This window comes from Pistacia vera, unplaced genomic scaffold (genome assembly GCF_008641045.1).
Source record: "Pistacia vera cultivar Batoury unplaced genomic scaffold, PisVer_v2 Contig603, whole genome shotgun sequence".
Lineage (NCBI taxonomy): Eukaryota > Viridiplantae > Streptophyta > Magnoliopsida > Sapindales > Anacardiaceae > Pistacia > Pistacia vera.
The window spans coordinates 619,426-689,565 of record NW_022196450.1 but is presented as its reverse complement, the minus strand read 5'-3'; the positions used below and the strand labels follow the sequence as shown (position 1 = coordinate 689,565).

The 70,140-nt window shown below is 34.5% G+C and overlaps 10 protein-coding genes and 1 pseudogene across 10 annotated transcripts in view; 6 read left to right on the top strand and 5 right to left on the bottom strand.

Moving 5' to 3' along the window:
• LOC116110496 overlaps positions 1-1,381 on the top strand; it is a 3,372-nt gene extending 1,991 nt beyond the window's left edge. The window contains exons 5-7 of the mRNA XM_031396709.1: positions 204-293; positions 403-592; positions 724-1,381. Coding sequence (XP_031252569.1) covers positions 204-293; positions 403-592; positions 724-1,142 — 699 coding nt within the window. The 3' untranslated portion in view covers positions 1,143-1,381. The remainder of the gene's footprint in view (positions 1-203; positions 294-402; positions 593-723) is intronic.
• Positions 1,382-1,741: 360 nt separating this feature from the next.
• On the top strand, positions 1,742-4,474 carry LOC116110502 (chloroplastic lipocalin). Its single transcript, XM_031396713.1, has 5 exons — positions 1,742-1,904; positions 2,378-2,498; positions 2,920-3,159; positions 3,507-3,797; positions 4,184-4,474. Exons 1-5 carry the CDS (start codon positions 1,822-1,824, stop codon positions 4,463-4,465), a joined length of 1,017 nt encoding a protein of 338 aa, XP_031252573.1. The 5' UTR covers positions 1,742-1,821; the 3' UTR covers positions 4,466-4,474.
• A 2,056-nt stretch (positions 4,475-6,530) lies between these two features.
• On the bottom strand, positions 6,531-7,941 carry LOC116110504 (protein LHCP TRANSLOCATION DEFECT). The gene is made up of 2 exons (XM_031396714.1): positions 7,636-7,941; positions 6,531-6,898 (listed from the first exon to the last, which is right to left on the bottom strand). The coding sequence occupies exons 1-2, from the start codon at positions 7,897-7,899 to the stop codon at positions 6,641-6,643; spliced, it is 522 nt and encodes a 173-aa protein (XP_031252574.1). The 5' UTR covers positions 7,900-7,941; the 3' UTR covers positions 6,531-6,640.
• Positions 7,942-10,275: 2,334 nt separating this feature from the next.
• On the bottom strand, positions 10,276-13,014 carry LOC116110473. Its single transcript, XM_031396689.1, has 2 exons — positions 12,816-13,014; positions 10,276-11,845 (listed from the first exon to the last, which is right to left on the bottom strand). Exon 2 carries the CDS (start codon positions 11,735-11,737, stop codon positions 11,258-11,260), a length of 480 nt encoding a protein of 159 aa, XP_031252549.1. The 5' UTR covers positions 11,738-11,845; positions 12,816-13,014; the 3' UTR covers positions 10,276-11,257.
• Positions 13,015-19,759: 6,745 nt separating this feature from the next.
• Positions 19,760-22,544, bottom strand: LOC116110471. The gene is made up of 2 exons (XM_031396686.1): positions 22,299-22,544; positions 19,760-21,328 (listed from the first exon to the last, which is right to left on the bottom strand). The coding sequence occupies exon 2, from the start codon at positions 21,218-21,220 to the stop codon at positions 20,741-20,743; it is 480 nt and encodes a 159-aa protein (XP_031252546.1). The 5' UTR covers positions 21,221-21,328; positions 22,299-22,544; the 3' UTR covers positions 19,760-20,740.
• Positions 22,545-25,674: 3,130 nt separating this feature from the next.
• Positions 25,675-30,509, top strand: LOC116110505 (microtubule-associated protein TORTIFOLIA1). Its single transcript, XM_031396715.1, has 6 exons — positions 25,675-26,646; positions 27,191-27,382; positions 27,833-27,932; positions 28,029-28,648; positions 28,737-29,615; positions 30,307-30,509. The coding sequence occupies exons 1-6, from the start codon at positions 25,948-25,950 to the stop codon at positions 30,502-30,504; spliced, it is 2,688 nt and encodes an 895-aa protein (XP_031252575.1). The 5' UTR covers positions 25,675-25,947; the 3' UTR covers positions 30,505-30,509.
• Positions 30,510-31,035: 526 nt separating this feature from the next.
• LOC116110491 (DNA polymerase I B, chloroplastic/mitochondrial) lies at positions 31,036-39,976 on the bottom strand. Its single transcript, XM_031396704.1, has 12 exons — positions 39,622-39,976; positions 37,365-38,217; positions 37,056-37,244; positions 35,658-36,337; positions 34,932-35,370; positions 34,053-34,148; positions 33,438-33,530; positions 33,174-33,368; positions 32,288-32,380; positions 31,980-32,192; positions 31,791-31,880; positions 31,036-31,574 (listed from the first exon to the last, which is right to left on the bottom strand). Exons 1-12 carry the CDS (start codon positions 39,723-39,725, stop codon positions 31,413-31,415), a joined length of 3,207 nt encoding a protein of 1,068 aa, XP_031252564.1. The 5' UTR covers positions 39,726-39,976; the 3' UTR covers positions 31,036-31,412.
• Positions 39,977-42,254: 2,278 nt separating this feature from the next.
• On the bottom strand, positions 42,255-44,768 carry LOC116110489 (probable serine/threonine-protein kinase PBL23). The gene is made up of 5 exons (XM_031396702.1): positions 44,642-44,768; positions 43,385-43,560; positions 43,104-43,293; positions 42,630-43,021; positions 42,255-42,542 (listed from the first exon to the last, which is right to left on the bottom strand). Exons 1-5 carry the CDS (start codon positions 44,766-44,768, stop codon positions 42,255-42,257), a joined length of 1,173 nt encoding a protein of 390 aa, XP_031252562.1.
• An 8,107-nt stretch (positions 44,769-52,875) lies between these two features.
• LOC116110488 (receptor-like protein EIX2) lies at positions 52,876-53,740 on the top strand. Its single transcript, XM_031396701.1, has 2 exons — positions 52,876-53,209; positions 53,409-53,740. The coding sequence occupies exons 1-2, from the start codon at positions 52,876-52,878 to the stop codon at positions 53,738-53,740; spliced, it is 666 nt and encodes a 221-aa protein (XP_031252561.1).
• A 5,638-nt stretch (positions 53,741-59,378) lies between these two features.
• On the top strand, positions 59,379-62,318 carry LOC116110487 (receptor-like protein EIX2). The gene has a single exon (XM_031396700.1). The coding sequence runs from the start codon at positions 59,379-59,381 to the stop codon at positions 62,316-62,318; it is 2,940 nt and encodes a 979-aa protein (XP_031252560.1).
• Positions 62,319-66,477: 4,159 nt separating this feature from the next.
• On the top strand, positions 66,478-68,344 carry LOC116110497 (annotated as a pseudogene).
• The last annotated feature ends 1,796 nt before the right edge of the window (positions 68,345-70,140 follow it).

Sequence of the window (70,140 nt, the reverse complement as noted above, 5' to 3'; positions counted from 1 at the left end):
TTTGAGAGAAAATGCTAGACTATCTTCAATCTCGTTGGGTAACTTAATAGTATAATCCTGCTCTTCCCTAAAATATTGGTACTTTTTTTACCATATTCATAGTATCGGATGCTGTTGGTTTTAGTGTTGGGTATAGCTTCCAAGTTAATGCTTTTGCAGTCTATGTTTTGCAAAAATTATCCAGTGGTTGTTTTGTCTTCCAGATTCTACTGGATGTTGTTTTAGTATTCAACATGGTATCATCTCTATCCCAAAAGAAGCACTCAGTAAAAATAACCCAGGAAGGGATTGAGGTCTGTCTGCTCTCTTAAAATTTTGCAAGTCGTTTTAGTCAAAACCTTTCCTCTTATGCCTATCGCTTATTTGTAGATCCTTACTTCTTTTCCCTTTACATTGTCACAGGCATATAGGGAGTTTTATCCAGCTGATAAGGAATATATTACTCTAGAATGTGTCTGGAGTACAGACAAATTCATATTACTTGAGAAGTCACATATGGGTGATGTTAACAGTCAGGAAGAGGATTCTGGAAGCAAAATCCCTGCAGGAGATCCTGCTGTACGGTACCAAAGTCTTGAGGCTTTTCTTGGGGGTAAGAATGTATTTTGCTCTCAACTTTTTGCATTTTAGAAGCACGTCCAATTTTTGGGTTTTTTATTTTATTTATTTTATTTTTTTACACTGAATTGTCCTGTGTGGTTCAATATTGTTTACTGTCTGTAGATGATGAACCTGATTCTCAGAAGGCAGATAAAGACCATGCTGCTGCAGAACGTCCAACAACTAATATTGATGAGAACAAAATCAATTTGCTAGCAAGCCTGAGTGACGATGGGAAGCAGGTTGATGGTACTTCGAAAATAGGAGATGATTCAGGCACATCTGAAACCCCTGGCCATGAATTCACCCAGGAAGGTGATTTGCTTGCCGCCTCAAGCTCTTCTCCAAGCTCAAATCCATCGAAAGTCAAGTCTAGCACGAAGAAAGTGGCATTTGTGTCTGTGTCAGTCAAAAAACCTGCACCTTCAACATCAAATTCATTGGATCTTAATATCAAGGAAATGGAGAAGAAAAGTGATGAACCAGAAGATAAATTTTACAATCTACTCACAGGTGGAAACCTCAAAGATAGCCTCTTCTGATAATGGACTAGAGCAAACCAGCAATTCTTTCAACTGAAAAAATGTCTTGTATCATTATCTTTTAACCCTTTTTATTTTCTGGAGGTGCAGAAAAAAGAGAACTTCTTCATCCCATCTTATCTGCATCTCCTAAAGTTTTGTCTGGTTATCACTTTCACAATTTAGAAGTCATAGACGAGGGAGGAAATTACGTTTGATTGTACATATGAGATTAAAGGAGTTGAAAGAGAAATTTTATTTAGCCAAAAGTTTGCCTTTTAGATTTCTAGTTTTCAGTCACTCTATAGCATCAATACAGATTACAGGCCATAAAATATAAACTGTGTTTCAGAATATTTTTGAAAAAAATAATAATTGTTAAATTTGTTGTTTAAAGAAACAGGAATTTCTAAGACTTAATTTTATGATTTTTTATTTTATTATTTTTCTTATATAAAAGTGATGTCGGTTATTCTACCCATTTAACGGTTTTAACTGTATATGCAACACGACGTCGCTGGATGATATTTCTAGCATATTTGTGAAGGAGCATAACGGTAATAAACTGAATTCAACTGTTTCACTCGCTGTTACTACTAATAAAGCTTCAATCAAGAACGATTGAACCAACTTTAAAGTCAAAAAAGAGAGGGTTAAAGTACGAACACATTGAAGAGAAAGATCAAGAACTGTACACAAAATGGTAAATGTTTTACATCAAATATCACCTGCTACTCTCCTTCAATGCAGTGCTTCTTCTTCTCCTCCAGTCCCCATCTCCAGGTACCAACACCCCACCTCACTTCTCATTTCCTTATTTACATGTTTTTTTTTCATTCAATTCTTGTTTATACTCTTGGTTTCTCTTACGTTTGTTTGGTCTGTGAGAACTTTATAATGGGAGAAAGAATTTTTGATAATGGGTAACCATTGGTTTGTCTTCTGGTTATGGGTTTTGATGATCACTGAATGTGGGATACAGACAAGGTTGTCTTTGGTTGTTGTGTGGGCTAAATCTCAAAATTCATGCTTGTTTAGATGCTTCTTAATTATTGTGGAAAGGAATGGCTATTAGTTATTAATCATGAGTATTTTTTTATGTATAATTGGTAAATTATGGTCTATATATGTTCAAAGGTTGTGTTTTTCCATAATATTTTAGTTCTAGGAAAGAGTCCGACCACCATTGCTTCTTGTTTGCCTATTTGGAATGTCAAAATAGAAGAGTTAATTATTTTTTTGACCTGCTTCTGTAGGGGAATTTCTGGGAAAACAATGGTAAAATGCTCTTTTGACAACCACATGCTGACAAGCCAAGTAAAGCAAGTATTATCTGGAATTGCTGCCTCCATAATTGTTCTTTCTCAAACGAATCAGGTTAGTTTGTTTTATTAACTCTATTGCGATAGGCTTTTAGCGGTGAGTTTATCACTTCTTAATACAAGCTTTTACTGAGATGGAACTTGGTTGCTTTTTGCAAAGAAGATGAACAATGGGGTCGTTCTCTGATTATTCACTGGGGATACTTTCATTGAGCTTATATTGTTAAGAGTCTAAAAACCATCCATCATTACCCAAACTACTAAAGAAATTTTTCTTGTCAATGAGTTATCCTTGCACTAAAGCTGAGAAGTTTGTTGAACAGATGTTTGGGTTTTCGGTTCTTCATTTTTTTGGTTCATGATCCTGCCGAGATTAAAATTCATTTCTTTTCTTTCTAATAGCCTGAAAATTGGTTTGTACAACAAAGTCACAGGCATGAGACGTTACTAACAATTGATCTCATTTTCCTTGGAAGGTTGGTGCAGCAGCTATATCTCATTCCCACAATATATGCCAGCTTGCAAGTGCAGCAGATAACGCGCCAACTCTTCCAATTGATCAAGGGTCAGATGGAAGGAATGGGAAGCTTATGATGATGAGAGGTATGACAGCAAAGAATTTTGACCCCGTCAGATACTCCGGAAGGTGGTTTGAAGTTGCTTCGCTCAAACGTGGATTTGCTGGGCAAGGTCAAGAAGACTGCCACTGCACTCAGGTAAAAACTAGGTGGGGGAAACTCCTGTGTTGACAAAAATGGAACCTAATTTCTTCCTCCTCCATATGACATTGTACTTCTAGCCTGAACTTTTCCACTATCCGGTTCAGCAAGTGCATTTCAGATAAATTATAACGTTATAGCCATCCTAAGCTTCTGGTCGTTATAAGATATGTAATCTGGGGTCTACTCCATTTGGCAAGCATTTGAACTGTTTTGTAAATACAAATTGGTCTAATGTGTTGTAAAAGGTGATTGATCCTGTTGCGGAACTAAACTTATGTTGGCATTTCTTATTTTTGTTTATACCCTCAATAACTGAATTCTAATCATATATCAATGTGCAGGGTGTATACACATTTGATATGGAGGCACCCTCTATCCAGGTTGATACGTTTTGTGTTCATGGGGGCCCTGATGGATACATTACTGGAATAAGAGGAAAGGTTCAATGCGTTCCGGAGGATGAGCGGGAGAATAATGAGACTGACCTAGAGAAACAAGAGATGATTAGAGAAAAATGTTATCTTCGTTTTCCTACGTTGCCTTTTATTCCTAAGGAGCCTTACGATGTGATTGCTACTGACTATGACAATTTTTCTCTTGTTTCCGGAGCAAAAGACAGAAGTTTTATTCAGGTAATTAGCAATTTGAATAGACAATGTCAAAATTTTTGTCACTTCTTTCAAACTAATACACACCTAATTTGCTAGTTATCAGGGGCCGTATATATTAGAAATAATATTACTCTCAGTTACAGCTAAGTGACTTTGACCTCTAGACATTGGCATCTGATAATCATAGATTAACCAACACCGGTTTGTAAATTAAACATTATGCAGACTTCTTAACTTGAAGTCTATGATTCAACAGTATATTTTTTAATTGTCGATAGCAATGAGGATTCATTTTCAAGCAAAAGTCGATACTTTTGCACCTGTAATCAATTAGATAAAGTGTGTTCTTCAGCATTATCATTTCAGGTCTCTAATTTAAAGTATGTTCTTTGGCATTGACATTTCAGATATATTCAAGAACACCGGTCCCTGGACGTGCATTCATCGAAAAGTACAAATCTTACCTGGCGAATTTTGGATATGATCCGAGCAAAATAAAGGATACTCCACAGGATTGTGAAGTGATGTCTAATAGTAAGCTAGCTGCAATGATGTCCATGTCTGGAATGCAACAGGCTTTGACAAACCAATTTCCTGATCTAGAACTCAAATCCCCTATTGCATTTGACCCATTTACCAGTGTATTTGACACTTTGAAGAAGCTTGTTCAGCTCTATTTTAAGCAGTAATCGAACTAATCATCTTATTTCACTTTGTGTAATTCATGAAAACATAACTGAATGGAAAATTCTGATACGATAATGGAGATTAGTCATTTTCAGATTACAGTAACAATATAGTCCGATCCAACCATATTTTCAATGGGACTCTCTATTTCTACCTTGAATCCTCACAGAAGAGTTCTGGGTTTTTTTTTTTTTTTTTTTCTGTCACATTTGATGGTTGATAATAAGAGCCTGCATCTTGCATGATTTAACTAGTACTTAATATAACATTTTGTTCACATGACAGTATATACGTAAATTTAGCTTGCAGAAGAGTAGAGTACTTGAGTTTCAATGAAATATTATTTCAACTTATGAAATCGACTTATTAGAGGATACTAAAATATTTGTAAAGATTAAGGCAATAAAATAAAAATAGAGCTGAATGCTGCCTCAAATAAAACTATAGTTAATATATTAGAGAATTTCTTATAATAACGTGCACAAATCTTTTGTTTTTATATTTTTGTAATATAGATACAAAAGAATTGTAGACTGAGTCGTAATGAAACTGAATCTTGATGATCAAATTGTTACTGCTTATGTATAGAAACATGATCAAGTTTGTGATCTATCCCAACCCCAGTTCAGTTTTTGATCTTGATCTGATCAGGATGAAGTTTGGGTGGATTTTCTATAGTTTTTCTAGTAGGAATTTTTTTTATAGTTTTTTCTATTATTTAAATATGTTAATAGTTTAGGTATAATGGTTTGATAGAATCTTCCTAGTTACATCACAATCATCCCACCTATATATAATTATATATTTGCTATTCAACTGTTCAGAGTGGGTAAGACATTGGTACATGCAATAACCAGTAGAAGGCATGAATAAAAACTGTATATACATTTTCCATTTTCTCACATCCCATATTATTATTCTTATTACATATTTCTTATTATCCACATACTTGACTTTGGCTATTCATTAATAATAAATATTAAAGAGATGTTAAAAAAAAAAAAAAAAGTTTTAAGTAATTGGAAAGACATTCACAAGAGGTTTTCAATAAGAATTCTAAATATTACATTATCATACGTACAGAATTTTAACTCAACACATGATGAATGAATGCCTTTTTTTTTTTTTCAAGGGTTGCTGAAAGCCTGAAATCATTTTGTATTGTGTTTTGTCACAGAATTTGACTGTCCAACAGTAATTGTACACACTACTACATAACATGAGATTTACCTCTGTCATCCAAGACATCAAATTCTTTTACAGATATACAGATGCATATTTTGTGATATTGTTGGTGTGATATGAAATATCTTTGGCATGATTTAGCTATAGACATACTAGCATTACCCTTTTGAGTTTTGATGCTATTAATTTGGAAACAAATAAATTAATTTTTATAGAATTATCATATGCAATTCAAGATATGCAGGATATGGGTCAGGATATTTTTGTAGAATTATTATATTCAATGTAAGATATTGGAGGATACCTAAATCTTTTGTACAAGTTTTTGTTTTCAGATGGGGATTAGGAAAATTTAATACACATGAATCCATCTTTCTTATATATTATTTATGGGAAACTAGATTCTTCATAAATGTCTGAAATTAATTTTACTTTCAATTGTCAGCTTCCTCTGCTTCCTCCTGGTTCACTTCTATACTTGGTTGACTTCTATAATTCTTGAATACCATGGAAATCCAGATAGAATTCCTTCAAGCTTCCCTTCTGAAGTTGTTGAATGGCATATAAATCCAGAATTTGAGTTATCAAGAAAGAAGTTGGGTTTCATGATGATTGACATATTAACTTCTGTCAAGAAATAAGACTCATCCATCCTTAAACTATTCTTCCTGTAACACTCTTACTGTTTTTCCATTTTCCATTTTCTTTTTTAATTCAATATTTCTCTCATTTTTTATTTCATATCATGCACAGGGATAGCTAGATCAAGCATACTTCACTCTTGGTATAATAAGACTCATGAAAATAGCCATGACTATAATTTAATCATATAAAAGAATTAATAATATAATTAAGTAACTTAAAAAAAAAAAAAAACTAATTTAATTGAATTACCAATAATGTTACAAAGTCAAACTCGCATACTACTACATTATGAATCACAAGATATCTAAAAATCAAAATTGAAACAACAGTGATAAGAATAAATAAGATCATGCCTTCTGAGTTGAAAAACCCAGGATGAAGTCTTTGATTTCATCGCCGGCGGCTCTATCAAGTGCAGTCCGTCCATCTGCATCCTTGACAGTGTAGTTAGCTCCAGCTCTCATTAGCTCTTCAATTTTCGGCTTGTCGCCCTCTGAGGCAGCCAGCATCAATAAGATGTCAACCGGGTGGATGTTTTGGCTTAAGAGAGCCTCCATCTTATCATATGTACCCTCAACTGCAAGCATCCCCATGTAGTTGAAGTACTGCAGGGCAACAATAGTTTCCTCAGTAATCGACAAGACGCTGTTTTCACTCTCAAAGAAAGTAGTTCATATTTCTCAATTCACACCAAGGTCTTTTTGAAGAATTAGATTTTCCAGAAGTACTAAAATTGAAGCAAGTTCCGCAAAGCAAATAAATGATCTTGAGTTAAAAGAATTCTAACTAAGCTCATTCAGGCAAGTTACTCGGATTTGCTCACACCTGTTCTGCTACATTTCTCTGGCTTCTACACATTTTATGTATGTTTCCAATAAGCTGTTATTGTGCTAAACTTTTAACTTAATGTACACACCACAAAGTATGTCCCAAATTTTTCATCCAAGTGACAGTAGGAATGTCACTTGGATGAAAAATTTGGGATACTAATAGGGATTAGCTTTACTTATAACTTAAACCAATCCCTTAATTCCAAACCAAATCCAACTTCTATCGCCATTAGAACATAAACTCCGTAGTTCAAATACCAGATTTCTAGTAAAAAACAATAAAAGCAAGCCATAAATACGATTACCAGAAATTTAGATCAACACAAGTAAAACCATTCCAAAACCCCCTATTCTTTTTCTCAAATCAAATTAAATAATTACTACCTACAACAACTATCTTGATTTCAACACACCCTTATCCAAAAATACACATAAGAACATAAACCAAGCCAAAAGAGTAAGTACATTTACAGATAAAGATATACATGCATGTTTAATAAAAGAGACTGAACCTGCTCAACATCATCTCTATCAAAGTCATCACGTGACTGGCTTCCATAAACGCCAGCACCTTCAGCATCAACACCATTCTTGCCAAACTTAAACCAGCACTGAGCTCTGGACCCATTGGAGGGTCCCATTTTGTGGGGTCTAAACCATTTGAGATTGTTTTTGGTACCCAGAAACCGGGAACTGAATTTTGGGAAAGAAGATTGAGAATTCAAAGGTTTTGAAGTAAAGGGCAGGTGAGTTACAGTGCATGAGATTGAAGCCATAACTCTAGATTTTTATCTGTTAAACCACGATTCTTTTGAAGCTGGCTTTATCACTTCGGTTTCTATCTACACGTGTGTTTAGTTGAATGTAAGAGAAAGAAATAATCTGGTGTGTCTGATATTTCCTAAGGCTTCTGAGAAGAATGATCTGGACCGTTGATTCATTTCTGATTCAGGCCGAAGTTTAGTTACACTCGTTGCTTTACTAGTATCTCCAAAAGACTCTTTATATAACCCAAACTCTTTATTATAAAAAGTTTATTAATAGAAATAAGAGTCTAACAGGCTCTTTATTCTTTAAATATAAATTAAAGAATGAGTTTGACTCTCTACATTTAGAAAGTAAAATTCCATTCTCTATCTTAATTTTAAATAATAAATTATAAGTTTTTATACACTTTATTTATGATTTATCTCTCCTATTAAGCTTCTTTCTTGAAAAAACTTATATTCTCTCCTAAAATTTAAAAAGCATTGGATTTGAATAAAAATTTTGTTCATTATATTTAAAAATCAATGAAGATGTTTTTTATTTATGTGAAAGATACTCTTCAAAATAAAGAGTACCATTAGAGGTGCTTTAAGTATCTTCAATGATGCTCTTTATTTTGGAGAGTATCTTTCATGTAAATAAAAAGTTTCTTTATTAATTTTTAATGTAAAGAACAATTTTTTTATTCAAATCTAATAGATTATCTAAATTTTATGAGAGAATATGTTTTTTCAAGAAAGAAACTTAATAAGAGAGATAAATTATAAATAAAATTCATAAAAATTTATAATTTATTATTTAAAATTAGGATAAAGAATAAAATTTGACTCTCTAAATGTAAAGAATCAAACTCACTTTTTTATTTATATTTAAAGAATAAAGAGTCTGTTGGACTCTTGTTTCTAATTTTCTATGGATAAATTCTTTAAAGCATCTTCAATAGTACTTTTTATTTTAAAGAACACATTTCATATAAATAAAGAGTATCTTCATTAATTTCTAAATATAAATAGCAAAATTTTTATTCAAATCCAATAGACTTTTGAAATTTAATGAAGATATATTTTATTTTTAAGAAAGAAATTTAATGGGAAAGAGAATTAAAAAGTAAAATGCATACAAACTTGTAGTTTATTAATTAAAATTAAGATAAAGAGTGAAATTTAACTCTTCAGATATAGACTCGTAGTTTATTAATCAAACTTATTTTTTAATTTATATTTAAAAGAGAAAAACTCTGTTAGACTCATATTTTTATAGATATGCTCTTTAATAAAGAGTTTAAGTAATAGAAAGTGTAATTTTTAGATTTATTTACTCGTCAAATTTATGGTGACATTATAAAAAAGGTTGTGCGAGTTTCAAATATTATATTATTATTCTTAAAAATATCTCACAATTAAAATTTAAGCAAAACCCAATAATATTATCAAACCCATATGTTTTTTAGTCTGCAAGCATTTTTCATAAAAAAAAGGGTATTTATTTAGCTTCTTTCGATAGCGAAGTGGGATATGACACACTCTCTACCTTCCTCGTGAGGTCGTCATACTCTATTACATCCATTATTTTAAAACTCGGACATGAGGGTAAACCGTTTTGTTGTCCGGATCATGGGTTGGTTGGATCGACCGGTTAGATCGATGACGTCAGCAATATTTTATTTTTAAAAAATTACATATTAACCCCTTAAATTTTAATATATTACAAAAATTCTCTTAAAAAAATCAAATTGGTCCCCAAAATATTTATTTATTCCAAAAATGCCCTAATAAAATTACCAATTAATCCCTAAGCTTTTGATATATCTCCAAAATACCCTTATAAAAATATACTCATAATTTTAAAATATTTCAAAAACCCCCCTAAGACTTAAACCAGACCAGAGAAGCTGCCAGTTCCCGGTCCAACCGACCAGTCTGGTCCGGTTTTTAAAACAGAGATTACATCATATAACGAGACCACTATGATACCAATTGTTAAATCTCTAATCCAACCAAGTTGATATTATTCAAACTTAAAGACTGGCTGTTTACTTCCATAAAAGATGAATAGGATCACAAAATCTTGCTTCTGCCACAGGTTCCAGTCCTTCACCAAAAGTCAAGAGAGGAACTTATTTCCTGACAAATTTCACCTGTATTTTCTGCTTTCATTGGTATTGACATGAACAAATTTAACAGCCACCATTAATATTGGGAGGTGGTTCTTTATTTTCATTTACTCTTTCCTTACCAAGCTGGTAAGAAACCAGAAAAAAAAAAAAATTAATCTTTTCACATTCTTCATTGGTTATGCACAAAGGATTTTCTTTATATATATATATATATACTAATATCACGTTAATAAAAAAATTGACCACATGTGAATAGAAATAAGCATACAACACAAAATATTTGAAACGCTACTGAGAAGATTCTAATTAATTTCTGCCATGCCCTTGGCCATACCTGAAAAGCTCACAAGTTGCTCCATCAAAGGTCACCCACCTTCTTCCTTTCCCTTGCCATTCAAGACAAGAAAAGTTAACAAAAGGTTTACTAAAAAAGACCATGAATTTACTCATCCTTCATTTTAACTCTTGTACCTTGTTTACTTTTTATCTCAGATTAGTTGGGTAGGATATCAATATGGGAATTCAGATTTCACATAAATGACCATCAATTTCTGAGTAAACAGTGTTCTTAATGCAGCTTAAATGTGCAGCACCGAACGTTTACAAATGAGTAAATGATAATAAAGAAGCACTACTCTTGTTAGAAATGTAATTGTTGTAGCTGCAGACACATGAATACAATGACCATGTCACCATATAGCTTTGGATAAAGAACATGAGGTAAAGAAGTCATGTGAAAACATGTGTATAAGACTCCAGTCCAACTAGTGCTTCAGACTCAAAAAGCAACTTCCCCACCAAGACTAGACCCAAAAACACTCCAGTCTTCATCCACATCCACTATCTTTTCTTGACTCATTCACCCAAACTAGACAAAACAGGTATAAATCCAGCAACATTGCTGCAGAAGTTCCAAAGAAAATGGCTGCACACACTCCTGTAGAAATCGGCACCAGAGGCACTGTTGGATCCCTCATAATGAAAGAAATTGAGTACTTTAGCAGGCTTGAAGTAAGCAGCCAAGGTAGCTCACAGAAGCCACACTCTCATGTTGAAGATATTGCTTCCTCTAGTAGCCATCCTAGACCGACTATTGTGTCTGCGTTGACAACCCAAAAGAAGAAAAAGGGAAGAGGTAAAAGGCTACCGAGCATATGTTCTATGGTGGAAGTCTCAGAAAACAGTCGGCCAATTGGGATTTCAAGTGTTAGTTACAGGAGCCTGAAGTCTGATGTGAAGAAGCTGCAAGTTTAGATAGTACTCTCGGATAATTTTGAGAATCCAAGTTTCTTGAGCTTATTAGTTATAGGGCTAGCCCATGCTCTTTCTGGGTGCCCACATTTTATGTCCACAATTTCCACAATATTAGATCTTTTCTTGTCATTTTTCTGCTGATTAGGAGTTCTATCCAAAGAAACGTTATCAGAGGCCAGCATTGGGATTCGATGGGTACCTTTATTATAGCTTTTTGTTTTCCGGGGAATTTCATGAGTTCTGTGGTTAATGTTATTGCTGCTGCCACTTGTACTTGCTCCATCTAATGATTTTCTTGGTTGTAGTTTTTTAGTAGAAGTTGTGCCACAGGGAATTGAAACAGGATGAGATCTTGGTGTCTGCGATACAGATTTAACTGATTCCAATTCCCTAGTCATCAGAGCACTGATTGTTCCGGTAGTGCCAACTCTGATGGATCCTCCACCGCCCTTGATAGCTTCTAGTTTCTGAACCATGTTTCTCTTTTGTCTCAATAAAAAATCTGAGAAGATATCTTCAATTATGAAGTTCTTATCCCTCAAAGCTAGCCGGAGAAAGATCGTAGTCAAAAGGACTTCAAAAGCCTGTAAAGCAATAGCACCACACAATGCATATAGATGTGAGTTATATTTTCTGGCTGAAATGTGTAGCTCATATTCTTCAGATTAGAGATAGTATTTTCCCAACCTAGCATAGAGTTAGACTAGTAAGCAGAACGTTAAAAATTCAAGGGAAAAAGGTAGATGATTCCTAGTTGATACTTTTAAGTGCTTACACTTGTATATTCATTTGAAAATTATACTGCAATTACTTGGAAAATGCAGATCCGGTAGAAAGACAACAAAAATGAAAATGTTCAAAGAAAAGGGAACCCAGGACAGGTAAGTTTGATTACCAGAGCTGGGTCTGGCAGGAAACTGGGCAGCGAAATCGACAAACCAACAACAATCAAATCTTCAGTAACAATAAGAAAAAACAAAAAATATTTTGCAGAAATAGATTTAAGATCATAAACATCCAAGGACATTCTAGCTACCAACCAACAGTAAATAGCACCAATTAAATGAATTCCTGCAAACGCCCATTTAATTTCAAGCAACATCACCAGAAGAAAATTGAATGTTATGAAGCCATTAAGACTTTTCAACTTCCAGAAAATCAAATCGGTAAAGCTAAGACCAAAACCAAGTATTGTACCAGCTATTTAAAACCAAGGTATCCTTGCATAAAACCCAGAATTCAAACTGGGAAAATGAGGCAACCACTTGATCTCCCAAAGAAAACTTCATCAAAAAACAACATTCAGAGCAAAACAGGAGCTCCAAAATTGAAGAAAAACCAGGCCATACAAGAGACATCAAATCCTCAAAGTCACCAAATGCACAATTAATAAAGGCTACAAAACTCAGATGAACAACCTAGATTCATTAAATCTAAAACATAGCACAACTTCACAACTTTCGAAAACCCAAATCTCATAAACAAGCCATGAATTCAACCATCTAAAGAACAACTCAACAGATCATAAAGATGTAAACTTTGAAGCATACCCACCAAGCAATTAAGGGCACACACACTAAACTTGAGCTGCACAGCAAAATTCTGAAGATGACAACAAGAAAATGAAGCCCAAACCAACCCACAGTATCTTTTTTTGTGTGTCGTGATTGAGATCTCAGACAGGTTTGAAATATAATACTAAAAATCGATATATGACATGTTAGATATAGATACTGTCAACTTCGAGAACATATCTAATCCCTTTCTAATGAAATCCAACTTTTTACACAGAGTTTGTGTCTTTTTATGCAAAGTATCTGACTGGTCAGCAAACGCCAATTATAGTGCAGTGAACGAGACTCTTTCTTGCTTACCATTGGATAATTTTTGTCTCATTATATATCCTTAACCCAAACCAGGAAGAAAGATATATAAAATATTATTTGTTGTACATTATTGTTTGCTGTTTGTTGTCGTAGGCTCGTAGGACGTCGGTCCATTGTTACAGATTAATATATACATTGAAGGAATGATTTATTAGTCTCAACAGAAAGAAAAAAAAAAAATTATGAATTATCATAAAATAATATCAAATTAAAATAAAATAAATTTAATGTATTGAAAGATAATTACAATTGTAATATTGATGAATCTTTTTATTATCAATTTTGTAAGATAATTTTACAACACCCACCCATGGATAGTTTACTAATAATAGGTAAAGACGAATCAAAAGGACTAAGCATAGTTTCAATTCAATCCATCGTCCTGGTCTTAACTTTACGATTAGTTACTCTAATATCTCAAAATATATAACTTTCTTTTTCTAAATTTGATACAGAATATTGCAAATAATCCTCCCCTATTAATATATGATAAATGGAGCAACAATATTATGTTTTCATTTTTCATGTGATTGACATTAATAAGTTGTCATACTTCGGTACTTCCTATTACTCTATTATTATCTTTGGGCTTGGATATTTGGGCTCTGAATCACAGGTGGGCCGGATTGGGCCAAATTGGAGGTACTTTCTAAGTACACCCAACTTGGACAGCAGTAGCTGAAATACAACTTTTCATTTATTATACTAACTCCTTTATCAAATCTTATATATAAAAAGGATCTTTAACAAATCTTAGTGGATGTTTAGAATTTTTTGTTTCAAGTATTTTTTTTAATAATTAATAATTTTAAAAAATTATAAAATTTGGAAGAAATTAAATAAAATTTCAATTTATTACACGAGGTTTCAAAAACCATTGTTAGTCAATCAGATTCATGATTTAAAAATAAAGTTGCTTTTACTAGTATCTCCAAAAGACTCTTTATATAACCCAAACTCTTTATTATAAAAAGTTTATTAATAGAAATAAGAGTCTAACAGGCTCTTTATTCTTTAAAATAAATTAAGAATGAGTTTGACTCTCTACATTTAGAAAGTAAAATTCCATTCTCTACTTAATTTTAAAATAAATTATAAGTTTTATACACTTTATTTATGATTTATCTCTCCTATTAAGCTTCTTTCTTGAAAAAACTTATATTCTCTCCTAAAATTTAAAAGCATTGGATTTGATAAAATTTTGTTCATTATATTTAAAAATCATGAAATTTTTTTTATTTATGTGAAAGATACTCTCTCAAATAAAGGTACCATTAGAGGTGCTTTAAGTATCTTCAATGATCTCTTTATTTTGGAGAGTATCTTTCATGTAAATAAAAGTTTCTTTATTATTTTTAATGTAAAGAACAATTTTTTTATTCAAATCTAATAGATTATCTAAATTTTATGAGAGAATATTTTCAAGAAAGAAACTTAATAGAGAGATAAATTATAAATAAATTCATAAAAATTTTAATTATTATTTAAAATTAGGATAAAAATAAATTTGACCTCTAAATGTAGAATCAAACTCACTTTTTTATTTATATTTAAAGAATAAAGAGTCTGTTGGACTCTGTTTCTAATTTTCTATGGATATTCTTTAAAGCATCTTCAATAGTACTTTTTATTTTAAAGAACACATTTCAATAAATAAGAGTATCTTCATTAATTTTCAATATAAATAGCAAATTTTTATTCAAACCAATAGACTTTTGAAATTTAATGAAGATATATTTTATTTTAAGAAAAGATTTAATGGGAAAGAGAATTAAAAAGTAAAATGCATACAAACTTGTAGTTTATTAATTAAAATTAAATAAAGAGTGAAATTTAACTCTTCAGATATAGACTCGTAGTTTATTAATCAAACTTATTTTTTAATTTATATTTAAAAGAGAAAAACTCTGTTAACTCATATTTTTATAGATATGCTCTTTAATAAGAGTTTAAGTAATAGAAAGTGTAATTTTTAGATTTATTTACTCGTCAAATTTTATGGTGACATTATAAAAGGTTGTGCGAGTTTCAAATATTATTATTATTCTTAAAAAATTCTCACAATTAAATTTAAGCAAAACCCATAATATTATCAAACCCATATGTTTTTTAGTCTGCAAGCATTTTTCATAAAAAAAAGGGTATTTTTTAGCTTCTTTCGATGCGAAGTGGGATATGACACACTCTCTACCTTCCTCGTGAGGTCGTCATACTCTATTACATCCATTATTTTAAAACTCGGACATGAGGGTAAACCGTTTTGTTGTCCGGATCATGGTTTGGTTGGATCGACCGGTTAGATCGATGACGTCAGCAATATTTAATTTTAAAAAATTACATATTAACCCCTTAAATTTTAATATATTACAAAAATTCTCTTAAAAAATCAAATTGGTCCCCAAATATTTATTTATTCCAAAAATGCCCTAATAAAATTACCAATTAATCCCTAAGCTTTTGATATTCTCCAAATACCCTTATAAAAATACTCATAATTTTAAAATATTTCAAAAACCCCCCTAAGACTTAAACCAGACCAGAGAACTGCCAGTTCCCGGTCCAACCGACCAGTCTGGTCCGGTTTTTAAACAGAGTTACATCAATAACGAGACCACTATGATACCAATTGTTAAATCTCTAATCCAACCAAGTTGATATTATTCAAACTTAAAGACTGGCTGTTTACTATCATAAGATGAATAGGATCACAAAATCTTGCTTCTGCCACAGGTTCCAGTCCTTCACCAAAAGTCAAGAGAGGAACTTATTTCCTGACAATTTCACCTGTATTTTCTGCTTTCATTTGATTACATGAACAAATTTAACAGCCACCCATTAATATTGTGAGGTGGTTTTTATTTTCATTTACTCTTTCCTTACCAAGCTGGTAAAAACCAGAAAAAAAAAAATTAATCTTTCACATTCTTCATTGGTTATGCACAAAGGATTTTCTTTATATATATATATATATACTAATATCACGTTAATAAAAAATTGACCACATGTGAATAGAAATAAGCATACAACACAAAATATTGAAACGCTACTGAGAAGATTCTAATTAATTTCTGCCATGCCCTTGGCCATACCTGAAAGCTCTCAAGTTGCTCCATCAAAGGTCACCCACCTTCTTCCTTTCCCTTACCATTCAAGACAAGAACAGTTAAATAAAAGGTTTACTAAAAAAGACCATGAATTTACTCGTCCTTCATTTTAACTTCTGTACCTTGTTTACTTTTTATCTCAGATTAGTTGGGTAGGATATCAATATGGAATTCAGATTTCACATAAATGCCATCAATTTCTGAGTAAACAGTGTTCTAATGCAGCTTAAATGTCGCACCGAACGTTTACAAATGAGTAAATGATAATAAAGAAGCACTACTCTTGTTAAAATGTAATTGTTGTAGCTGCAGACACATGAATACAATGACCATGTCACCATATAGCTTTGGATAAAGAACATGAGGTAAAGAAGTCATGTGAAAACATGTGTATAAGACTCCAGTCCAAACTAGTGCTTCAGACTCAAAAGCAAACTTCCCCACCAAGACTAGACCCAAACACTCCAGTCTTCATCCACATCCACTATCTTTTCTTGACTCATTCACCCAAACTAGACAAAACAGGTATAAATCCAGCAACATTGCTGCAGAAGTTCCAAGAAAATGGCTGCACACACTCCTGTAGAAATCGCACCAGAGCACTGTTGGATCCCTCATAATGAAAGAAATTGTACTTTAGCAGGCTTGAAGTAAGCAGCCAAGGTAGCATCACAGGCCTACCTCATGTTGAGATATTGCTTCCTCTAGTAGCCTCCTAGACCGACTATTGTCTGCGTTGACAACCCAAAAGAAGAAAAAGGGAAGAGTAAAAGGCTACCGAGCATATGTTCTATGGTGGAAGTCTCAGAAAACAGTCGGCCAATTGGTTTCAAGTGTTAGTTACAGGAGCCTGAAGTCTGATGTGAGAAGCTGCAAGTTTAGATAGTACTCTCGGATAATTTTGAGAATCCAAGTTTCTTGAGCTTATTAGTTATAGGTAGCCCATGCTCTTTCTGGGTGCCCACATTTTATGTCCACAATTTCCACAATATTAGATCTTTTCTTGTCATTTTCTGCTGATTAGGGTTCTATCCAAAGAACGTTTCAGAGCCAGTATTGGGATTCGATGGGTACCTTTTTATAGCTTTTTGTTTTCCGGGGAATTTCATGAGTTCTGTGGTTAATGTTATTGCTGCTGCCATTGTACTTGCTCCATCTAATGATTTTCTTGTTAAAAGAATTCTAACTAAGCTCATTCAGGCAAGTTACCCGGATTTGCTCACACCTGTTCTGCTACATTTCTCTGGCTTCTACACAATTTATGTATGTTTCCAATAAGCTGTTATTGTGCTAAACTTTTAACTTAATGTACACACCACAAAGTATGTCCCAAATTTTTCATCCAAGTGACAGTAGGAATGTCACTTGGATGAAAAATTTGGGATACTAATAGGGATTAGCTTCACTCATAACTTAAACCAATCCCTTAATTCCAAACCAAATCCAACTTCTATCGCCATTAGAACATAAACTCCGTAGTTCAAATACCAGATTTCTAGTAAAAAACAATAAAAGCAAGCCATAAATACGATTACCAGAAATTTAGATCAACACAAGTAAAACCATTCCAAAACCCCCTATTCTTTTTCTCAAATCAAATTAAATAATTACTACCTACAACAACTATCTTGATTTCAACACACCCTTATCCAAAAATACACATAAGAACATAAACCAAGCCAAAAGAGTAAGTACATTTACAGATAAAGATATACATGCATGTTTAATAAAAGAGACTGAACCTGCTCAACATCATCTCTATCAAAGTCATCACGTGACTGGCTTCCATAAACGCCAGCACCTTCAGCATCAACACCATTCTTGCCAAACTTAAACCAGCACTGAGCTCTGGACCCATTGGAGGGTCCCATTTTGAGGGGTCTAAACCATTTGAGATTGTTTTTGGTACCCAGAAACTGGGAACTGAATTTTGGGAAAGAAGATTGAGAATTCAAAGGTTTAGAAGTAAAGGGTAGGTGAGTTACAGTGCATGAGATTGAAGCCATAACTCTTGATTTTTATCTGTTAAACCACGATTCTTTTGAAGCTGGCTTTATCACTTCGGTTTCTATCTACACGTGTGTTTAGTTGAATGTTAGAGAAAGAAATAATCTGGTGTGTCTGATATTTCCAAAGGCTTCTGAGAAGAATGATCTGGACCGTTGATTCATTATGATTCAGGCCCAAGTTTAGTTACACTCATAGCCTTACTCGTTAGATTTATATACTTGTCAATTTTTATGGTTGATATTATCAATGGGTTGTGCGAGTTTCTAATCATTTTCTTAAAAATATCTCACAATTAAAAGTTAAGCAAAACCCAATAATATTATCAAACCCATATGTTTTTCAGTTTCATGCAAGCATTTTTCATAAAAAAAAAAAAAAAAAAAGTATTTATTGAGCTTCTTTCGATAGCGAGGTGAGATATGATATATTCTGTATTGTTGTATCTCATGTTTTAATTAAACCAAAAACAGACGATAAATTCAAAAACCAAACAGATCCAACACACACAAAAGAACGCCAAGATTTATTGTTATTCACTTGCTCAGTTCGAGCAAACTACGTTCACATTGAGCTTGGGAAACAAGCGAGCTCGCTGTATTAAAATTTATCAAGAACTTGATTCAGATTACACAGTGTATCAAACTCCTCAATCCTTTTCTAGAATCTGTAACTCACTCCACAGACCCTATCCTTAGAATCCCTAATGATCTATGTATGCAAATACGTTTGAAACCAGCCACTCAATCACCAGTTACAAGATTCAGTCCACAAAATTCGTAAACCCTAATAGACCTTAATTTTGCTCGATGAAGAAGAGAGAGATATCAAATGTTGTGTTCCTTAATCTGCCTTGTAGGTTTGCTTTTATATGGTTGACCAAGGGACTCATTCCAACAGTTGGATCTTCAGTCAATCAACGGTCATAATCAACTCCCCCAACTGCTCAAAACAATGTCGCTTTATTTAATCATAAAACGTCACCGCCTCAAGCCATCACAATAACATCTACCTTATAGGTCTCCCGTCCTCGTGTCCTTGTGAAGTTGTCACACTCTATTACATCATATAACGAGACCACTATGATACCAATTATTAAATCCTTAATCCAACCAAGTTGATACTATTTAAACTTAAATACTGGTTGTTTACAGTCATAAAAGATGAATAGGATCACAAAATCTTGCTTCTGCCACAGGTTCCAATCCTTCACCAAAAGTCAAGAGAGGAACTTATTTCCCGACAAATTTCACCTGTTTTTTCTGCTTTCATTAGTATTGACATGAACAAATTTAACGGCCACCATTAATATTGGGAGGTGGTTCTTTATTTTCATTTACTCTTTCCTTACCAAGCTGGTAAGAAACCAGAAAAAAAAAAAAATTAATCTTTTCACATTCTTCATTGGTTATGCACAAAGGATTTTCTTTATATATATATATATATACTAATATCACGTTAATAAAAAAATTGACCACATGTGAATAGAAATAAGCATACAACACAAAATATTTGAAACGCTACTGAGAAGATTCTAATTAATTTCTGCCATGCCCTTGGCCATACCTGAAAAGCTCACAAGTTGCTCCATCAAAGGTCACCCACCTTCTTCCTTTCCCTTGCCATTCAAGACAAGAAAAGTTAACAAAAGGTTTACTAAAAAAGACCATGAATTTACTCATCCTTCATTTTAACTCTTGTACCTTGTTTACTTTTTATCTCAGATTAGTTGGGTAGGATATCAATATGGGAATTCAGATTTCACATAAATGACCATCAATTTCTGAGTAAACAGTGTTCTTAATGCAGCTTAAATGTGCAGCACCGAACGTTTACAAATGAGTAAATGATAATAAAGAAGCACTACTCTTGTTAGAAATGTAATTGTTGTAGCTGCAGACACATGAATACAATGACCATGTCACCATATAGCTTTGGATAAAGAACATGAGGTAAAGAAGTCATGTGAAAACATGTGTATAAGACTCCAGTCCAACTAGTGCTTCAGACTCAAAAAGCAACTTCCCCACCAAGACTAGACCCAAAAACACTCCAGTCTTCATCCACATCCACTATCTTTTCTTGACTCATTCACCCAAACTAGACAAAACAGGTATAAATCCAGCAACATTGCTGCAGAAGTTCCAAAGAAAATGGCTGCACACACTCCTGTAGAAATCGGCACCAGAGGCACTGTTGGATCCCTCATAATGAAAGAAATTGAGTACTTTAGCAGGCTTGAAGTAAGCAGCCAAGGTAGCTCACAGAAGCCACACTCTCATGTTGAAGATATTGCTTCCTCTAGTAGCCATCCTAGACCGACTATTGTGTCTGCGTTGACAACCCAAAAGAAGAAAAAGGGAAGAGGTAAAAGGCTACCGAGCATATGTTCTATGGTGGAAGTCTCAGAAAACAGTCGGCCAATTGGGATTTCAAGTGTTAGTTACAGGAGCCTGAAGTCTGATGTGAAGAAGCTGCAAGTTTAGATAGTACTCTCGGATAATTTTGAGAATCCAAGTTTCTTGAGCTTATTAGTTATAGGGCTAGCCCATGCTCTTTCTGGGTGCCCACATTTTATGTCCACAATTTCCACAATATTAGATCTTTTCTTGTCATTTTTCTGCTGATTAGGAGTTCTATCCAAAGAAACGTTATCAGAGGCCAGCATTGGGATTCGATGGGTACCTTTATTATAGCTTTTTGTTTTCCGGGGAATTTCATGAGTTCTGTGGTTAATGTTATTGCTGCTGCCACTTGTACTTGCTCCATCTAATGATTTTCTTGGTTGTAGTTTTTTAGTAGAAGTTGTGCCACAGGGAATTGAAACAGGATGAGATCTTGGTGTCTGCGATACAGATTTAACTGATTCCAATTCCCTAGTCATCAGAGCACTGATTGTTCCGGTAGTGCCAACTCTGATGGATCCTCCACCGCCCTTGATAGCTTCTAGTTTCTGAACCATGTTTCTCTTTTGTCTCAATAAAAAATCTGAGAAGATATCTTCAATTATGAAGTTCTTATCCCTCAAAGCTAGCCGGAGAAAGATCGTAGTCAAAAGGACTTCAAAAGCCTGTAAAGCAATAGCACCACACAATGCATATAGATGTGAGTTATATTTTCTGGCTGAAATGTGTAGCTCATATTCTTCAGATTAGAGATAGTATTTTCCCAACCTAGCATAGAGTTAGACTAGTAAGCAGAACGTTAAAAATTCAAGGGAAAAAGGTAGATGATTCCTAGTTGATACTTTTAAGTGCTTACACTTGTATATTCATTTGAAAATTATACTGCAATTACTTGGAAAATGCAGATCCGGTAGAAAGACAACAAAAATGAAAATGTTCAAAGAAAAGGGAACCCAGGACAGGTAAGTTTGATTACCAGAGCTGGGTCTGGCAGGAAACTGGGCAGCGAAATCGACAAACCAACAACAATCAAATCTTCAGTAACAATAAGAAAAAACAAAAAATATTTTGCAGAAATAGATTTAAGATCATAAACATCCAAGGACATTCTAGCTACCAACCAACAGTAAATAGCACCAATTAAATGAATTCCTGCAAACGCCCATTTAATTTCAAGCAACATCACCAGAAGAAAATTGAATGTTATGAAGCCATTAAGACTTTTCAACTTCCAGAAAATCAAATCGGTAAAGCTAAGACCAAAACCAAGTATTGTACCAGCTATTTAAAACCAAGGTATCCTTGCATAAAACCCAGAATTCAAACTGGGAAAATGAGGCAACCACTTGATCTCCCAAAGAAAACTTCATCAAAAAACAACATTCAGAGCAAAACAGGAGCTCCAAAATTGAAGAAAAACCAGGCCATACAAGAGACATCAAATCCTCAAAGTCACCAAATGCACAATTAATAAAGGCTACAAAACTCAGATGAACAACCTAGATTCATTAAATCTAAAACATAGCACAACTTCACAACTTTCGAAAACCCAAATCTCATAAACAAGCCATGAATTCAACCATCTAAAGAACAACTCAACAGATCATAAAGATGTAAACTTTGAAGCATACCCACCAAGCAATTAAGGGCACACACACTAAACTTGAGCTGCACAGCAAAATTCTGAAGATGACAACAAGAAAATGAAGCCCAAACCAACCCACAGTATCTTTTTTTGTGTGTCGTGATTGAGATCTCAGACAGGTTTGAAATATAATACTAAAAATCGATATATGACATGTTAGATATAGATACTGTCAACTTCGAGAACATATCTAATCTCTTTCTAATGAAATCCAACTTTTTACACAGAGTTTGTGTCTTTTTATGCAAAGTATCTGACTGGTCAGCAAACGCCAATTATAGTGCAGTGAACGAGACTCTTTCTTGCTTACCATTGGATAATTTTTGTCTCATTATATATCCTTAACCCAAACCAGGAAGAAAGATATATAAAATATTATTTGTTGTACATTATTGTTTGCTGTTTGTTGTCGTAGGCTCGTAGGACGTCGGTCCATTGTTACAGATTAATATATACAATTATACATTGAAGGAATGATTTGTTAGTCTCAACGGAAATAAAAAAAATATTATGAATTATCATAAAATAATATCAAATTAAAATAAAATAAAATTAATATATTGAAAGATAATTACAATTGCAATATTTATGAATCTTTTTATTATCAATTTTATAAGATAATTTTACAACACCCACCCATGGATAGTTCAATAGTAACGGATAAAGACAACCAAAGCGTTGAGCATAGCTTCAATTCAATCCACCGTTCCCAGTCTTAATTTTACATTTAGTTTACTCTAATATCTCAAAATATATAACTTTACCTTTGTAAATTTGATACAGAATGTAGCAAAGAATCCTCCCTTATTAATATATGATAAATGGAGTAACAATATTGAGTCTGTTTGTTTTATTATTTTAGATAGGATTTTGGGAATAATATTGGGTTATTGAATAGAGGAGTACTACGAGATAAAATTTAAAAATTTATAAAAAAAAACCCCTAGGTTTGCTAATTTAATTAAACACCCCAATATATAAAAATTTTGTAAAATGAAAAAAACACCCCCACCGCCCATAGTGCCAGATTCCGGCCACCACCGTCAAAATCTGATCGAAAAATGTCATTACAACGCAGACTGGTCGGATCTGGCAGGTAGGACATCGATATGACCTTTTTCAGTTAGATCCACAACGGATTTAGTAAAAAAAGGCTTAGATCTATGGCCAGATCTAGTTGTCGATGGCCGAAAAAATCCAGATCTTGGCCATCGTTGACGATCAAATCAATGAATTACCGGCCAGTTTCGGTCGATCGTTTGTAGGCCGTTGTGACAGATTTTGGCTACCACCAATAGTGGTTGCCGGAATCTGGCAAATATGGGTGAGTGGGGGTGTTTTTGTTAATTTTAATTTTTTTGAGGGTATTTAATGAAATTAATAAACTTAAGAGGTCTAAAAATAATAAAAAATATACTAATATTTTTCAAATAACAAAAATAACAATATTTGAGGAATATGATTAGGAATATGGGTAGAAACGCACCCCATTTTTCATGTGATTGACATTAATAAGTTGTCATACTTCCTATCACTCTATTATCTTTGGGCTCTGAATCATAGGTGGGCCGGATTGGGCCTTATTGGAGCTACTTTCTAAGTACACCCAACTTGGACAGCAGTAGTTGAAATACAACTTCATTTATTATACTAACTCCTTTATCAAATCTTATATATAAAAAGGATCTTTAACAAATCTTAGTGGATATCTAGAATTTTTTGTTTCAAGTATTTTTTAATAATTAATAATTTTAAAAAATTATAAAATTTGGAAGAAATTAAATAAAATTTCAATTTATTACACCAGGTTTCAAAAACCATTGTTAGTCAATCAGATTCATGATTTAAAAATAATGCTATTTAAACATAATTCAAATTTTGGGGAGAACGACATTTTGTCACCCAAGGTTTGACGAAATGACGCTTTCCCACTATTCAAGTTTAAAAATGACACTTTCTCATTATTCGTTAGGTTTTATGTTTTCTGTTAATATTTTATTGAAAAGACAAAAGTACCCTTAAAATTTTGACTTTATAAATTTTTAATTACCTAAAATATCAAAAAAGAAAAAATAGTTAGTCCCACCTAAAAAGTTAAAAGCAATGTTATCAAATTGTTTAAAGTTAAATGATCTTAATTTTTATTTATTTATAATGTTATCAATATCTCATCACTATTATTCAATAATTTATTGAATTTATAATGTTTTTCGTAATATAATGTTTTTCGTTTTTCCTAATTAATATAAAAAATCAATATTCCTAATTATTTAAATAAACAAAGAAAAAAAAAAGTATCTTTAAACTTGAACTAATAAATAATCGAATAAAGACTTTGACTTAATTAAATTTTAGTTTATAATAAACTAATTAAAAAATAAACTATTTAAGGGTATTTTCGTATTTTCATTTTTCAGCCAAATATTAACAAAAAACACTAACATAACTTGACGAGGGGTGGGAAAGTATCATTTTAAAACTTGATAGGTGGGAAAGTGTCATTTCATCAAACCTTGGGTGTGACAATAACGTTCTCCCCAAATTTTGAGTTGTATTTGAATATTTAAAAATATATTTAATATAATATTTAAAAAACCGTTTGAAATAAAATGTTGTTGGAAAACTATGAAAACGACTTTTAATCATTTTTAAATTTTACAATATAATTATTAAGATTATATTTAAAAACTGTTTTTGAAAACAATTCAACTCGTTTCTATTCACATCATCTTGTCAGTTTGTGGATCCATTATTTTTAAAAATAAAAACTGAAATTAAATTCTATATTAAACATGTACTTTTTTTTAATTCTAATAAATATTTAATGAAAAAAATAAAACAAAAATCATAAACGTGGAATCCACACAACCAATAATCAATCCACAAGATATTTAAAAGACTGAAATCATTGAAATAAAAACACTAAACCAACCAAAAAATCTTCTAAAATTAATTAATAAATTCTAACAAAAAACATAATATTCATACCCACCTCCACCTCCACCTCCACCTCTTTTCATTTTTATAATTTCTTCACCTCTAATCCTCCATGGGCTCACAGGTCCCACTAGTATATAACTGGGCGCCCACTACCCATCTGATCTTCATCATCTAATGACAGGTCACCCATATCAACGGCCATGATCACTTCATCTCCTCCCCATCCGCCCTACACAAATCAAGGGCTCCAGTTGTCTATTCCAATTCTTATTTGGTCAACCTAATTTCACCAAATTCACAAATCACAACAAATTATATATTATTAGTTTATTACCCTTTAATTAAATAGTTACTATTTATTAAATTAATTATTTAGGTAAAAAAAGGGATTAAAAGATCTATCTGGTATTTATTCAAATAAAAAAGACGCCATTTCTGCTGGAGTTTTCCCTCACTCTCAAGAGTAACAGTAACAGATCTCAATTCATTCACACATTCCCCACCTTCAAGCCTTGGCTTTCACTCAATCTCCTTCATCATTCTCTTTCTCTTTCTCTCTCTGCATTTTCATCTCTAAAACTTCCTTTCTTCTATGTCACATTCTCATTCACGTTCTTCATTTCTCTCTCAACTTCTCTTAACTTGTTACAATTAAACCCCATTTCTTCAAATTTATGTAACAAACAAAACTAACCCAAAATGAGTTCTCAACCCTCTACCAAATCAGCCGCAAAACCCTCAAAACCCACATCCCAAACCCAGCAAAACTCTTCCAGATCCTCTTCTTTGTCTTCCCACTTGGCCATGGTTGAACTTAAGCAGAAAATCCTCACCTCTCTCTCTAAACTGGCCGATCGAGATACTCACCAAATCGCCATTGAAGATCTTGAGAAGACCATTCAAACCCTCTCCCAGGACTCCCTTCCCATGCTCTTGAACTGTCTCTATGAGTCCTCTAATGACCCCAAGCCGGCTGTGAAAAAAGAGTCGTTAAGACTTCTGGGTCTTGTTTGTGAGTTGCATACTGATTTAAGTTCTACTCATGTTACTAAGATTATTTCCCACATTGTTAAGAGGTTGAAAGACAGTGATTCTGGGGTGAAGGACTCGTGTCGCGACGCGATTGGGTCCTTATCTAAGCTGTACTTGAATGGGAAGGAGGAGAATAGTGGAAGTGTTGTTACGTTGTTTGTGAAGCCTTTGTTTGATGCAATGAATGAGCAGAACAAAGGGGTGCAATCTGGTGCGTCTATGTGTATGGCTAAGATGGTGGAAAGTGCTTCGGACCCACCTGTTGCTGCGTTTCAGAAGCTTTGTCCTAGGATTTGTAAGTTGTTGAATAATCAGAATTTCGTGGCCAAGGCTTCTCTTTTGCCTGTTGTGGGGAGTTTGTCTCAGGTTTGCGCTTAATTTTGTGGTTTATTGATTGATTTATTTTGGAGTTTATTAGTTTTGGCAATGTAGATTGTGTTTTGAACTCTTTGGTTGTCTGTTTATTTGTATTGATATTTCACATTGTGTGTTTTAGCATGGTATGGTTGATATGCGAGGCCAGTTTGAGGAGTAATTTTGTTGCTTATCGACTGATTTATTTTGGGGTTATTAGTTTTAGCAATTATGTTTTTTATTGGTTTGTTGTGTGGTTTTTTGTATTGGCATCGGACATCTTGTTTTATATGATGGTATGGTTGATATTTGAGGTCACTTTGATTGATGAGAAAAGGGTTGTGATTCGAGTTTCTGTTGCATTTGATGAGAAAAATTTGAGGACATTGTGTCGGTTTATAAGTACTCAAAATTTGTAACTCACCTTTTTAATAATAGTGCAGATTGGATATTCTACATGCAGTGGAAGTATGAACTAGCTAGTGAAATTTTCATATGGCTTAAGATTTCCCTAAGGAGCAATGTCAGGGATGTAAAAGTTTATTACTTGTTGCAGGTGGGAGCTATTGGACAACAGAGCGTGGAACCATTGCTGCAAAGTATTCATGAGTGTCTTGCGAGTACAGATTGGGCTACACGTAAGGCAGCAGCTGATGCTCTAAGTGCTTTGGCAATGCATTCAAGCAAATTGGTTACAGATGGAGCTTCTTCCACACTAACAGTGCTTGAAGCTTGCCGATTTGACAAGGTAGCTTCTCAAGATGCTTCTCTTCTGTCAATGATTTTATTTTTACACTTTTTTTATTCCTTGAATTTTTTTCTTTTGATCTTTCTCTTATGTCTAGGTACACTGTTATGTAAATCCAATATTTTTGAAAGTTGATCACTCAACCCATCATTTTTTAATTGGACATCAACACATTGTCTTGTCGATACTCAATAGTTGGGGCAAGGAAACAAATTGGGAAAAAGAGTAATATTTGGGATCATTTGTTCAGATTATTAATAGTTTTTTTTTTTTTTTTTAAAAAAGAAAAATTTCTAGAGAGAATATCCTACGTTAGAATTTGGCAATGTTAATGTTTGTAATGTTTGAGAGTTTACTTAAAAGAATTTAGAGAATAGGTTTACATTAGGTGGGAAGCTTTCTTTGGGATAACCATTGTGTTCAATTAATTACTTATTAGTGGCTTCGCAGATAAAACCTGTCAGGGATAGTATGACAGAGGCATTGCAGTTATGGAAGAAGATTGCAGGAAAAGGAGATGCAGGGTCAGATGACCAGAAAGCTTCTCATGGTAAGCTTGTCAGTAATATTTCCCTTCCTAAATGATTCTTCAAAATCTAATTTTGTCTATCTCACTGAATCATTATCTTTATAACTAATGTTACAGATGGTGACACTCCTGCATCAGCTGAGGACTCAAAAAATTCAAATCCTAGTGACAGGAGATTAGAGCCATCGGCCAAAGGTCCATCTAATGGTTTGTCCCCTACTGCAGGTTCTCTTTCTAAAGGCAAAGGTGGAAGCATTTCAGACAAAGCAGTTGTAATTTTAAAGAAGAAAGCGCCTGCCTTAACTGACAAAGTGCTAAACCCAGAATTTTTTCAGAAACTTGAGACTAGGGGTTCGGGTGATTTGCCAGTTGAAGTAGTCCTTCCTCGTAGATTTCAAAACTTTTTAAACTCAAACAATGTGGAAGAATTAGGACCAAATGATTTGGATTCAAGGGGAAGACCTAATCGCATAGGTAACATGTCAGATGACTTTTCTGGGTCTCTTAATAGTAAACATCGAAGCATTGACAGAGGAACTGCTGGTGTAAGTGGAAAAGACCTGAAAATGAGGGCATCTGATGTTGAAAGAGAGTCGTCTGGCAATCGTGCTGGTTTTTCTAAAACTGATGGCCAATCTGAAGGATCCTTCATTAACAACAAAGGGAATTGGTTGGCTATCCAGAGGCAGTTAATGCTACTGGAGAGACAGCAAGGTCATCTTATGAACATGTTGCAGGTATTGTTGAATTTCTCATCAAGGAAATGGCTTCTTTACAATTTTTGATGATTTGTACGAATCATTAGATGATTAACTTATATTGCAGGATTTCATGGGTGGGTCTCATAATAGCATGGTAACTTTGGAGAACAGAGTTAGGGGCCTTGAGAGAATTGTTGAAGACATGGCACGGGATTTGTCAATATCATCTGGTCGGAGAGGGGGTAATTTTGCAATGGGGTTTGAGGGATCTGCTAATAGACCCTCAGGCAAGTACAATGGCTTCACTGAGTACCCCAGTGCTAAGTACAATGGGCGGGTTCCATTTGGGGAAAGATTTGCTCAATCAGATGGCCTTTCTGCTGGTAACAGGGCCAGTAGGGGCAATTCTTGGAGATCTGACATTTCTGATGCTTGGGATTTTCCGGCTTATGGTACTTCCAGAAATGGACAGGTTGGTTCTAGGAGAGCTCCAGGTGGTGGTCCCATTGATGGCAGATCACCTAAAGCAGAACATGAGAGTGATCAGGCTGGCAGTAGGAGAGCTTGGGATAAAGGGGGTGGACCTATTAGGCTTGGTGAGGGACCTTCTGCAAGAAGTGTTTGGCAAGCCTCAAAAGATGAAGCTACCTTGGAAGCCATTCGGGTGGCTGGGGAGGACAGTGGAGCGTCTAGGTCGGCCAGGGTGGCTATTCCTGAAATGACTGCAGAAGCAATGGGAGGTGATAATATTGGGCAAGAGAGGGACCCAATCTGGACTTCATGGACTAATGCAATGGATGCCCTTCAAGCAGGTGACATGGATACAGCTTATGCCGAAGTTGTATCTACTGGGGACGATTTTTTGCTTGTGAAGCTAATGGACAGATCGGGACCTGTAGTTGACCAACTCTCAAATGAGATAGCAAATGAGGTCTTTCATGCTATTGGGCAGTTTTTACTAGAGCAGAACTTGTTTGACATTTGTTTGTCTTGGATTCAACAGGTATGAGCTTTCGTTAACATCCATTTTTCATGTAAGCTGCTCAAATTTGTCAATTTCTGTCTCTTACACGCATTTCATGACTTTCTAGTTTAATTTGGGGAGCTGGGTAATGTGCATTTAGGAAATGAATATTTTCACACTTTTAAGATGATGAAACTGGTTTACCATCAATTGTTGGCATAGTGAATCCTTTTCTTTTAATCAAAATGCAATTGTCCAACTAGTTTTCTAAAGCATGAAATTGTGGATTCCATTTCTGTTTTTTATTTTATTGAATCTACTTGGAGAAATTGGTGAATTTTTTGAGGAATAGCCTAGTGTAATTAATTAACCTTAGCTGGAATATATACATATGGATGTAAGATTTGCTATAGACTACTTTCCTTATTGGTAATATATAACAATATCACCATTTGTAAGCCTTACGTACGATGTGATCTTGTCTAGGCAGAATTTGTTAATGAACATTTGTGTTAAGGAAAATGAAGGACCTACAGTTACATTCTTGGTCTGATACGATTTGTTATAGGCTATTTTCCTTATTGGGTGATATTTACATCTTTGTTTACTCTTCTTCCTTCTTGTTTATATTTTCTTCTTAGAAATGATATGCTCTGCTACATCTAGAATACGTTCTTCATCGGTATTTGCCTAAGCATACCCTTTTTTTAATTTTTGCTGTGTTGTTTAGTTGGTAGAAATAGTGCTGGAAAATGGACCCGATGTCTTCGGCATTCCGATGGAACTGAAGAAGGAGCTTTTGTTGAATTTACATGAAGCTTCTTCCGAAATGGACCCACCTGAAGAATGGGAAGGTGTGGCACCTGACCAACTTTTGTTGCAGTTGGCATCAGCCTGGGGAATTGAACTGCAACAGTTTGAGAAGTAGTTAGCTGAAAAGGCTATTGGTTGTGGGACTGGGATTCTGCATCAGTTAAATGGTAATTAAAAGAGTGTAAGATTTTAGACGGACATGCAAGTTTAGCATTGTGCATCAATATGTTGATTGATTTATTTTGGAATGATTTGTTTGTCATTCTTATGTTAATCCGTTCTATGGAAGATCATGCTTTTCATTCGACGTGCTTATGAGTTTTGAAGAAAATAATCAAAATATAGACTAGAAGGATGAAGTAACAAAGTTTCCTTTAAAGTGTAGCTTAAAATTGCAATCATTCCATCCATTAGAAACCATTTGTCAAATACCCAAGTTTTTATATATCTAAATGTGGAGACTTGTTAAAGATGAAGCCCTGTTACATGTTACTATATGCAATTGATAATTGTAAATTGTTTTGCCTCATCTATTTTGGTTTGAATTAGAAATGCCAATCTGTGAATGCAGGGTGCAACATGCAAAGCAAAGCCAAGTCTAATGTGAGCTTGAATATGTAGGCTAAACTAAAAATAGAACTGAATAGAAAGTAAAAGAATCAGGTTGTAATTTCATTTCTTACAATAAAATACAGAACTTTCTTATGAGGGCCACTCTTAGAAATACAAAACATCTACTATACACAATGTTACAATTCCCTCCTGTGCTATCACCTTGATCATGATTCTTACAAAACATGCAACCAAAGGATCAAAGCATACTCTCACAAGTCACATCCCTGCACTTGGCCATGCCATTACCAAACACATCATCATCAGGGAAGAAAATTTTGAATCAAAAGCCAATATGTTAGCAGATTCCCTAAGCAACAAAATTTAGGGAAGTAGTTTTAGTGATTGGACCAGCTTAGAAAACCTATACATTTTCACCCTAATCCATTCCCATTCTCGCATATGGACCATCTATTTGGCAGAGTACCAGTTTTGAGCACACTTAGCGTCGACGTTCAGATCAACTCTAAGAATATTCTTCCCATTGAAGGGTTTCGACATGCACTCGACAACTATGGCCTTGGCAACTTCAGCCGATTCACTTGGACCTTCTAAGATTACTTCATCATGAACCTGCTCAACAGTAATCAGTTTCCAACATTTAGACCATTGGATAAAATTTCCACATGAAATCTATTCCGCAAGAACTGGAAATCAACTAGTATTGAGTCTGGAGGTCCACATATAATTGGATGCCACTAAATCTCAGAATCATAATACTTATAGAACAAAACACCAAGTCGCAATCACAGAGAAAGAAAAGAAACAAAACAAGGACATGGATTAAACCTGTAAAAGCAGCTTCCATCCAAGCTCTTTCAACTGTGCATTCTTTGATATTTCTAACATGGCACACATGGCAACATCAGCAGCACTACCCTGTGGAAATGAATAAAGTTATGAGAGAGAGAGGGGGGGGGAGAGAGAGAGAGAGAGAGAGAGAGAGGAACTTTAAGTGCAGGGACAAAAAGAGAGAACCTGGACTGGTGTATTAATAGCAGCCCGTTCAATATGATTTCTTTGTGAACGTGTAATAGATTTAAATGATGGGAAATGGCGAGCCCGTCCTAGCAATGTATAAACACATCCATCTTTACGGGCTTCTTTTTTACGAGCCTCTTGCCATTTGAGCACTTCTTTTCTGTCACTATACCAGAGATCAACTGTTTCCCGAGCTTCCTCAACAGAAACCTGGGTATAAAGATGGCAGCCATCATGTCTTTGGATTAACTTATTCAATTCAAATCAAGAAGAACCACTAATTTGGGTCAAACAGACAAGCATACCTTCCAATCCCGAGCAAGGCCCAATGGAGTTTTTCCGTATGCAATGGAAAAGTTAAGCATTTTTGCTTTTCTTCTTTCAGAACCAAAGGCATCCTGAGATGTAAGTTCACAATTTCAGATGGAATCAACAACTATTATCAAGTATTTTTACTACTTTCTTGGCAAAATAATGGTTACACAGATTTCGATATTAACTATAATGTTCTTTAGCACATTTAAACATAAAAGGATTAAGAAGGCCGAGATAAGAAAATAAAGAGAGAAAAGTCCAACTGTCAAACCATAAAAATCAAAGAAAAATTAATTCCTACGTTACAAAAAGATATTATCACGCCTGAATCGATGATGCTGATGCATACTCATCAAATTACCAAAGATAAGCTAATCACGATAGAAACTGAACAAGAATATATAATGAATCTCTCACTGTCTATCTCTCCCTCTAATTCACTAATATCTGAACTACCTAGCGAATTAATCTTTTTTTATAATTTTTTTTTTTTGGTACGTAGCCAATTTATCTTTTAAGCAAATTTCAGTTCCTTTTTATACTTTTTCTTTATAAGCTATTACCAATGCAAATGTACTTTCTCATTGTTGTCCAAAATCATTGTACTAACAACACATGCCATATTTTTGAGAAAGCCTTACATAGCACATTCTGATGCTAAGATTTTATTTTATCTCACCAATTGATCCTTTTGGGTCAATCCTCTTCTCCACAAAGGAAAAAGGAAATGGTGTGGTAGTTCATTAAAATATTAATTAAAAAGAATCATATAAATAAAAACTAGTGAAATCAAATGTTAGCTGCATGACAACACTGATTCTGGTTCCATCATTTGAAATGTATAATCACTACAACATCACATATAATCAAGTCTACCTTTAATAATGGGACTGGGGGTTTATCTTCACCAGGTTGAGGATGCCACTCAAGAAGCACTTGCTTCGTTTCAACGGCATTACGGATATGTTGGTACATATTCATCGCAGTTCTTGAATGGAAATCTCCACCAGCTTCAAAGGCATCCAACATGCTCTCACAATTAGCAAGATGCGCAAGAATTCGAAGTTCCAGCTGTTACATGAAAAACAATTTCAACAACAGAAACTTCAATGAAACAGCGACATAATTTAATCAACTTACCTGCCCATAATCAGCAACGATAAGAGAGTTTCCAGGTGCAGCTATGAATGCTTGACGGATCTTATAGCGGTCCTTCTCCAGAGCAGGCTGATTCTGATATACAAAAATGAAGAAAATTAACAATCAATAATTTCTATTCCATTTGGTAAAAGAGAGAGAAAAAAAAAATGATAACTTTTCCTCATATTATTGGCTTCTAATATCATAAAATATAAATACTGAAAAATTCAATCCATACTACACTCAGACCCATCAGACCTCCTCACACTGTGGATCCCAGATGGATAACTTCAACAAGATAGCAAAGGCACTTATGGAATTGAAAATTTCAATCACTCAAGTCTCATAAAATTTTGACATTATCTTATGCACTTGATTACAAAGCTTTCCTATCAATAAGTCTCCAGGGGGCTTTAATTATCTAAGAAGCAAAGCTGCGAATATACTTGCTTGACCATTAAGGTCCCGTTTTCATTCAAAGCTGTGGACCAAAAGTGACTGTCACCACCAACAAAGTTGATGCTACTCAATTTCTTTTGTACTAAAGTTCTTATTTTCAAGAAATGATCATATTTATTGAGATATTGCTTTTACAAATGACCAAGAAAAATTAACCTGCAAATTTGGCCTCCTAGCTGACAAGCGCCCCGTTTCTGTGTTGATATTTAGTGAACAATGTACTCGCCCATTCTTGCCAGATACATTACTGCCCTGTGATAGAAAAATACAATAGCATTAGAAAGTATCTTATGAACTTGATGATGCAAAGCTGAAGGAAGAACCAAGAAATGCTATTCTAAAGCAGGGAAAAAACAACAACATATTGATGTTTAAATAGAGTCAATCTTGTGGACAGAGAGGATTGCCTCTAAAGGTTGCATGTTTTCTCCTTCTCCAGATCCAGCTAAATGATCCAAATTAAAGGGTTTTATTTCAGCCAAACTAAGTATGTACAGTGCTAGACCACATCTTATACTTCATAGATCCTATCTAGAGAAGGACAAAATGAAAATAAACTTAAACTAAGAATATGTGATAGTAGACCAAATCTTATAATTCATAAGACCATTAGAAATACATTGAGTATGCTAACCACAAAAGAATTGAGAATGATGGAAGATGGATACGAAGCATATGAAAAAGATGAGATTCACAATAGAATGGTGGCACTAATAGTAACTCCTAGTGCAACCAATAGAAAACCTATAAGAAATCCATGATATGTTATAAATCGGTCGCAGTATGTAACACAAAATGCTGCAAAGTAAATATGCATCATGTGACAAAATGACTCCTTATTAAGGTTTTAAGGCTTCCATCATTTCCTTTATGATTAATTGTAGATAGGCAAAGAACTGATAGAATATTGAAGTATAGCCGGAGACATAAAACTAGCATGGGGCACATGGTAAAATTTCTACCATGCAAGTTCTATATTGAAGCAAAAATGACGATCAACAAGCATCATCAATAAAACAAGGCCACAGCATTCACCTGCAAGGGGAGGATGAAGTTGGATATCAATGAGTCAATAGAGCAAACTTCACACAAAGAAGCAATGGCATGGCAAGCATCCCTTGCCTCTTCCTCTGTAGCAAAAGTTTTTTCTTGTGCAAGTGTCTTGATTGCTTCTGATTCTTCATCCGCTCCTGTCTCTGCAGCATTTTCAGCATTATCATCTAAGAGCAAGTCATTAGACTCATCCACAAAATCATATTGTGCCGAAATGTTCCCAGCTAAGGTCTTCAAAGCGTCACCACTAACTGAAGGCCAACCAGTGGCTGTATACATCTCCGTGGGCAATTTAACACCAATGCTATGGAGCTTGATATTTCGAAATTTTGTTGGAGCTTTCTTGCCTTCTTCAATTATTTTTTCAGTGTTAGGAATTTTGAAAATTCTCTCGTGTGGAAGACTCTCGCAGGGATCATTACTATAGAAGAAAGAAACAAGTTAGTTACCTGGAGCTTCCCAAGGCCCAACTAGATTAGGATGACAATATCAGAAAGCTGCAAATTTTCACTTGACATTGCTCTGGCATTTAAGTCATGTAACATCACTTTTTTTCTTTTTTAATTTCACATCCCCAAAAAAAAAAAAAAAAAAACAAAGAGAGAGAGATTATCATCATGAAAAGCATTTAAGCCTTTCATTACACACTAAAAAAGAAGTTGAAACGGATGTTCCCATGTAACTACACAGGAGATATTTGATTTTTACCAGTTTTCGGTGCCACCAAATAAGAGTTGGCGCAGTTGTGCATCACTTCCCACATTCATATACTTGGCATCAGGACAATACTTAATTGCCCAATTTCGAAATCTGTTAACAGCATCCTCTTGCTCTGCCTTCGCTACCTTCTCAATCTCAGCAAGATATGGTCTATCAACCAACATACCTTCGGTTTCCATTTTAATCAGAATCTCACCAAATGGTTGCCAGTATTTCTGATAGAAGTCAAACATGGTTTCTCCTTGTACAAGTTTCCCATCAAGTTTCCAGTACATCTTCGACAGTTTGTTCTGCAAGCTCTCATAAAGCTTTAGAGTGCTTATTGCATCTAAGGCAGAATAACAAATCCATGATTTCCGTTCTTCTCTCTGAAGTTCTTCAACGGGAGGGAGCGTGATCATTTTGCCTTCAGATCCATCCTTTTTCACCTTTCTCCTGCCAAAGATTGTTTTCATTGATACTTTACCAAACAAATCCTTTTCCTGGCATGATGTAACTTCAGACATGACTTTTTGATCACCTGTAAGTGCTTCAAGACTGTATCCACCCTCTGTTCTTCTTGATGAATTCCATAATCGAGCCATATGCATTGTGTCAGCGTGAAAACCTGAAACCTTCAACCCATAGTTCTCAATGACATGGTTATCAAAGCTATAGTTGTGCCAAACCTGAAGAAAATTAAGGCAATTTTGTCAGTTGAAGATTGTGCCTGAAAAATCCAGACAACATAGTTTCTCCCATTGTCTAAGTAAAAACATATGGGGCAAAACAGTCAAATTTTCAAATCAATAGTGGAAATTGGATCGTTCATCTGTAAGTTGATACTGAGACAATTAGTACAAGAAAAAGACATAGAGAACAAAGTTTCAATAAGTATGTAATTAGAAGTACAGTATTTCAATCTTTAATAAACTTATGGCATCACTTTGGGTTTGTCTCATATCAAAAGCCATCTAGAAGGGTGGGAGGATTTGAAATTCAAGATCTTCAACAAGTCCATGAACAATAATGCCTTTTCAGCACATACAGGCAAAGAACAAAAGACTTTAAGAGCAAATAATTAGTAAATACGTTCAACCCATCACTGCACCACAGACAGACAAATAAAACTAAAAATTAGCCGACTATAACTTTTGCAAATATAAGAAAATAAACAAGAGGAGCAAATTTAATAGCCAGGAATTTTCACAAATATAGCAACCTGATACAACTCCAGTTGCAGAACCCAGCACCAAAAGCTAAATGACAGGTAAAAGTAATCTAAGACATTACCACAAGCCATTTATGGACATTGCTAACCAGATGATAGTCATGCTAATCAAAAGGTGGGCAAATCATGAGGACAACAAACAGGAAATAAAAGCAGCAGGGGGAGAGTGAGTTCACCTTTTTGATGGACGGATCCTCGAAAAATGGAGCAAATTCAATCAAAAGATCCCTGCCACCATCAAGAACATCTATCCAGAGGCAGGACTTCCCATCTCCAAAATCTGCCTGTGGTCCAGAATAAATACTGAAGCATATAACCTCTCCATGATCAACAGGTGTCTCTTGCTTCACATCAATCTTGGCCACCTGTAATATGCAAACATTAGATTTATAAATGCATGCATCTAGAGAATGTAACTTAAGTAAAATGCTTCACTACTGCATTTCAAATCAGAAAACCATAAAACGAATGCAACCAATACTTACTTCAGTATCACATGCATGAACAAGGTGCCTATATTGTTGAGTAAGCATTTTAACAACTTTCTTTGCAGCAGATATATTATCAACAACCACAACATTTTTATAGATGCTAGTAAGTCTATGGCGAAGATCTTGCTGTTTTGCTTTAGTCTCCTTGGTTAAGGGGCCTTTTGAATCCGAGCTCTCTTTTGTTGAATCATCAGGTGTCTGAAGATTTACAAGGTCTAGAGCTTTATTTCTATTGCCAGTACCGTTTGGTTCAGTAAGAGCTGGCTTAGATACAGCAAGATTTTTAGAATTTAAATCATTTGCTGCAACATTTTCAGTATCTGGTAGTTCCTCAACACCGGGTTTATCCAGCACCTTATAATTCTGGGAAGTAATTTGCCTAGAACCCATGATTTCTTGAAAATATAATCTGCCTTCTGGCAAAATTCGGGCATACACTTCTGCTTTAGTCTTCTGAAGTCTTTCTATTTCTTCATCCCACTTCAGAGTGCTGGGCATATTTTTTTCAGGAACAGTTGCAGTGGAGGAAATATGAGGTCTGTGAGGACTGTTATGTCCAACCTCCTGAACTGATGTACTGCTACAATTTCTAGAAACTTGTTCTCTTCTTTTATCTACTTTTTGCCGGTTAAAAATTTCTTTTGAGGGTTTTCCTTCAAAACTATTCTGATCTCGATAGTATGGGATCATCTTAGCTGGTGAAGAATCTGTCATAAGTTTATAATACAATTTTCCCACAGAAGATGTCCTGCCATGGTAGAAGGAATGATAAAACCGAGGGTAAATACTTGACATTGTAATTTTGGGAGAGGTACCATAGGCACTCTGAATTATACAAAACTCTCTCCTGCAATTTATATCAAAGCAAACAATAAATAAAACAAAAAGGTACAACCAGCTGATACTAAATCTTGTGTTGCATGCAATGTAAGACAGAAGGGTGAACAGTATAAATATCCAAAACGTCAATAAGAATTTTGCATGGAATGCATTGCTCAAATAACTCCTGACAAACAGTAAGCATATTATATGATAGATAACATATCATAGATCCTTAATTTCAATTAATTCCCTTGATCTCACTAAATTTTGCCTTTCAACATCATCTTCAAGAAGACCTAAACATCCAATACTTACATGTGCCATTTGATTTGTATTCAGTCATTACATAATATATATTCAATACAACAGAAAAAAAACGATAGAGGGCACCATGCAAGACATATACTTCAGGAGAAGAGACAAATTACAGTTTAAATAAACCCTAAAATAAAGCTTATTTAACATTACTTACAGATACCAAACACATTTATTCTTTGCAATAATAATTAACCTGTTATATAATTCTGCGCATTTCTATAGTGTTCCAAATTAAGCTAATTATTAAAAGAATTAGAGGGCCTCAACCTTAAGAACTTTACTCATGGATATATAGCTTGAATCTAACTGAACGTTGAAAACTTGTTCAAATTACATCTTTCAATAATTTTTATTTCCTATAATTTTTTCATTTCCTTTTTCCCTGTTTTATCCATTGGTTGTGTGACCATTAGAGCATACAAGTCTAACTTCATATACATATAATAAAATCAAGCATTAATTTTTTAAATTCTAAACTTGTACTAACTACAAGCTGCATTTGCAAACTCTGCAGAGAGCAGAGTAACTTCAAATAAAGAATAAAAATAATGAAGACAAAAGTGACAAATATGAATAAATTCCAAAAGCTTCATATTAACTTATCACAAGAGAGAGAAAAAATCACCCATTAAAAAAACTACACAACACACCCATAAACAACTGTATCAAAGAATCTGAAATTACCAGATAGCAAAATTTCATAATCACAAAGAAGTTTTCTAAGACTCAAACCTCAAGAAGTGTTTAACCAAAAAACACCTCCATATAAACCCACGAAATATAGGTAAGCATTATATAAACAGTCAAATATCGCATTTAAAAGAACAAAAATCCACAAAAACACAGCAACAAACAACTGGGACGAATAATATAAATTTCCCATGCAGAAAAAACTGCATAATCACTGAAAAAAATGTTCTATACAATACTTAATATTGAGGCTTGAGTCTTAAGTATTTAAAAAAAAAAAAAAACAACAATATTAAGTATTATACAAACAGCTAAAAAAAAATCTAAAAATACAAAATGTGGGAATGAAAGAACACATAAAACCCAGAAAGAAAAAGCCATAAACCCAAAAGTACATTAAAACAGGGAGAGAAAGGTGAACCGTTTCAGGGCTTTAGAGGGAGCAAAAGCGACGAAACGAGAAGAAAGAGAAAAGGGGCAAACAGCCCCTTGAGAGGGGGCGGTGTAGGCGGCCGCCATGACCATTCTAAGGTCAGCAACTCGTGGTCTGCTTAGCAGCAGCAGCTTGTGGGTAAAGTTAGAGGTTGAAAGAGCCGTTTTGAAGGGTTTAAGAGGCAAAAACGTAAAAAAAAGGGTTTTGAGGTTGGTGTTAAGAGAGTGCGGTGATAGTGTCTGTTTGCGAGTCTGGAGCTGAAAAGCAGAAGAAACAGAGTGTGGCCATCATCAAGTGAGAGAAAGAGAGTTGAAGCGCGAGGGAAGCTGAATGAAACCCTTTCCTGAGTTTGCGCTGTTTTTTTTTTTTTTTTTTTTTAATAATTTATTTATTTATTTGAAGAAAAGAAATGGGTTGGGTTAGCTGCCAAATATTTGTCTATATCCTTGTCTTTATCATTTATTTTTAAATAATTAATTAATTCGGGAGCTCAAGGGAAATTTTATATGCATTTATGTGGCTGTAAAATTATATAATTTCCTTAATTATTGTTTCTTTCCTCTTAAATTTGCTTAATTATTGTTAGTCCTCTGAAATATATTTTTTTTTTCAGGTAATTAACCTTGAAGTGTATTTTTACTTTAATAAAAAAATTAAAAAATACAAATAAATTTTCAGCCAAGAAAAACTCATGATTTTGGTTAAAATTTAGGCTCCAAGGAAGGAAAAATTACAAATATGACATTATCTTTAAGTTCATATAGGTATACTTTTTTTATTTATTTATTTATTTATTTTTTTGTTTCACAGGTATTCGAGGGTATACCTGGCCCACCCGTATCTGGTCTAGGTATGTGTCAAAAAAAGGGTCCAAAATAATAGACCTGTATCTAATATTATTTTAAGGGAGAACAACATTTTCCCACTCAGGTTTGGCAAAAGAATTTTTCCGTCAAGTTTCAAAATGACACTTTTCCATCATTCATCAAAATCTGCCATGTGTTTCTGTTAATATTTGATTAAAAAAACAAAAATACCTTTAAATATTTGACTTTATAATTTTTTTTTTGAATTAGCCAAAAAGTAAGATATTAAAAAGTCAAAAAAAAAAATATTTAACTTCAACTAAAAAGTTAAGAGTAATATTATGAAATTGTTTAAAATTAAATAACCTTAATATTTATTTATTTATAATGTCATAAATATCTCATCACTATTATTCAATAATCTACTAATATAATGTTTTTCATTTTTACTAATTAACATAGAAAATCTTAATAGTTAATATTCCTAATTAATTAAATAAAGAAAAGAAAAAATGTATCTTTACGCTTTACTACTTGAGTAAAGGCTGTTACTTAACTAAATTTTAATTTATAATAAACTATTTAAGGGTATTTTTGTCTTTTAATCAAATATTAACAGAAAATACTAATCGAACCTGACAAAGGGTGAGAAAGTGTCATTTTGAAACTTGATGGGTGGGAAAGTGTCGTTTCACCAAATCTTGCGTGGGAAAATGTTGATCTCCCTTATTTTAATGGGTATAGGTCTACTCGTAGGTACGGTCCAAATTGTTAGGTTTAATGTTTAGGGATGAAAAAAACTAGAGTGTCTGAACCCGTCATAATTTATGCTCAAACTTGGAAGACAGGCCTCCGAGATATTATAAGAACAAAATTACAGGTAATTACCTAAAGAGTGGTGTTATTTGAGTCTCACCCAAACTCTTCTTAAGTTCCAAAATTAATTAGCAATAAATAAATTTAATTTTATTCCAAAATTACCTTTTTTCTAATTTTTTTAATCTTTTTAATTTATCTAATTTCATAATTCTTAAAAACTCATGAGTTAGAATCAATTATGGAAAATCCATTTAAAAAACAAAAACAAAAGAAGATTTGAAAAAATATTTCTTGTCATGATTTTGCGCTTTTTTTTTTTTCGGGCCTTTGTTTTGTTTGTTTTTATGGTTTTCATAACCTTTTCAAATCACAAGTATATTAGAGTAAAATTTCCTTCACTTCCAAATAATAAAAAAATTAAAAGAAGGAAAAAAAAATTCAAGAAGGGTTTGATTTTTGAACAAATTTGTTGTTTATTAATCATGATTAAATAAACGAGAAGTTAATAAGATTAAGAAAGAAAATAATTAAAAAATTAAAAAAATAAAGAAGTTAAAAATGATAAGACAAAAGGTTAATTTAAAAAAAAAACTAAAATTTATTTAAAATTAATTGACTTTGGGCTAGGCCCGGGCAGGACCTCGGCCAAGCCCTGGTATTAAAAATCTGGGCCTTTTCCCCGGGCTGAGGTATGTACATACCCATTTAAATTTGGATGGATTACGAGAGTATGACTGTAGTCTGTATGTTAGGCTCTGTTATCTTGAATTACCTAAAGCATTGTGAAGTACATTGAATGAGATATCTTCAAAAGCACCAAAAACAAACCAGAAAGGAACTAAATATATTTGTTTTGATTAATGGTAATGGGGTTTTCTTTACAATAACATACTACTACAACAACAACTTAGCACAAACATGAAATAACTCCATGAAACAGTACTCAGTTACAAGCTCAAAATGCAATGCTTTTTTTTTTTCTTTCTCCTTCAATTGCTACCCCTCAACACCATTATGCCTACTGCTTTCTGTGTCTTCAATACTATGTCTTTCAGGATATCCATAACCAGAATGACTACTGTCTTCTTCCTCCTTTTTTTTGTTAGCTAAATATTCCAGAGCTGTCACCACATCACTCATCAATGGTCGTGTTGTGGCTTCTTCCTGAAGACACATGGCTGCCACTGCAAGTGCTTGGTATAGACCCTTTAAGGGGTAATTTCCTTCTAGCAATGGATCAGCCATTAATGTGAACTTCCTTCTGTCTCTGAATAATGGTGTTGCCTGCAAAATTAATGGATATATTCACTTTAACTTAGGATTAAGACTAGCAATCAATTTATTTGGAAGAATGGAGCTTTTTGAACTTACCCAAGCAACTAAATTCTGTTCTTCTGTTGGTCTTGAATTGTCAATGACTCTCCTCCCTGTGATTAACTCTAAAAATACGACTCCAAAGCTGTAAACATCGGATTTGCTCGTCAATTGTCCTGTTAATGCATATTCAGGTGCACAATATCCATAGGTGCCCATTACTCTAGTGGAGACATGAGTTTTATCCCCAGTTGGACCTAGTTTTGCTAGGCCGAAATCGGAGAGTTTTGGATTAAAGTCCTTATCTAACAGTACATTTGATGCTTTAAAATCGCGGTATATCACTGGGGGATTGGCTGTTTCGTGCAAATATTCAAGCCCTCTTGCTGCACCTTCGGCAATTTTCATCCTGGTTGTCCAATCTAAAGGATTTCTGCCTGGAGCTAAATCTGCGAAGCAAAGATTCACCAAACAGAAATTAAACTTAAATATAATGCAATGCAGTATTATGAAGTGGATTTTGGGATATACCGAGAAGGTGGTCCTCCAAGGAGCCACCGGCCATGTACTCATAAACTAAAATTCTTTGGTCACCATCAGCACAGTATCCAACCAAATTCACAAGGTTCGGATGACTAAGTAGGCTTAACATCAAAACCTCTACAAGAAATTCTCTGTTTCCTTGAAATCCATTCCTGTCAAGTTGCTTAACAGCAACAAGCTGCGTGCCATGAACAAAACAACACATAGAATTTTTAACTCGGCCCAAAAAGATTAATCAAAGGAGGCTAAGAGATGCATAGTAATATTACTTGATTTTCAAGCTTCCCTCTGTATACCCTCCCAAAGCCTCCTTCGCCCAGCAGATTTTCGGGGGTGAAGTTTGTTGTTGCGGCACATAGCTCTCTGTAGGAAAAGATCTTTGCAGTAATATTCCCTTTACCGATTCTGCTTATTTCTTCGTTTATGTATCTGTGCCTGCTGCTATCTGCATAACAAATATGTTCAAATTTAGAGTCCAATAAGTGGCCTCAACTATATTGCATGAAGCTGCCATATACCCAATAATGGAGTTTTTGAAAGAAAAATAAGAGGATGAAGCTGCCATAGACCCAATAATAGTTATTATGTAAACCTGAGACTACTTCAGAAAGGCAAGAAATGACTCTGAAACAATTCAATGAACAAATATGGTGCTAAGTTGCAAAGTATGTAATGTTCAACAAAATTCAATCATTTAGGCCTCCAATTTGGCAATTTAGTAATTCTAAGAAACTTTCATTTCTGCAATAACTTTCCTTCACAACTTTTGTTGAATGGCATATTCTAATTTCAAGCAAATATTTGTTCCAAATTTTGGTTTAATAGTTTTTGAATTTTTGAGTGTGGGTTTTAATATGAAAACAAGCCGGTTGTGTCTACATAAGAATATCTACACAATGACATCAACAATTCTTTTTTCATAGAACTTTTGCTCTAAAATTTGAAAAACCATCAAGAACAATCGACCTACAGAACCTTGAACCTCAATTCCAGAGTCCAGACTAAAAACAAGATGATAAGAATTGTAGATTTCCAGCATTTCACTAAACAATTTTAGAATATTTAAACCATGTATTGTCCAAGAAAACAAAATGACATCCTCTATGTATAGAACTAAAATGGGGTTTCATATGTGACACTTCGAAAAAAATTAGGTGAAGATGTTAGCAAATTTATGGGATAGGATTCGGTTCTTAGCATCGCTTTGGGTCTCGATCTCGAACGATTTTCTCGATTTTTTACTTTTCTTTATTCATGTAAATTGGGATGGGGTTATCAATTAATTTGATATTGGGGTTTTTGTATAGGTTGATTCACATCTATATTGTACAACTTATGTCCTTTTGAGCGTCTGTTGTGGACATCTGGTCCATTGCTATAATTTGTTTCCAATAAAAAAAAAAAAATTATGTGACACGGAAATTAAATTCTGACACCAATAACGTAGAAAACAGAGAACTAAATAATGGAGGTAAACAACGAACAAGAACATTTCTTTCATCTCAACAATTCCGGAGAGGATTTACCAGTTTTAAAGGAGATATTAGCAAATGAGCTCGCAAAATTTTTGGGGTCACGGTGGTCCTTGCTGCTCCTTTTTAATGATTTTCTGGCTTCTCTTCCAAGTGGAATGCAACATGAAAAGCAGCCCATTATAATCCTTTATCCACTTCTTCAATCCCACCACCACCCCAGGATTTAACAAACATCAAATTGAATCTTGAATTAATAGGCCTAGTACTGTGCAAAAAGTACTAGAGGTTTCATGAATTTTCATCCAACTAATTCAATTGGTTCGGAAAACCTGAGCATTGGTATCTTCTGAGCATTCGAAAACCTCTGCCCCGGAAGAACCAATTTTTTTTTTGGTTGCTCAGAACAGAACAGAGAACTTCTTCCTCTAATGATTCTCTCTCCAAATTCGCATTGAGTTCGGATTGAATGATGAGACTCGGTCCACTTCTGCTAAATTTAGAAACTGACAGGTGTTTAAATTTGTTTTTATATATACACATATATATCTTTTCTATTTTACTCTTAATCTTGCCAGGTTAGCCAAGCCAGAATACCCATTGAATTCTGGAATCTTTTCATTGATTTGTCACGTATTCTTTTAATGGGAGAATTTGTAACAATATATACAAAATTTTCAGAAGAACCTAAGGTAATATCATTGATGGGAATAGTAACGACAAAAACTGTGCAAATTGCCCACAAACCCATGACTGGTAGTGTTAATTGATTTAAGTGATAAATAAGTTTGCGTAAAACTCACTTGATTTAACAGAAGAGAGCCTAATCATATATATACACCAGAACAACCCATCAACTTGACAATACGGGATAAACACAATTTCTAACTGTTAGAGAAGGAATGAATATAAGATCATGGGAAAATTTAACCAATCAATATGATGAACCTCCTTATATTTTAATTAACAAATTCATTTTGACGATTAAGATGACTTTGGATTTTCATTATGTTCACAAAAGTAAAACAATAAAGACAAAGACACCGAAAAAGAAACCTGAAGGGTCCGCTAATATGCAAGTGTGTGTTAGTCTTCATCACTAATTGATTTATCATAATTAAGTCATAAGTGATGCTCTTACAAGTTGTGATTTGTGATCCACCGAAATGTTATTACCAATTTTCTACTCAATTCCATGATTGAGATACACAGGTGCATATTTTCGAAACCTCTCCAATAATAAAAGTTCAATGATATTTTTGAAAAGGAAGGACGAATTTAGAAAAATCAGAGCTATAAATATTGTCCTCATTACTTGGTGTCCATGCCGTACGTAACAGTTTATAAGCAGTGAGTTGTAAATTTTCAACTTGGTTTCTGGTCCACCTTAAGACTTTGTGAAAAGCTAAGATAACGTGCAAGAGAACATTGACATTGAACATGTTTTTGTGGTCACATAAATAACCCTATAAATACCATGCTACTGATAAGATTCTCATTCACCATTTCCTTCTTAAAAATTTCAATCTAAAACTGCATGCCATTACTGAAATCGACCATGAGTAGTCTTGTTGCTATTCTTGTTCTTCAGTTATTTTCCATATCAACCTTTAGTATTAGCTTTTGCAGTGAAAGCTCTTATGTTCGCTGCATCGAAATTGAGAGACAAGCACTCCTAACTCCTAAGGTTCAAGCAAGACCTCAACGATACCAGGAACCCGCGACTTCTGTCTTGGACTGGTGATGGAGATTGTTGTACGTGGGCTGGTATTGTCTGTGACAACTTGTCAGGCCATGTTCATAAGCTCAATCTTCTAAATCCTTACGATGACTATTCATCTTATGCTTTTCTATCGTCAATGTTGGTTGGTAAGTTAAATCCTTCTTTGCTTAATTTGAAGCATTTGAACTACTTGGATTTGAGTGGTAACTATTTTGAAGCAACTCAGCTTCCAAAATTTCTTGGTTCTATGAGGAATTTGAAATACCTGAACCTCAGTCTATGCGGATTTGTGGGAATGATTCCTCACCAACTGGGAAATCTCTCTTGACCTTCGTCCTTACTATCCGAGCAGCTTATACGTCGAGAATTCTGTGTGGTTATTGAGTCTTTCTTTGCTGAAACACCTTGACCTGACTGGGGTGGACCTGACTTGCTGCCAATGATAAACACACTTCCATCTTTAGAAGTGTTATAATTGTCATATTGTCAGCTTCATCATTCTCCTCCACTACATATTGTAAATTTTTCTTCTCTCACCACCCTTGATCTTTCCAACAAGCCATTTGATAATTCTTTGATTCCTACTTGGGGTTTTAGTCTTAGTTATTTAGTACATCTGGACCTATATTATAACAATATTCAAGGTCCAATTCCTGATGAACTTCAAAACCTGACGTCCCTTAGATATCTTTCATTGTCTCACAACTGTTTGAATTCTTCAATACCCAACTAGCTTTATAAATTTATTCATCTTGAGTACCTTTGTCTTTACAACAATAGTTTGCAAGGTATGATATCTGAAGATATAGGAAACATGACTTCCATCAATTGGCTTGATCTCTCAATGAATAAACTTGAAGGGAAAATTCCAAGATCATTGGGAAGACTATGCAAGTTGAGGTTTGTTCTTCTATCATATATTAAATTAAGTCAAGATATATCAGAAGTTTTTGATATTTTTTAAGGATGTGTTTCAGACAAATTAGAGGATGTTTATTTGCTAAGTAGTCAACTTTCTAGTTGTTTGCCTAATCAACTTGGGCAATTTAAAAACTTAATCAATCTTTATCTAAGTGACAACATGATTTTAGGTCCTATTCTAGTGTCTTTAGGAGAACTCTCATCCTTGAGAACTTTAGATCTTTCGTTTAACAAATTGAATGGAGCTCTTTCTGAAATTCACTTTGCAAATCTTAGAAGACTTTCACTTTTTTATATATGTGGAAACTCTCTAATGTTGAATGTAAGTTCGAATTGGGTTCCTCCTTTTCAACTTCAAGAGTTAGGATTGAGATCTTGTCATGTAGGTTTTCAAATTCCACTGTGGGTTTATTCCCAGAAGAGTAATGTATCTGGATATTTCCAATTCTGGAATTATATCCACAATTCCTAATAGGTTTTGGAAATCATTTCCCAGCCTTGTTTCTTTTAATCTCTCTCACAACCAAATCTATGGAGAAGTTCCAAATTTAACTGAAGCTATTCATCTTGGGTTATTTGACTTGAGCGCGAATAACTTGTCCGGACCATTGCCTCTTGTATCCATCTATATGAATGCAGTTGATCTTTCTGACAATGCTTTTTCAGGATCCATTTTCCATTTTGTGTGTTATAGGATGAATGAGACAAAGGGAATGAAAATACTTAACCTTAGGAACAATTTGTTATTTGGAGAATTACCCAATGGATGAATTGGAAAAACTTGTTGGTCTTGAATTTAGGTCGCAATAGTTTTCATGGTAACCTGGATGATGTAGGTGATAACCTGCTGGAAATGGGACAAGTTCTATTGGATATTCAAACTTGATTTTTGGAGCCAAAGTTTCAGCTTCTCTTTTTGTTAAGACTGCAGTGGTTATGGAGCAGATATCAGGCCACTCATGTGAAGACTTTATGTCATGTTTTGTTGAGACTTGACTTGGGTTGGTGCATATTTTTTTGCTAAAAGTGTATTTGTAATATTTTACTTTTACTGCAGTAGGTAAAACAGTGACGTAAGTTTGTATATACATTGCTCTATTCAATGAATGAAATGCAGAGAGAAAAATCCCTAAAATCTTGCTGTCTCCTTCATTTTCAATCTCTCATTTTTACTCTGAAATTTTCTTCCTTGAACCAACAAATGGTATCAGAGCAATATTGATCTTGAGGGCCTGATAACCTCATCTCTTCTTCTCCACTTTCTCAACCCCTGTTATGCTGAAATCAGTTTCAAGTTTCACACAAATTGACTCAATGGCACAACCCTCAACTTCTCTATCTCCTCCAACCTTCAATAGGCATCAATATCACATTTGGGCTGTCAAAATGAAAACGTTCTTGAGAGGACACGGATTATGGCAGTATGTTGAAGAGGAAAGACAACCACCTGTACTAGGGCCAAACCCCACCTTGAACCAGATTAGATTGCATGACGAAGAAGCCACCAAATCATCTAGAGCTTTGTCCCATATCCATGCAGCAGTGATTGAACAAGTGTTCACTAGAATCATGGCATATGAGTCAGCCAAGGAAGCATGGGATAAACTTAAAGAAGAGTTAGGTGGCAGTGGCACAACAAAGGGTATGTAGGTGCTAAACTTGAGGAGGGAGTTTGAGATGCTGAAAATGTAGGAGTTTGAAACCATAAAAGAGTATGTGGATAGGTTGATGAATGTGGTAAACAAAATCAGATTAATGGGAGAGGAGATGATAGATAAAAGGATAGTTGAAAAGGTTCTTGTTAGCCTACCCGAAAGGTTTGAATCTAAGATATCCTCACTTGAGGATTCTAAGGATTTGACACAAATCACCCTCACTGATTTGGTGTATGCCCTGCAAGCTCAAGAATAAAGGAGATTGTTGAGGCAAGAGGACACTAGTGAAGGTGCAATGGTGGCTGGATTCAAAGGCAAACTAGGCCAGGGTGGACGCAAGAGACCTACGGGAGAAAAGAAAGGAAAGGAGAGAATGGGAAACCAGTGGAATAAACCGACTGGAGGGAAAGAATTTCCACCATGTGCTCACTGCAAGAAGAAGGGGCATAGTGAAAAGAGGTGCTGGTTTAGGCCTAATGTTCAGTGTAGATCATGCAAGCAATATGGTCACATTGAAAAGGTATGCAAAAGCAAACCATCTCAGTCAACACAGCAAGCACAAATTATGGAGGACCAGCAGCCAAACTAAGATCCAGAGCAGTTGTTCGTGGCCTCATACAGTGTTGTTCAAGCTCAAAATGATGATTGGCTAATAGATAGTGGGTGCACAAATCACATGACAACAAACCTGGAAGACTTTGTGAATTTGTACAAGTCTTACCATTCCAAGGTTAAGGTTGGAAATGGGGAATTTGTGGCTATGAAAGGGAGAGGAGATATTGCTGTGCAAATAAAATCAGGTATTAAACTCATTCCCAATGTCTTGTATGTGCCTAGTTTAAGTCATAACCTTTTGAGTGTTGGACAAATGATGGAGAGGAAGTATGACCTGCACTTCTAGTTTTGCACAATCCTGGACAGTGAAGGGAAGAATTGATGAAGGTAAGGATGATGGGAAAAAGCTTTCCCATTAGGCTGAACAAACCAGATTTAGAAGCATGTGTTGTGAATGTAGATGAGATTGAATTATGGCATAAGAGATTAGGCCACCTAAATTACCATAGTCTTGAGGAAACTCAAACCAAAGAGCTGGTTTATGACCTGCCCGAAATTGCTGAAAACAAAACCATTTGTGCTACTTGTCATCTTGGCAAGATGAGCAGATTACCCTTCCCTGTTAACAAGGCTTAGAGAGCTAGTGAGAGGCTGCAACTCATCCATACGGATGTGTGTGGACCTATGCAAACACCATCCCTAAATGGAAGAAAATATTTTATCCTTTTCATTGATGATTATTCCCGGTTGTGCTGGGTGTATTTTTTGAAATTAAAGAGTGAAGTTGCAGTGGTGTTTGAGAGGTTTAAAGTGCAGGTTGAAAAACAATCAAGCCTATGTATAAAAACTGTTAGAAGTGATAATGGGAGTGCGTATACTTCCAACGAATTTGAGAAAATCTGTAGGGAGGCTGGAATTGTTCACCAGTTCAGTTGTCCTTATACTCCACAGCAAAATGAAGTTAGTGAGAAGAAGAATAGGACTGTAATGGAGATGGCAAGGTGCATGGTTGCTGAGAAGAGGCTGCCCAAATTATTTTGGGCAGAAGCTGTAAATATAGAGGTCTATTTGCTTAATAGACTCCCTACTAAAGCCTTGACAAATCAAACACCCTATGAAGCTTGGTATGGAATGAAGCCCTCAGTTAGAAACATGAAAATTTTTTGGAGTGTGTGTTATGCTCTCATCCCAGCAGCTAAAAGAAGTAAGCTAGATGAGAAGGCTTTGATAGGAATTTTTATAGGATACAGTGAGTAGTCCAAAGCCTATAGAATCTATGATCCTGTAACCAAGAAGATACACATCACAAGGGATGTGAGGGTGGATGAAAAAGGGACCTAGAACTGGGTGAAAAATGAAGCTGAAATGGACAAAATAGAGCAGATTGCAGATGCACCAGTGGACAGATTTGAGATTCCAGAAGAGGCAGACTTGGATGATGATTTTCCAATCAAGGGAACAAGGTCTTTGGCTGAGGTTTATGAGAGATGTAATGCAGCCATGCTTGAACCTGCAAACTTCAGGGAGGCTGCTAAATCTGAAATTTGGAGGAATGCAATGCAGGAGGAGATAAACATGATTAAGAAGAATGAAACATGGGAGTTAGTTGACAGACCAACAACCAGGAGAGTGATCCAAGTAAAATGGATTTTTAAAAGGAAGCTAAGGCATGATGGTTCAATGTACAAACATAAAGCAAGATTAGTTGTTAAGGGTTTTGCTCAACAATATGGTGTGGATTTTTCGGATACCTTTGCACAAGTGGCTAGGCATGATACTATAATGATTCTTCTTGCATTGGCAACCCAATTTGAGTGGAGAATCTACCAATTAGATGTCAAGCCAGCATTCTTAAATAGTTGGCTCAATGAGAAAATTTTTGTGGAGCAACCGGAGGGATATGAAGTGGAAGGGCAGGAGCATAAGGTGTATTTGCTGAGAAATACCTTATATGGCTTGAAACAGGCTCCTAGAGCCTGGTACAGCAGAATTAATGAGTATTTGATGAGTTTGGGTTAGGCAAGGAGTGCTAATGAGCACACTCTATATGTTAGGAGGCTGGAAAATGAGTCTACCATAGTTTCACTATATGTTGATGACCTACTCATCATGGGGAGCAACTCAACTAAACTTAATGATTTCAAATCAGCCATGCATAAAGAATTTGAGATGACTGATCTAGGGGAGATGTCCTACTTTCTTGGGATGGAAATCCACCAAAGTCACCATGGGATATTTGTCAATCAAAAGAGGTATGCAACTGAAATTCTATATAAATTCAATATGGACAAATGAAAATCAGTGGATACTCCATTGGCTATGAATTTAAAGCTGAGTAAGGATGATGGGGCTGAGAAGGTTGATGAAACAATGTATAGAAGCATCATATGCTGCCTTTTGTACTTGATTGCCACCAGACTAGATTTAATGTTCGCAGTGAGTGTCCTCATTAGGTTCATGTCCAATCCAAGTGAAATTCATCTCAAGGCAGCCAAGAGGGTGCTAAGGTGTATTAAAGGAAGTGCTGAGCTTGAAATATGGTTAAAAAAGGCTGAAAAATTGCAGCTTGTTGGCTACTATGACAGTGATTGGGTTGGATGTATTGATGATATGAGGAGTACATCAGGTTATGTATTCTTCTTGAACTCAGGGGCCATATGCTGGCATTCCAAGAAGCAAGACACAACAGCTCAGTCCACGGCAGAAGCATAATACATTTCTGCTGCTGCCACAGTTAACCAAGCTATTTGGTTGAGAAAAATCATGCTGGATTTGAGGCAGATTTAAGAAGAACCTACTGAAATTTTCTGTGATAATCAATCAGCAGTGGCTATGGCAAAAAATCCAATCCTACACAGTAGGACAAAGCATATCAAGATCAAGTTCCATGCCGTGAGAGAAGCTGAAAGTAATGCTGAAGTGAAACTAATCCATTGTAGGGGTGAAGATCAACTTGCAGATATCATGACCAAGGGTCTACTTAAAACCAAGTTTGAGAGTTTGAGACTTAGACTTGGTGTTTCCAGCAAGCTTATCAAGGAGGCGTGACGATATAGGTGATAACCTATTGGAAATGGGACAAGTTATGTTGGATATTCAAACCTGATTTTTGGAGCCAAAGTTTCAGCTTCTTTTTTTGTTAAGACTACAGTGGTTATGGAACAGATATCAGGCCACTCATGTGAAGACTTTATGTCATGTTTTGTTGAGACTTGACTTGGGTTGGTGCATATTTTTTGCTAAAAGTGTATTTGTAATATTTTACTTTTACTGCAGTAGGTAAAACAGTGACGTAAGTTTGTATATACATTGCTCTGTTCAATGAATGAAATGCAGAGAGAAAAATCCCTAAAATCTTGCCGTCTCCTTCATTTTCAATCTCTCATTTTTACTCTGAAATTTTCTTCCTTGAACCAACAAACCTTCCCAACTCAATGGGAATGTTAAGTTCTCTTCAGTCGCTGCACCTTGGCAGAAATAATCTCTTTGGGGAAATTCCTGCATCATTGCAAAACTGCAAAGAGTTAATTGCCCTTGATATTAGTGACAATAAGTTTTTCGGAAATGTTTCTATGTGGATTGGAGAAAGATTTACCAAAATGATGATTCTCAACCTCCGTTCAAATAAGTTTCATGGTTTCTTACCAATAGAGCTTTGCCGTCTAACTTCTGTACAAATCTTAGATTTGGTTGATAACGATTTCTTTGGAAGTATTCCAAGATGTATCAATAACTTTACAACCATGGTCACAATGAGCTATTCTGGAGGCAACTGCATTCAATATCTCCTTATCCAGGATCCTATTGTGGTTTTGCAATAGATTATTGTGAAGATGCATTGCTTGTGATGAAAGGGAAAATAGTTCAAAATGACACAACTATTAATTTGGTAAGAATAATAGACCTTTCCCAAAACAATTTCTCAAGTGAGATTCCTATGGAAGTGACAAATCTTGCTGCGTTGCAGTCACTGAACCGTCACACAATTATCTTAGTGGAAGAATTCTTGAAATTATTGGTGCTATATTATTAGTGGAGAGCATTGATTTCTCCATAAATCAACTTTCTGGTGAAATCTTGCAAAACATTTCGAGGTTGACATATTTGAATCACTTGAGCTTATCGAATAACAACTTAGTTGGAAGCATTCCTTTGAGCACTCAATTACAAGGATTTGATGCATCCAGTTTCACTGGAAATAAACTTTGCGGACCTCCATTTCCAAAGAGCTGTACTGCAACTGTTCCAATACCTGATTCTAAGAATGCAGAAGAAGAAGAAGACGTTAACAAAGTATGAAGTTCAGGGGTTCTATCTAAGCATGTCACTTGGGTTTGTTGCGGGTTAAGCATGTCACTTGGGTTTGTTGTGGGTTTCTGGTGTGTAATAGGTCCTTTACTTGTCAACAAAAGATGGAGGTATATGTATTGTCATTTCTTGGATCGTCTTGGGGACAAGTTTGTTAGTGTTGTAACAAAATGTCACTAGATTTTTAATTTTGAAGTTCAGTCATTTTATGTTATTTCATAAACTAGATGACGTATTGTAATAAGCTAAATTTATGAATTTGTTTGTTGTGTACTTGAACCAGAGTACTTGAGCATTAATGCTAAAGTTTTTCAAAAAAAGAAATATAGTGACGCTTAATTCAAAAGGGACTGTTCAGTTTCACTTAACTTTTGTCAGGAAGTTGTTAAACAATTAATTTGATTACTTAGAAACATATATTTATCATTTGTGATCAAAAGGTTGTCAAGTTCCCAAAGGCCTAATTTCATAGAATGGAAAAAAGAAAAAGTTATGAAATCATGAAATCTAGACTGGAAATATACAGGCTGAGATTGCCTTGGTGTTCAAATAGTTCTATTGAAGTTTGAACTTAATCAGATTAGGATTTTCTAAAACATTTTGATTTTTCCTTTTTATTAACCATCAATAATAAACAAGATTTAAATTCACGTAAAAACTTATGTTAAGGAAAAAAATTACCTATCAATCTTGCATAGTTCTAGTATTAAATAGAAAGGACATACTGAAAAATGAACATATTTTGGTGCATGCAAACATAGCTCAAGTTGAAGACACAAAAAAGAAACGAGCATGCTGCGGCATAGGTCAACGCATGCCACAGCACAGGTCAACGCATGCCGCAGCACAGGTCAATGCATGCCATGCCACAGCACAAACGCGATGTGATGAAGAAAATGAAGAAACAAGCGCAAGATTGGAAAATTGAAACAAGTGTTTTGGTTTATGTTAATTTCCTGTTTTAGGATATCTTCTATGTTTTGGAAGATTTGCTATTTTAGTTAAAGTCTTGTTTTAGGAATAAGAGTTTGAGAATATGTATTTTCCTTTTCTTAAGTTTAAGTTGAATTATGAAGTAGTTTTTTATTAGGATTATTATTGGAAGTCTCTTACTATAAAAGAGATGGGAAGTTTTCAATGTATTTTAAGTCATTCAAATTAATAAAAGAAGATTTAGTTTTCTCTCCGGAGTTCATCACGTTTTTGGGCTCTGCAAGTTTGATTTGTCACTCCCAAATTCCGACAGGACATACCAATAAACAAATGGACTGCCTGGTGAAAGTGCTCATTTCCCAGCCATGGCTTCAAACATATAGATTACTCTGAAAAGACATGTACTACATATCAGTTAATGACTCTTCAATTAATGTGTCAAACTCAAGTTTCAGATAATTTCCGAAAATGGACTGGTAGATAAGTTGTTTCAGAAGGACAGGATAAATACATACTATCATTCCTTAGATAACCTTTGGATCAAGTTTCGCAGTGTAGTAAGAAAAAGTTGCTAGCGTTTTACGTAGTTGAATGACGATCAGATCAAGTGTTAAATAATTATGAAAAGTAGTTTATGTTGGCGACAGTATTGTTCAATGTTTACTCCTTTTGTGCATGCAAATTTGTTTTACTTCATTACTCTTTCATACATGACAAGTTGTGTAGCGTTATATATTTACTACAACAAAAAAGACTTTTAGCTACGATTTCAAAATTCGTTGCCAAGGTAACTATTAGCGACAAAATATTAAATTGGTTGCTAATAGTTTTAGAGATGTCTGTATGCCATCTGAAACCTATAACTGTATCCTTGTTTGACAGCGTCAGAATTGCTGCTCCCTTGCTCCTTTCCTTCCGATTCTACCAGCAACTTTATCTTCTTCACAGCTCTATCGCCTGCAGTTATGTTGATTGTATATATTCAGAACCAATCGAGACCATCGTCAAGGCCAAAAATTAACATCTTCTCTTCTGTAGATTTATGAGTAATCCAGAATGGTTTTTTTTAATACATTCTCCTCCCTTTAGAGTCTCAAAAGTAAACAATGAATAAAAACAGTTTCACTAATCACTATAACCTTATTCCCAAAGAAAAAAACTTGTTGTCAAAGACTTACTTCCGCTTAAATGCAGTCGTTTCATTACACAAAATTCTTTCAGCATTGTACCCGTAACTGAATTGGATACCCGGTCATATGCAGTCGTTTCTGTTCATCAACCAGTTTTTATCTTTGGACTATATTTAAAACTTCCCTTGTTCAAAACATGTTCACCTTTTAATTAGAGATAAAAAATTGTGAAACTACATTATTTCCCACTTTTTCCATACATGATCATTGTGTATATTATTATTTCTATTCCTCAACAAGTTATTTGCTTTGGACTATATTTAATATTTCTCTTCGTTCAAAACACGTTCACGTTCTAATTTGAGATAAGACAAGAAATTGTTGAACTACATTATTTGCCACCTTCCATTGATCATTGTACATATTATTATTTCTATTCATTAACACGATATTTGCTTTGGATTATTTTTAAAATTCCTCCTCGTTCAAAACACGTTCACCTTCTAATTAAAGATAAGACATAAACTGTGGAACTACATTATTTCCCACTTTTTCCGTACATGGTCATTGTGCTTATTATTTCTATTCCTTAACAAGTTATTTGCTTTGGACTATATTTAAATTCCTCTTCGTATGAAACACATTCACCTTCTAATTAGAGATAAGACAAGAAACTGTGGAACTTAGAACTATTATTGTGAATTGACAATACAAAAATAAAAATATAAAACTCAGCACATTTTGTGAAAAAAAGAAGCAATCAAGCATTGCCAGCCAACATTTCTCTAGCTATCATTCTTTCCTGTAAGTGATATATTAAACTTGAAGGAGGGGTTAGAAAAATCAATTTAAGGTTTGATAGTTTTCTATTGTAACCTGTACTAATTAATGAAATGTCTTTTAAATCAAGGGTAAGACTTTCCGCAAATTTACATGGAAAATATTGTGAGGTCCTACTTTTCAGACTTCTGTTCCAGAAGAGCTGGATAAAGGGAGCAATTGGTCATTCACCAGAAGTTCCATGGATTATGGATGCTATAAAGAACATCAATCTACGATGATGGAAAAGATGGTAATGAACATGAAGTGGACTGGTTCTACGAAAGCATGACACTTGGGTTTATCGTGGGTTTATGTGGGTCTTTGGGCTTTAATAAGTCCATTACTCGTCAGCAGAAGATGGAGGTTTATGTATTATAATATCTTAGATAGCCTTTGGATCAAATCTGGCAGTGTTGTACGAAAATGTTGTGGGTTGTTTTTTGTTTGAAGCTATGTATGTACTTTGTTTAATTTACTACAATCATGATTATATGAAGTGTTACAATAAATGTCGAAGTCATTTTGCTTCTGCCCCAGAAAAAGGGTTCTTTTGGAGTAAAAGTCAAATGTTAGTTTCTCTCAGGGGAATTTAACGGTAAATTGTTTGCGTTATAGCTTCATTCTAAAAGGCCTTTATTTTTTAGATATATCAAACACTGCTCTTTCATATTTTACTTCTTTATATGGAGTTGATCTGGCATAATCATAGTTTCTCTTTAGCATCGTATACAGTTTCTCTTTAACAGAGCTTGGAACAAGGGATCCTAGATTGTAGTAATTTCCTAGGAGGTCATAGTGATGACCAAATTTTCTCTTTAGTTCTTAACTTGAATAGGAATTGAAATAGGGATCCTAAACAGAATGAATAAAACTTAGAATTAAGACACTATTTCTCTACAAACTAAGCAAAACTTACACAACTTTAAATAATTAAGAATGGCAAGTTATAAAAAGTTTATTCTACGGATGACTTCTTGTTCATTAAATTTTTAATAGATTATATGTTGTCCAACATTACAAATGAGTTGATTAAATTTTTAACAGAAGATATATCATCCACGGTTACAAATGAATAGATGATGGACATCATCTATATTCTCTTTTATTTTAGGGGTCTCAAGGGATATTAATAAGCTATTTTTGTTTTGGTAACTCGCAAATAGAATGTTGGAGCATTGTTGTCCTTAAATTTGTCACAGAATTCTCTCATAGGAAGAATTCTTAAGAATATTGGTGCTATGGGATCATTATTCTCAATTGATTTCTTTGCAAACTAGCTTTGTGGTGAAATCCCACAGAGTATTTCAAGTTTGTTAATGTTGAATCATTTGCACTTATCTTATAACAACTTGAGTGGGAGAATTCCTTTTAGCACTCAACTTCAAAGCTTTGATGCATCCTACTATATTGGCAACAAACTTTTGGACCTCCACTTCCTAATTGTACTGACGATACTATTTCAAAACCTTTACCTGACCACAAAAATGGAGAGGAAATTGACGATTATGGAGATGAAGTGGATTGGTTCTATGTAAGCATGAAGCTTGGATTTGTGGTTGGCTTCTGGAGTTTTATAGGTCCTTTATTAATCATCAGAAGATGGAGGTTTATATATTGTGATTTCTTGGACTCCCTTGGTTACATTTTTTATAGCGTTGTAAGACAGTGTTAGTAAAATTTTTTTGTGAAGCTATGTCAGTTTATGTACTTCAATTATCAAATGAAGAGTTATAATAAATGTGGGAACTCTGTTCGTGTGTGTGCGCGATTGAAGGTGTAATTTGAAGTATAATTTTGCAAACACATAAAAGAATGGATCAACGGAATGATGTTGTCTTGAAACAAAAGATATACTTCTAGTCTTGTGGCCTGAGGTTATTTTGTGTCTCTCTAGTTAGGAATTAACACCCTTAATTTCAGCCATTGATCAATCTTTGTTTGATTTTGGTTAACACCCATGATTTCAGCCATTGATCAACCTTTTGTTGATTTGGGCTAGCAGTGTGATAAGAAGAAGACGTAATAGAGAGGTTAAGTAAGCAAGTACTGCCAGCATTTCTCCATCATTCATTCACTTCAATGATATATTAAACTTGAAGGAGGGGTTAGAAATTCAATTAAAACTTTGATACTTTTCTATTGTAACCATTATTGACTAATTAAATCAAAGTTTCATATTTTGTCCTCTTTAATTGACTTGAAGTCTACTCTGTTAATTGGACCACTAAAATTAGAAGTATTTGCATCTTTTCCAAAATGTGTGATGAGAAGTCACCACTAGTGCTCTATCAATCCAGCTTCAACTATTAATTCGCGCCAACATACCTGCATTAGTTAGTGTTGATTCGTATTTTGTCCTCCTTTAACTGACTTGGAGTCAACAGAAGTGATTGAAGACTGAAAATGATATGCAACTTTCTGAGTTGGACTCTCATATGCTATTGTTGATATCTTGCAGTTGATAATATTATCATTCACATTTTCTACCTATTAGGGTTCAGTTTGTGGCAGAGATGTATAGATCTTTTGGTTCATTATCAATCAAGCATCAAGTAATAACTCACTCCAATTAACGTACACGAAATGCATAAAAGATCCTATTCTTGTGAAAGATAAGTTGAGCAATTAAATTGGTCATTCATGAGAAGTTCCTTGGATGATGGATGCTATAAATAGCAAGTTATTGCTTACAATTTATGCGCACACATTTCCATTCTTCTAACAATTTGCCAATGAAACCAACCATGAGTATTGTTGTTGCTTTTCTTTTCCTTGAGTTACTTGCCATAGCAACCATCAACATTAGCTTCTGCAATGGAAGCTCTTACCAGCTGGGTTGCATCGAAAGTGAGAGACAAGCACTTTTAAGGTTCAAGCAAGATCTCATTGATCCTTCTAATCGACTTGCCTCTTGGACTGCTGATGATGGAGATTGTTGTACATGGTCTGGTGTTGTCTGTGACAACTCGACAGGCCATGTCCTGGAGCTCAACCTTGGAAATGATTTTTCGACTGAACCGGAGCCGTCTGATATTCTTGTTGCCGAACGTGAAGCTTTCAATAAGTCTAAGTTGACCGGTAATATTAATCCCTCTTTGCTTAATTTAAAGCACCTGATTTCCTTGGACTTAAGCTGCAATGATTCCAAAGGAGTTCAGATTCCTAAATTCTTTGGTTCTATGAGAAATCTAAGATACCTTAATCTTTCGGAAGGAGGATTCCAAGGAAGGATTCCGCATGAACTTGGGAATCTCTCTAATCTGGAATATCTTGATCTCAGCCAGGTTCGCTACTTGATCATTGGTGAATGTTATGGGGATCTGCATGTTGAGAATTTGCAATGGTTGTCAGGTCTTTCTTTGTTGAAACACCTTGACTTGACTACTGTGGATCTCAGCAAAGCCTCTGATTGGTTGCAGGTAATAAACACGCTCCCTTCCTTAGTAGTATTGAATTTGATAGGTTGTCAACTCCATCACTTCCCTCCACAAACCTTTACAAATCTTTCTTCTCTTGCCATCCTTCATTTAAGTAAGAATAATTTTGAAGGTCCAATTCCTGATGGACTTCAGAATTTGACTTCCATTAGACATCTTTATTTAAACTTTAACTCTTTCAATTCTTCACTACCTGACTGGTGGTACAAACTTAGTCGTCTTGAGAAACTTTATCTTACGTTCAATCGCTTGCAAGGTACGATAGATGTTCTAGGAAACTTGACTTCTATCAAAGAGCTTGAACTCTCGAACAATAGATTTGAAGGGGGAATCCCAGTATCATTGGGAAGACTATGCAACTTACGGAGCTTCTCTATCTCAGAGGTCGAGTTGAATCAAGAATTGTCTGAAGTCCTGGATATTTTCTCTGGGTGTGTTTCAGATGTACTTGAACACTTGGATTTGAGTGGGAGTCGGCTTTTTGGACATTTGACCAACCAACTTGGACAGTTTAAAAATTTAAATACTCTTTTGTTACCTCATAACTCTATTTCTGGTCCGATTCCATCAGCTTTAGGAAAACTTGGGTGTTTGCAACGTCTTGATCTTTCCTACAACATGTTCAACGGAACTGTTTCTGAAATCCATTTTTCCAATCTCAAAAGATTGTTGCAATTTGGTGCATCTGGAAACTCTCTAACGTTGAAATTCAGTCCTCAATGGGTTCCTCCTTTTAAACTTCAAAATTTAAGTTTGAGTTCTGTTCCTTTAGGACCTCAATTTCCATCATGGCTTCGTAAACTAAAGCATCTAACTTATCTAGATGTAACCAACTCGAGCATTTTTGATAGTGTCCCAAGATATTTTTTTAAATTTCCTTTCAAATTTGTCTATTTAGATCTCTCACACAACCATATCTACGGTCAGATTCCAAATTTAACAGAGTTAATTCAACTTGAGTTTCTTGACTTGAGTTCTAACAATTTTTCAGGTCCTTTGCCTCTTATACCCCTTAATCTGTATGTGCTCGATCTTTCCAACAATGCTTTGTCAGGATCAGTTTTCCCTTTTCTGTGTTATGAGATGAACGCATCAAAGTCTTTGATGAAAATTCTCATCCTGAGGAAAAACCTTTTATATGGAAAATTACCTAATTGTTGGATGAACTTACCATACTTAACAGTTTTGAATTTAAATGAGAATAAATTTACTGGAAACATTCCAGTCTCCTTTGGATCTTTAAGTTCCCTTCAATATCTACATCTTCGCAAAAACCACCTCTTTGGAACCATGCCTATGCCACTTAAAAATTGTACGAAGATTGTTGCACTTGATCTTGGTGAAAATGCGTTTGTTGGAAAAGTTCCAGCATGGTTTGGAGAAAGTTTTCCTCAGATGGTAATTCTCAATCTTCGATCAAACAAGTTCGAAGGGCTTTTACCAAGAGAACTTTGCCATCTAGCTCTGCTACAAATCTTAGACATTGCTGATAACAATTTTCACGGAATTGTACCCGGATGTATCAATAACTTCAGTGCCATCACAAACAGTTCGGGAGAAAGTGCATATCTACGATATGGCAGAACCAGAGATCTCTTTCAAGGTTATGTTGAAGATGCATTACTTGTGAATAAAGGTCAAATGGTTCAATATAACACAATTCTTGATTGGGTGAGAATAATAGATCTCTCCAAAAATAATTTCTCTGGAGAGATTCCAGTGGAAGTTACAAACCTTGTTGCATTGCAGGCATTGAATCTATCACATAATTATTTTACTGGTAGAATTCCTGAGAATATCGGTATTATGAGATCATTGGAGTCTATTGATTTGTCTGGAAATCAGCTTTCTGGTGAAATCCCACAAAGCATTTCAAATTTGACATTCTTGAGTCACTTGAACTTTTCCAATAACAAGTTAATTGGAAAAATCCCTTTGAGTACTCAAATACAAGGGTTTGATGCGTCCTTTTTCACTGGTAATGATCTTTGTGGACCTCCCCTACCCAAGAATTGTAGTGTGGTTGTCACAACATCAAACTTCGATGATGGGGAAGATGGCAATGTACATGAAGTTGACTGGTTCTTTGTAAGCATGGCATTTGGATTTATGTTGGGTTTCTGGGCTGTAATAAGTCCATTACTTGTCAGCAGCAGATGGAGGTTTATGTATTATAATTTCTTAGATAGTCTTTGGATCAAATTTTGCAGTATTGTAAGGCGATGTTGTGGGTTAGTTTCTGTTTGAAGCTATAACATGTACTTTGTTTTATGTACTACAATCATGATCATATGAAATGTTACAATAAAAAGCGAAGTCTGTTGCTTCTAAAAGGGTTCTAGATTTTTTTTTTTTTTTTTTTTATTTTTTTTGGGTAAAACTGTTCCAATCTGCCTCAGGAATTTTAGTTTGTCTGAGGGAAATCAACTGTAAATTGTGTGCATTATGGCTTCATTCTGATAGGTCTGTCATATTTTACTTTGTTATACGGAATTGATCTTTCATAAACAGTTTCTATTTAATATCTGTTTTTAACAGAACTTGGAACAGGGGATCTCAAAACAGAGTAATTTCGTAAGAGATATATTCTTTTATGTGCTTGTTGCTCTACAGAGTCAATATATAATTTCTTCTAATAAAGATGGAAGAAAAGTTGTTGCTGTCTTTGTAGTATAGATGACACATCGTCAACGACACTAGTTATAAATTATAACAAGTGTCAAGCATTACAGGTGATTTATGTCAATATTCTGTATTTAATTAAATTCCTGTGAAATCATTTTAATAATCGTAATACTAAGCATTTTAGGGAGTCTGTATCATCAGCATACTATGCAGTTATAAACAATATGAAACTTGCTAAATATCCTTTAATATGACCTGATTCTAGTTAATTCACAGAGCTTAATTAATAAATATAATGAATCTGTTCAATTTATCTCCCTTCTCAAGAGTAGGTCTTCCGATCTATTCCCATGATTCATTTGTTAATGCATTCTTTGTTATTCATCTTGGAAGTTACAATCCTTACATTTTAAGCTCCAATAATAAAAGTTCAATGATATATGAGACATTGAAAAGGAAGGACGAAGTTAGAAAAATCAGAGCTATAAATATTGTCTTCATTACTTGGTGTCCATGCCGTACATAGCAGGTTATAGTTATAAACAGTGAGATGTAAAGCAAGTCAGAGAATGAAGAAATTTTCGACTTGGGTTCGGGTCCGCCATAAGACTTTGTGAAAAGTTAAGACGAACAAAATCACAATCTAAATTTTTCGATCTCTGTTTTGAACAGAGCTGGAAACAGGGGATCCCAAAACAAAGTAATTTCCTAAGAGATCACATTCTCATATGTGCTCGTTAATTAGAAAAATCAGCTAGGTATTATATTAATTAACTTGGATTCCACTATAAATCAAAGCTTTATATATATTCTCCTCTTTAAGGCTTTCAACAAATTAAGTTTTCAATTTGCTACTTCTCCAAATTGCTACATTATTTCCCACTTTTTCCATTACATGATCATTGTTCATATTATTTCTATTTTCTATTCCTGAACAAGTTATTTAACTTATAGCATTCAAATTGGACTGTGAAATGTCATTGCTGATCTCTTGCAATTAATGATATTCTCATTCACATTTTCTACTGCAGGGGTGGATGAGTAGATTACAATTTAATGAACTTAGAATTATTATCGTGAAGTGACAATACAAAATTGAAAATATAAAACTCAGCACATTGTGTGAAAAGAAGAAGTAAGCAAGCATTGCCTGCCAGCATTTCTCTATCATTCTTTCCCATAAGTGATATATCAAACTTGAAGGAGGGGTTAGACTATTTTTTCAGGAGAAATTCCTGTAGAAGTGACAAGTCTTGTGGAATGGGAGTCACTGAATTTGTGACACAATTTTTTTACAGGAAGAATTCCTAACAATATTGGTGGCATGAGATCAATGGAGTCTGTTGATTTTTTCTAGAAATCAGCTTTCCGGAGAATTTCCATGGAGCATTTCAAGGTTGTCATTCCTAAGTAAGTTGAACTTGTCCAACAAAAACTTGGTGGAAAAATTCCTGCAAGCACTCAATTGCAAAGCTTTGATGCATCCTGTTTCACTAGCAATGAACGTTCACTCTCTAGAGCTCCGCTTAGCAAGAATTGTACTATTACTGTTCCAACACCGGACTATCACGAGAATAGAGGAAAGAAAGATGGTAATGAACTGGTTCTATGTAAGCATGGCACTTGGATGTATGGTGGGTTTGCGTATTATCATTTCTTAGATAACGTCTGGTACAAGTTTGGCACTGTTGTAAGAAAATGTTGCTAGTTATTTTCTATTTTAAAGCTATAGCCAACAATATTTTATGTACTTCAATCACGATCAGATCAAGGTATGCAGAATAATAAATCATAGCAGTTGATGTTGCGATCGGATTGTTGAATTTTTAGTTCCTTGTGAATATAAATTTGCTCTCTCATCTTATTTATTTTAAAATATGACTTTTCCAGCATTCATAGCAAAATAATAGCTTAAGTCTTCACTTGATTCCAAACGTGTTAATTACTCTTGGAAAATTCCACATTCTTACCTATCATCTTTCAATGTGTGGTGGAGATATCTGTATATATTATCCAGAATTGAAGTAGACATTAGTTCATTATCTGCATATATGGATCTGCTTGGTGAAGACAATTTTTTTCACCAGAGATGTGCTTGCCATATCATCAATTTGATTGTTAAAGCAAGTTTAGAAGCTATAAATTCAAAGATTGAAAGCATGCGCGCGGCTATTGGATTCATCGTCGGTGGTAACAACAAAAGATGGCAGTAGTACGTTAAATATTGTAAGCAAAAGGATCCACCGGTTTGACCTTTGAAGTTATGTATAGACATGCCTATCCATTGGGACTCCACCTACTTGATGTTGGAAAAAGCTTTGCCAAACGTAACACAAATTACCGATTTCGTCAACTGGAAGAATCCGCAAGAAGTTGTCAACTATGATGATTGGCAGTTTGCAAACTTTTTTATTCATTACTTAAAGTTTTTTATGAATCTACCAATACATTAAGTGGTATTTATTATCCTACTGCTAATTTAGCGTTAGATATTTTACTTCAAATTTTTAAAACTTTTGCTAAATATAGATATAATGACGTCTTAATGGAAATTATTTCAAAGATGGAAAAAAATTACGAGAAATATTAGTTAGATATTCCATTCTTATATGGATTAGGTCTTGTTGTAGATCCTAGATTTAAATTACGCGTAGTTAATTGTATAGTTACTGAGATAGGCCAGCATTTAGGACATGATTATACGTATTATTTGATTAATTTTAAGCAAAAATTGGAAAGCCTTTTTTCTTTATATCAGAGCAAGTACAATGGAACTAGAATGTCTAGCAAAGACGACCAATAGGACCTTGATGAACACAACTGTCAAGAATCAAGCATGTGGACGTATATGGAAGATGGCGGCGAAAGTAGTAGCTCCAATGCGTACATACATGCATCAAATGAGCTGAATCGTTACCTACAAATGGAAACGTGAGATGGATGTGCTTCAATGGTGGAAAGAATATCTAAGTCGATTCCCCATTGTAGCCAAAATAGCACGTGACATTTTATCTATGCCAGTTTATACAATTGCATCTGAGTCAACATTCTCAACAAGTGGCTAGATTGTTGGAGATAGAAGATGCTCTTTAACCAATGAGATGATTGAAGTGATAACGTGTTTACAAGATTGGACTCATGTAGAGAGAAGAGTAAGTAGCACCCTAAAGATCCTGAACTACTCGAACTCTTCAGAAACACAGATTTGAATGATGCAAATATTGTTGACGATGAATAATTTAATAAAAAAAATTATTTAATTGTTTATTTGTGAAGTGTGAATGTATGATTGTGTGAATATTACATTATGTTAAAATTAATTAATTAAATTATATCTTTAAAGTTTAAATTTAAATCCTCATATTTATAAATTATTATTAATTATAATTAACCATTAATTAATTAATTATTTTTTAAAATTAATTAATTAATTATTTTTTTAAATTAATTAAAAATTTACTAATCTCTTGGTGTGGAAAAAATTTTCCAAGCCGCTAAAAATTACATAAACCCCCCTTATATAATTATTTTTGGCCCCAAATATAAAAAAAAAATTAGGGGGGTGAAAAATAATTTTTCAGGCCCATAGGACCAATCTTAAGGACCGGTCTCGGTCCTGATATTTCCCATGGGTCTAGGACCGATCCCAAGCCCATGAGTGACTAGTCCCAATGAGGCCCAGACCCGAGCCCGGTTGGGACCGGTCTGTGCCCAGGTCTAAATTAAATAGAATGCTACTGATAACTTTTCTCATGCACATTTCCCTTCTTTTCTAATTACAAAGCCAATGAAACCAACTATGAACATTGTTGTTAATTTCCTTTTCCTTGAGTTACTTACCATATCTACAATTACTATTAGCTTCTGCTATGCAAGCTCTTACCTTCAGGGTTGCATCGAAAGTGAGAGAAATGCACTTCTAAGGTTAAAGCAAGTTCTCAAAGATCCTTCGAACCGGCTTGCCTCTTGGAGTACTGTTCATGGAAATTGTTGTTCATGGTCTGGTGTTGTCTGTCACAACTTCACAGGCCATGTCCTTGAGCTGCACCTCAGAAATCCTCTCAAAACATTCAATTCTAAAGCTTACCTTGGGTCGATGTTGGTTGGTAAGATCAATCCTTCTTTCTTGATTTAAAACAGTTGAGTTATTTGGACTTGAGTGTTAATTAGTTTGAAGAAGTTCAGATTCCTCAATTTCTTGGTTCTATGAAGAATCTTAGATATCTTAACTTTCTAGAACTGGATTTTTAGGAATGATTCCCCACCAACTTGGAAATCTCTCAAATCTCGAATATCTTGATCTCAGTCTCAATTATATTAATACTGGGAATTTATATGTTGAGAATTTCCAGTGGCTTTCCAGTCTTTCTAACTTGGAACATCTTGACTTGAGTGGTGTAAATCTCAGCAAATCTTTTGATTGGCTGCAGCTGATAAACACACTCCCTTCCTTGGTAGAGCTAAATCTGTCAGCTTGTGGACTCTACCACATTCCTTCACTACCCTTTACAAATTTTTCTTCTCTTTCCACTCTTGATTTAAGTCATAAATATTTTGAAGGTCCAATCCCTGATGTACTTCAAAACTTAAACTTCTCTTGTCCATCTTGATTTATCTGATAACTTTTTCACTTCTTCGATACCCGACTGGTTGTATGGATTTAGCCGTCTTGAAGACCTTTCTCTTCAGTACAATGGCTTGCAGGGAAAATTTTGTGGCGCTCTCGGAAACCTGACTTCCATTAGAACACTTGATCTTTCCCACAATGCTTTATCAGGATCTATTTTCCATTTTTTGTGTTATGGGATGAACTTGTTCAATAGTTCGCTGCAAATTCTCATTCTTAAAGAGAATTTTTTTTGCATGGAAAGTTACCTGATTGTTGGATGAATTGGAAGGACTTAAAAGTTTTGACTTTAGGCAACAATAAATTCACTGGTACTCTGCCAAACTCCATTGGAACTTTAAGTTCCCTCTGGTCACTCCGTCTTCGCAAAAACCACCTCTCTGGAACAATACCAATGTCACTTAACTGTACCGAGCTACTAGCACTGGATATTAGTGGAAATGAATTTGTGGGAAACATTCCAGGTTGGATTGGAGAAAATTTCCCCAGGTTGATGGTCCTCAACCTTCGTTCAAATAAGTTTGATGGCGTGTTTCCTACAGAAATTTGTGGTTTAGCTTCTCTACAAATCTTGGATCTTGCTCACAATAGTTTTTCCTGACGCATTCCATGATGTATTGGTAACTTGAGTGCCATGACGACCAGAACCTTCTGAATAATTGGCATACAGTATTGGTCTGATGAAGGTCCATTTACGACCTATACTTCTCTTGAGGAGGCATCAATCGTGATGAAAGGAACAACAGCTGAATATTCACCTTCATCAAACTGGTGGACGTTCTAGACCTTTCCGAAAATAATTTCTTAGGCGAGATTCCTGTAGAAGTGACAAATCTTGGACATTGGTATGGCTGAATTTGTCACACAATCTTTTTCTGGAAGAATTACTGAGAATATTGGTGTTATGGGATCATTGGAGTTACTTGATTTGTCTGAATCAACTCTCTGGACAAATCCCAGAGAGCATTTCCAGTTTGACATTCTTGAGTCAATTGAACGTATCAATACAACTTGATTGAAAATTCCAGGCACTCAAATACAAAACTTTTTTGCCTCCTCTTTCACTGGCAATGAACTTTGGGGATGCCCACTTCCAAAGAACTGTACAACAACTGCTTCAGCACCTGATTCCAAAAATGCAGAATGGCAAGAAGTAGAAGCGGACTGGTTCTATGTACATGCCATTTGGATTTGTGGTGGGCTTCCGAGTGTAGTAGGTCTTTACTTATCAACAAAAATGGATTGCATATTGTCTTTTCTTGGATCGCCTTGGATACAGAATCATCATTTTTTAAGGCAGTGTTTCTAGAATTAATTTGTATTCTCGTTTGGAGCTATTACCTATTAGAGGTAAGAATTTTTGTTTGATACATTCCTGTAATAAAATACACTCTGATGACCAAGTACAGCAGCGAAATTTATAGTTCTTTAAGAAAAATAATATACATATAGATAAAATTAAAATCTACCAAATAAGCTAAAATACAAAAAACTGATTAGCAGAATTTTTCCCTCAATTTTTTTTTTTTTTTTTTTAAATGGATTTTGAATGGGAGGAAGTTAGAAAAATCAAACCTTTATGTGTTGTCCTCTTTTAGTTGACTTGAGTCTAATCTGTTGACGGGACCTACAATTTAGAAGTATTTGCAAATTCTGGAAATTATTTTAACTTCTCACAATTGGATTATTAGGTATTTTTGGTCAGGCATGTTCAAGTGATAATATTCTCGTTCGCATTTTCTATTTAATTTTGGTTCTCAATTCTTGAACGGCACGTCAACTTTTCCAGGCAACCATGCAGTGTAATAATAATATAAAAAAAATCTAATATTATATTTTTTAAATTTTTTTCTAATTTAACAATTTATTCTATCAATAGTAAATGTTTGCTGGCTTCATCTGTGGTTTGTCATATATTACTTTGTTCTAATGGAATTGATCTTTCAAAAACAGTTTTCTCTTTAATATCTGTTTTTGCTTGATACTTTCGTGTAATAAAATACACTCTGATGAACAGTATGCACTGAAATTTATAATTCTTTAAGAAAATAATTACATATAAAAAATTAAAATCTATCAAATAAGTTAAATACAAAATTGTCTAGCAGAACACATATAACTTTTCCAAAATTGATTATGATGGTCAACGATTGGTCGATGATGGTTAACAACGTCAACCAGTCTAGCAATTTTATAACTTTTCCAAAATTTATTATGATGTATTATTGATAACCTTCTCGTTCACATTTTCTATTTAATTTTGGTTGCCCAATTCCTAAACAGATCAACTTTCCCAGCCAACTCTGCATTGTACGTAGGTTCACATCAATTGAATTGAATAAAGTGTTGAAAAATGTTTTAGCAAAATCACATGGGGTGAAGTGATAATGAGAAAGGTTTAGGGACTTATATGTAATAGCCAAAATGAGTTAGTTTGTCCCACTTGAAAAGGAATGAAAAGTGGAAACTTTTGGGGCCTATTTATAAGGACCTAAATCAATGTTAATTGTATCCCAAGTTTATTCCATTATACTTCTTTTGTTAGGGTTCTTTCTTTAAGGACCTTTTAGTTTGTAAGTTTTGTTGTATCTCCCTTTTGTTTGGGTATTTGTTGTATTGCCCAAAAGTTTGTAGTTTTTGAGATAGTGGAGTTTTCTTTTGCAGCGCCTGAGGACGTAGGTTTCAATACCGAACCTCGTTAATTCCTGGTATTCTTTATTTTGCATTTAAATTTTGGCTATTTATTTATGCTTTACTACTTGTTATTATTATATTCAATAGCTAGCGTTAGAGTTTATGTTTCTGTTGCATAACAAT

Excerpts from the sequence above, each read along its gene's own strand:
- LOC116110502 (XM_031396713.1), top strand. The coding sequence starts at position 1,822 with ATGGTAAATGTTTTACATCAAATATCACCTGCTACTCTCCTTCAATGC. Across the intron at positions 1,905-2,377 it reads CCTCCAGTCCCCATCTCCAG|GGGAATTTCTGGGAAAACAA; the intron begins GTACCAACACCC and ends CTGCTTCTGTAG. Across the intron at positions 3,160-3,506 it reads AAGACTGCCACTGCACTCAG|GGTGTATACACATTTGATAT; the intron begins GTAAAAACTAGG and ends ATCAATGTGCAG.
- LOC116110504 (XM_031396714.1), bottom strand. The coding sequence starts at position 7,899 with ATGGCTTCAATCTCATGCACTGTAACTCACCTGCCCTTTACTTCAAAA. Across the intron at positions 6,899-7,635 it reads ATAGAGATGATGTTGAGCAG|TACTTCAACTACATGGGGAT; the intron begins GTTCAGTCTCTT and ends GTTGCCCTGCAG.
- LOC116110473 (XM_031396689.1), bottom strand. The coding sequence starts at position 11,737 with ATGGTTCAGAAACTAGAAGCTATCAAGGGCGGTGGAGGATCCATCAGA.
- LOC116110471 (XM_031396686.1), bottom strand. The coding sequence starts at position 21,220 with ATGGTTCAGAAACTAGAAGCTATCAAGGGCGGTGGAGGATCCATCAGA.
- LOC116110505 (XM_031396715.1), top strand. The coding sequence starts at position 25,948 with ATGAGTTCTCAACCCTCTACCAAATCAGCCGCAAAACCCTCAAAACCC. Across the intron at positions 28,649-28,736 it reads ATCTTATGAACATGTTGCAG|GATTTCATGGGTGGGTCTCA; the intron begins GTATTGTTGAAT and ends CTTATATTGCAG. Across the intron at positions 29,616-30,306 it reads GTTTGTCTTGGATTCAACAG|TTGGTAGAAATAGTGCTGGA; the intron begins GTATGAGCTTTC and ends TGTGTTGTTTAG.
- LOC116110491 (XM_031396704.1), bottom strand. The coding sequence starts at position 39,725 with ATGGTCATGGCGGCCGCCTACACCGCCCCCTCTCAAGGGGCTGTTTGC. Across the intron at positions 37,245-37,364 it reads TTCATGCATGTGATACTGAA|GTGGCCAAGATTGATGTGAA; the intron begins GTAAGTATTGGT and ends TGCATATTACAG. Across the intron at positions 35,371-35,657 it reads TTTGGTGGCACCGAAAACTG|TAATGATCCCTGCGAGAGTC; the intron begins GTAAAAATCAAA and ends TTTCTTCTATAG.
- LOC116110489 (XM_031396702.1), bottom strand. The coding sequence starts at position 44,768 with ATGGGCTGCTTTTCATGTTGCATTCCACTTGGAAGAGAAGCCAGAAAA. Across the intron at positions 43,294-43,384 it reads GAGGGAAGCTTGAAAATCAA|CTTGTTGCTGTTAAGCAACT; the intron begins GTAATATTACTA and ends CATGGCACGCAG. Across the intron at positions 43,022-43,103 it reads CTTGGAGGACCACCTTCTCG|ATTTAGCTCCAGGCAGAAAT; the intron begins GTATATCCCAAA and ends TTTGCTTCGCAG.
- LOC116110488 (XM_031396701.1), top strand. The coding sequence starts at position 52,876 with ATGGGAATGTTAAGTTCTCTTCAGTCGCTGCACCTTGGCAGAAATAAT. Across the intron at positions 53,210-53,408 it reads CACAATGAGCTATTCTGGAG|TCACTGAACCGTCACACAAT; the intron begins GCAACTGCATTC and ends GCTGCGTTGCAG.
- LOC116110487 (XM_031396700.1), top strand. The coding sequence starts at position 59,379 with ATGAGTATTGTTGTTGCTTTTCTTTTCCTTGAGTTACTTGCCATAGCA.